The following is a 72,089-nucleotide window of genomic DNA, read 5'->3' on the forward strand; positions in this document are numbered from 1 at the left end:
AATTTAGGAATAAATATTTATTTGCTTTACCCATTTATTATCAAGAGCTCTTTCACAGGATGAGTTAGAACTCATCTCCACTCTGAGACTCTGAAACCCAAAACACTGTTGGTTGAATCTGAATACAAAGGTGAAGGAATGAGTGAATGCACAAGTAAATGCAAATGAAGTGAAAAGGCTGTGCTGAGAAGGTTTCAGCAAGCTTTCCCTCCCCCCCCCCCCCCCCCCCGTTTATCCATGGAGCGTTTCTTCTCTGTACTCTCTGAATTCAGGTCACCTGTTGCTTGTGGTCATTTCAATATGGATTCATGACTTTCCTCCCCACAAAAGAAATTCAAAATAGAAGGATAAAGGCAGATAGAGGAAACCCTCTTTCAAATGTAATTCACAGAGAATGTGCCTCAGAATCACTGTGGATGGAGCAGGTCATGCTGTGAAGAGGCTTTTTAAAAATTCAGATTCGGAGTCCTGGCTCTGATATTCCAAGTCAGAATTTGGGGACGGGGGGAATATCACAACAAAGTGAATCTGCAGTCTTAACAAGCTTCCTTAGAAATTCTCACACTAAAATCTGAAACCTGGTACATTCTCTGACTAAAAGGTCAGAATTGACCTTCCCTTTAATGAGGACACTTAGTCTAGGGCACTGTACATGGTGCCAGAGATGGTTCTATGGCTCCAGTGCAGAAAAATCCAGAAATTGATCACAGGGAATCCATTTCCACTGGGAGGTTTCTGCTTCTGAACTAAATTGCACACGCAGTCTATTATTAATATGTAGGGAATTCGAGGTCAGAATTCTGGATTTCTAGGTGAAACAAGCTTTAAAGAATAAAAATATGACTACTCTGAATTTAGAGTGGTTTATAGCATACAAGGATTTTAGGACTAGAAAATAGAGCTAAAACATTTGCACTGTCAATGAAGAGAGGGTCCTAGCTGTGTTCTGATAGGATTTACATAGGAGATTATAATCCTGTGACTATACCCACCATTCTCTATCCATGGGAAGAACAGAGAAAACTGAGAACTACAGCAACATGAATTTGAGTTCAGTATAATGTGTACTTTCCAGATCCTAACACTGAAAAAAAAAAAAAAAATGCTGAATTGAGTTTTCCAGAGAGGGAAGTTTTAGAATCTCTTTCATTTGATATCTTTTTAATTTGTTTGTTTTTGGGACAGGGTCTCCCTCTGTCACCCAAGCTTGAGTTCAGTGGCACAATCATGGCTCACTGCAGCCTCAACCTCCCAGGCTCAAGTAATCCTCCAGCCTCAGCCTCCAGAGTACCTGGGACTACAGGCACATGCCACTACACTTGCCTAATTTTTAAATATTTCCTTAGAGATGAGGTCTCACTATTTTGCCAGGCTGGTCTTGAACACCTGGGCTGAAGCGATCCTCCTGCCTCGGCGTCTCAAAGGCTTGGGATTACAGGCATGAGCAACTGTGCCCAGTCCAGTCACTGTCTTTAAAACGGGATAGATATGCACCTGTCTGGGTGTTTGAGGAGAGGCATTGTAAGGTAGAGGCATGGACTCGGTTAGATTTCAGATCCTCTCTGGTCTCGAAGTTTATAATTTGAAATATTTTCATAGTAATATTTTACAGATAATATGATGACAAACAAGGTATATAAGGGTAGAAATTCAATGAATACAGAAAAATTCCAGTGGGAGCCATTTGGGAATTTGCATTCTGTAAGTTGCAGGGACAAAAATTAATTTTGGCTTCCATGTCTCTGCTAAGTTAACTTGATTACGGGCAAAATGAGATTTCTGATTTTCACCTACAAAATGGCATAGGAGGTAGTGGTTAATTGTATGTACTATTATCAAATTAACAAGCAGCTGTATTCAGTAAGCAAATGGATGACTTTTTTTCTAAGTTTGCTTCTGACAGTCTGGAAGAAGATTCGTTTTATGGATTTCTTTTTGTTTTCTGGGATTTTTTATATGACATAGAGTTTAAAATAGTGCCATACTAAAACCTAAAGTGTAGTAGATAGAGAACTTGATCTGCCAAAGTAGAAGCAACAGTAGCAGACAGGTTGATTTAAAAATTTTTGTCTTAGAAAAATATTATAAATTTTAAATGTAAATAGTGAATTTCTCCAAGTCATTATGAAATGTGCATTTTTACTTTAATATCATTTAATGTGTTCAGTTTTAAATTGGGGAGCCATTTAAACATATACACGTTACTTAATTTCAAAACCATTTATTTGCATATTTTGGTGGTGATATATAACAGTCAATCACATATTATCTATTTTGTAACCGTTCCTTATGCCTCATTTGGAAAACTATTCAGATATATGTCTAGGTGAGATGTGTAGTCATTGGATTTTATAAATCATGTTTCTAACTCCAAGCTGTGGCAGAAGCACATGCACATCTTCAAGGCCTGTGGCTGATCGTTGTGGAATGAGACCCTGACTGAGGAGACACGTCTTTAAGAGAATTCCGGGGACCTCCAACCAAACTCTGAAGGCATGTGGTTTTTATGCAGCCACCAGCCTCTTTAGAACTTGGCTTCCAGCTGGGTTCCTGTGTAAGATAAAAATCCTGGTGCAGCACTTCCCCTCTCAAGTTTCTGGCAGGTGTGTGCTAGATTCAGCCTACTAAATACTGCGTAATTAGAATGCCTTGGGCAATCACTGTCATCCTACATCTGTAAGGCAGTGAGGGCAGTGTTAGCATGACTGTGCTCATTTCTTTAACATCCCATGCTTATAGACCCAAACACAGCTGCCTGAAGGGCCTGTGTTTGATGCATGAACTATAGGAGGACCTCAGAAATGAGTCTAATTATATCAGTATCTGAATGCTTTGTGGAGGCAAGATGCATTATTCATAAGACTGCACCTCTGTATAAGGAAAAAATAGCCCATCATATGTACTGCCACTTTTAAAATAGCACTTGTCAATTTTTATGTTTATTATGTTTATTATCTGCCTTCCTAAGACTGGACTGTCAGTTGCTAGAAGGCAAAGAATTTTTTTTCTGTTCCAGTTAGTGATAGAGCCATAACTACTGGAACAAAGCCTGGCACGAAGTTGGGGATCAAGGAATAAATAAATGAATATTAGCTTTTAATATTAACCATGAAATTAGGTTGGTTGTAGGCAAACCATGTGTGTTTAAACTATTCTATCCAATGTAATCGAGCGAGGGAGGCATATTCCTCCTAAACTTCATATTGAATATATAAGCAAACGCCACCAAGAAAGTGAAGAGAAAAAGGCAATATACTGTTTGTGGAAACTGTTGATCTGAAGAGCTCCAAATTCCTGAAAAAGAGTTGACTTTGAAGATGCCCAGCTTGGAGTATGGGCACATTTTTAGTGATTACTGCATTAAAAGAATAATGATAAAATAAAATTATATCAATATGATGTCACTTCATAATGACTTAATTGCTAACCTATGCCTGTAGTTATTTTCATAGTTAACATTGCCATGTCATATCTACAATGTTATCTATCTTTTTTAACATATACATTAAATAGAATTTTGGTTTTTAACTTTGTTTCATGCCCCTTTAGAGAGAAAAAAGCCTTATTACTGCAACTAAGAATAAGAACCTAAAATGTCCATATATTTCTAAAAGAATGGTGTATGCATTACTATTTTAACATAATTTTGGATTAAACCTATCAGCATTTCAGACTATTTGGTGTGTATGCAAATGGTCATTTTTCTGAATAAAATAGCTATAAAAGTAAACATCTCTCCTTTCTTACAAATATATTCATAGTCCCATAACCATGAATAATATACATTTGTTCATTGTTTCACTTCAGATTTCTCTCTTGCTGTCAGACAATGAACAAATATACATTGCTTATCATATACTCCCTCAGTTTCATCCTTCATTTCCTCTGGTCCTCACCTCATTCACTTACATACTTCCTTACAAGTATGATTAAAAAACACACACCATCTTTAAAGGCTCAGAAGACACAGGAATTATCTGAAATACCGAAGAGACTTTAAAGTCCAGCCAGGCTAGCTATTTTAATTTAAAGAAGCTAAAGGCCAGAGAAATGGGGGGCCAAAGGTTGTGCAGTTACTTCATGATAAGATGCGCCTGAGGTGTCCCAGTTTTTTGCCAAAGGCTAATTTCCTTTGCTTTTCCTTGGTGACCCCTTGGCATTTAGTTGAGAAGATGAGGGGAGCTGAATTAATACTGGTTGGTTTACATTGAGCTGAATTAGAATACATTACTTTGCATTTTATATGGAATTAAAAATACTCAACCTGTTTCTTATTAGCAGTCTGAGAAACATCTTTAAAGACCGTGCATGCATGTGGTATTAAGCATAGATACAGAATGATTAAGGAATGTGAATATTTATTGCTAGACAAACTGCTGAAGTATAGATACCAGTGCATTTTCCCAGTTAATTATTGATGGTCAGGAGCAATCACAGGAGACAGAGAATGAACATCAGAGGGGGATAAAAGGATTGGAAAAATTACAAATGGTCACCATAGAACTATCCAGCAAGCAAGCAGAACTTTATATAAAAAGAGATTAACAATTTGAATGAAGTTGGTGGGAATGGTTTTAGCATTTACTCTTCACCATTTATATAAGTGAGTTGACATGTTTGCTTATTAACTATATTCCTTTAGACTTCCTTCCAGTCTGTTCCAGCAATGCTGTAGTTTTGCAATTTTATTTTTTGGGACTCGCAAGCCAGAAGTCTACATTTTAAACTTTTTAAATTGAGTAATTATTTTCATTATATATTAATTATATATTAAGCTTTATAAAGCAATGAGGGATTTGGAAGTTGGTCTGGTGCTGTTTATACTTCTTTATAAAAATATATAGGTGACAAAAAGCTTTACTTTTTAAGCTTTACACACAGGCAAATGCAGGTCAGGAATGCTTTGTATAAAGAGGTTTTTCCTGACTTCAGTTGCATCTGTGTGGTGAGGACTGATTGACTGAGGGAAAGAGAATAGCTCCCCCAGCTCATCGGAATCCCCAGAGACATCTCGGCTTGCATCTAGGAGGTTAAAACTCCTTGATGGTCCGATTGTGACTTGACACAGGAGGCTGATGAAGAAAGAGCAAGGTGATCCCTCGAGGGTCTGGGATACAGCTCAGGACATTCTTCTAACTTATAAAAAAAAAAAAAAACAAGAAAATGTCACTTGATTTGCTTTGAATCTGACTCTGAAATCAAGGTGAAATTTGACAAACTTTGCATGCATAAACATCTCAGAACTATTTTCTAGTAGCTTTATTTTCTAATTTGAACAAAAGTTCTCACGGGGCATTTGACAGCAGTTGCTTGGAAATAGAATTTGTTTGGGAAGTAGAAATTTTGGTAGAATTTATTCATTTAACAAATATTTTCTGGATTTGTTTACTATAAGAAGTAATAAAGAGATAGAGAAATGAATGAGATAACACCCGTATAAAGAGATTTCACTGTAGTGCTGTGTGTAGTGTTTTAGAACACAGTTGGTATTGTAAGATAAGAAAAATAGAACTGCTTATTGTTGGTGCTAGAATGTCTTCAGTGACAATGAGATAAATTTTCATGTAACATTTTAAACTAAACCATGAAAGAGAACACAATACTTGGAATATTGTGTACACTTATTCCTCCCTTTCATTTCTTCTTACCTTGCCTTTCTTCCCTGCTTGCTTGTAGCTCTAGCTTTTAAGCCATCTTTAATTCCTTCTACTTTGTGCTCTTGGGAGGGCATGCACTTTGAAAATACTTGACATTCAGGAAAATACACTTTATATGTTAAAAATCAATGGTGACACAATATTTACAGCCCAAAGGCCAAACATTTGGAGTTTCTTTATAGAGAGTAAGTGCTCAGAGACCAGCTTTGTGCTACTAAGCTGTAGACATCAAAGAATAATAATACAGCAGTTTTCAACTTGATGGCCCGAATGGGCTTTAGCCCAGTGAAGTGAAGTATTGAGCTATTTCACAGATCTGTAATAGAGAGCCGATGTGGGAATCCTTATTTTATCTTAATTACTAAGGAGCCCTTTATGTCTCAGAAGTCCCCATGTTTTGTTTCAAAACTTCTATCTGGAGAATGAGTTTATAGACTTGTGTCTACAAAAGAATGACAATACTTTGAATTAGGTTTTAAGAAGATTCAAAGTGCAGCCAGAAGGGGAATTCTTTTTCTAGTCCCTGCTACACTGCAGTGTTTCAAAGAAAGCTTATGGTAGGTCTATGATTTAGTAGAAAGAAAAGAAAATGTATTCATTGGGAACTTGTTTAATTTTCTTGGGTTAAGCATGTACTCGCAAACAGAAACACACGCACACATGCATACATGTGCACACACGCCCCAAAGCATTTATTAGCTCCTTAGAAGCTGTATTATGTGTCTGGGTGAGGAGTATTATGTGGTGTGCACATTTGACCCTTCATTGTTATTAGCTGCTCTTTAGCAGAAAGCCTCTTTCAGCAGAAAGAGTGAGGATGGCAATAACTATTACTAAGCTAATAATAATTACAAGGACCAAACATGATTATTGATGGCTCCTCCATCTTTCATATGTGTGTGCTCTGGGTAATACTGACATGCTACTCCTGTTATTGGGCATGAACTTTCTGTGACCTATCATTTATCATCATATGAAGTTCAGCCCAGCCTAATAGTTACATTATGTAACAGAGCTTTCTGGTGGTGAAAGGAATCCACTTAAAACACTGATGTGCTAGGGTTTCATATGGAATGTGGAGTGTTCATTCTCTTTACTTGTAAAAGAGACTTAGAGGGGGCTATCTGGGCATTCACCTTGGAGAAATTTGTTGATGAAGTCAGATAGCGCTGATAAAGTATCATTTTGGGAATCACTCCAAGCCTGCAACACCTGGAGCATATAAGAAAGAGGAACCCCTCAAAGTATCAGTAATATAACGATCAGAGAAAGGATCTAGAGATTTTCTAGTACATTTTTCCCTCATTTTTTGGATGATGAGGTTGACAGTCTCAAGGTCACACATCTTAGTCATGCCTTTTTCACCAAACATTGTCTGTCAGGGAGGACAAGAAGGACATGACCTATGACCAATGTCTTTGGGACATCTAGGATACCAGTGCCTCTAAGATCACTGCCAAGCCAAGAAGTATGCTTTTTAGGTCGTTCCCTGAAATTATAGTGAAGAGTACATTAGTAAGGAAGCAGCTGGCTCTGGGGTGAGGTGGGATTGACTGCTTCCTTGGCATTCAGATCATATAGTAATAGCATATGGGGGTCTTGGATTGGCCTCACAAAGAGTCCATCAGCGGCTATGTCCCACTCTTCTATGGACACGGATGGTACAACAATTGTGCTAGTGTGTTTGGGTGAATGCACTGTCACCAGAAGACAGATGGAAACTATTGAAACTACACATATATGAAGATGGCTTTTTTGGGTGGCTGTAATCATCATAGAGAAGTCTTTGTGTTGTTTCCCTGGATGCCGGCGTTAGGTAATGTTCTGAAGCTTAGGAAGTTCTTTTATTCCAGCAGGCTTTGAATGTCTAGGTCCCTGAAGTCCAGAGGCCAGAAGCACTTGCCAATGGGTAATTATGTCCCCTTGCTGTGCACAAGCAAGAAAGTAGCAAGCAATTCAGAGGCTGCAGTGCAGAAGGCAAGGCATCTGCATCCCTGAAGTTCATCTTAAGGAGTCTCCTGAAGGCACTCCTGGGCAATCTGGAAGGTTGGGAGAGGGGTGCTGAGGATCTAGCCACTGGGAGTAAGACTTCCTACTTAGAAAGCTATTTATTTCCTAGTGCTGGCATAACAAACTGAGTGGCTTAAACAACAGAAATAATCTATTTCTTTATTTTTAAATGACAGGTAATAATTGTATATATTTATGGGGCACAATGTGATGTTTTGATATTGTTTACATTGTGTATCATTACACCTGACTAACATCCATCACCCCACATACTTATCATTTTTTTTGTGGTAGAAACATGTAAAATCTACTTTTTTAGCAATTTTGAAATTGATAATACATTAATTTTTTTTAACTTTTTAAAAATTATACTTTAAGTTCTGGGATATATATGCAGAACATGCAGGTTTGTTACATAGGTATACACGTGCCATGGTGGTTTGCTGAACCCATCAACCCATCATCTACATTAGGTATTTCTCCTAATAATATCCCTCCCCTTGCTCCCCACCCCTGACAGGCCCCGGTGTGTGATGTTCCCCTCCCTGTGTCCATATGTTCTCATTGTTCAACTCCCACATATGAGTGAGAACATGCGGTATTTGGTTTTCTGTTCCTGTGTTAGTTTGCTGAGAATGATGGCTTCCAGTTTCATCCATGTCCCTGTAAAGGACATGAACTCATCCTTTTTTAAAAAGAAAATCATTATACTTTAAGTTCTAAGGTACATGTGCACAACGTGCAATTTTGTTACATAGGTATATATGTGCCATGTTGGTTTGCTGCACCCATCAACCCATCATTTACATTAGGTATTTCTCCTAATGCTCTCCCTCCCCCAGGCCCCCAACCCCCAACCAGCCCGGGTGTGTGATGTTCCCCTCCCCGTGTCCATGTGTCCTCATTGTTCAACTCCCACCTATGAGTGAGAACATGCGGTGTTTGGTTTTCTGTCCTTGTGATAGTTTGCTTAGAATGGAACTCATCCTTTTTAATGGCTGCATAGTATTCCATGTTGTGTATGTGCCACATTTTCTTTATCCAATCTATCACTGATGGTCATTTGGGTTGGTTCCAAGTCTTTGCTATTGTGAACAGTGCTGCGATAAACATATGTGTGCATGTGTCTTTAAAGTAGAATGATTTCTAATCCTTTGTGTATATCCCCAGTAACTGGATTGCTGGGTCAAATGGTATTTCTGGTTCTAGATCCTTGAGGAATATTATGGTGCCATGATGTGTAATAGATTTTTAAAATTTATTCCTCCTAACTGAATCTTTGTATTCTTTGAACAACATCTCCTCATCCCCTTCCATCCCACAGCCTCTGGAAACCACAGTTCTATTTTCTACTTCTAAGAGTTTGACTTTTTTAGATTCTACATATAAGTGAGCTCATGCAATATTTGTATTTGTATGCCTGACTTATTTGTCTTAGCATAATATCCTTCAAGTTCATCCATAAAACAACAGAAACGTATTGTCTCACAGTTCTGCAGGCTAGAAGTCTGAGATTAAAGTATCGGAAGGTTGGTTCGTTCTGTGAAGGAAGGATCTGTCCCAGGCCTCTCTCTTTGACATGAAGACAGCCGTCTCCTCCCGTGACTCTTCATGTCACCTTCCCTCTATGTGTGCGCCCACATTTTCCCTTTTTTCTAAGGACTAGCCATTTAAGATTAGGGTCTCCCACTTCCAGTGGCCTCATTTTAACTTGGTTACTTCCCTGAAGACCCTATGTCCAAATAAGGTTACATTCTAAGTTACTGGGAGTTAGAATTTCAAAATATGTGGGCAGGAGGGATGCCATTCAATCCATAACAGGAACCTTGCCCTGGTATCTTTGAGGTTCATTTCTATGACTGATGGCCAGAGGCTGTGTTTGGATTCCAGAGACATTCTTGAATGTGTGTGTGCATGTGTGTGCGTGAGTGTATGTCTGTGCACATGTGTGTGCACGTGGATGTGCACGAGCTGACTTCTTCCCTAGGATGGGGTTCATGCGCAGTCTGTATTCTTCCACAACTTTCACCCATCTGAAAGCAAATGAGTTTCCTTTTCAAAAATGGAAAAATATCTCTCTTTCTCCATGTCATCTTAACGTCCCCCACCCCGCACTCTCCTTTTCCTTCTTACTACGTGTCTTAGGCCATTCAGGCTACCATAACAAAATACTATAAACTATGTAACTCATTCACAACAGAAATGTATTTCTTACAGTTCTGGAGTCTAGAAAGGCCAAGATCAGGAAGCCAGCAGATTCCAAGTCTGGTGAGGGCCTCCTTCCTAGTTTATAGGTGCTGCCTTCTTGCTGTGTCCACACATGGTGAAAGGGGCTATCTCCCTGGGGTCCCTTTTGGCACTAATCCCATTTGTGACCTAATCACCTCCTCAAAGCCCCCCTCACAATACCATCACTTTGGGGGATTATGACTTCAACATAGGAATTTGGGGGGACACAAATGTTCAGACCACAGCATCACCTGTTTTCTCTGACTTCCCTCACTTGCTTTTATTTATTTATTTATTTTTATTTTTTATTTTTTATTTTTTTAGACAGTCTCACTCCATCACCCAGGCTGGAGTACAGTGGCATGATCTCAGCTTACTGCTGCCTCCACCTCCCGGGTTCAAGCAATTCTTATGCTTCAGAGTCCCGAGTAGCTGGGACTACAGGCGTTTGCCACCACGCCCGGATACTTTTTGCAATTTTAGTAGAGATGGGGTTTCACCATGTTGGCCAGGATGGTCTCAAACTCCTGACCTCAGATGATCTGCCCATCGTGGCCTCCCAAAGTGCTGGGATTACAGGCATGAGCCACCATACCTGGCCCCCTTATATATCCACATTGTGCTGTTTGTGTATTGATTCTTTCACTGTCCTTCATATTCCTTCTTTCATCATCATAATTAATTTTTAAATGTTTTGTTTCTTCATTTACCAACATCACATTCCTATTGGCCCAGATAGTTTTCTTCTGATTTCACTCTCCCTTAAGTATTTTTGTTTTTCCTCCATGGGTCTCAGAAAGGCTGAAGCAAAGACCTGAAAAATGTTTATTTATTTATATTACTGGATTGTGAAATTTTTATTCTTTCTACTGGAAAGTTGTCTGTCCTAGGTTTTAATTATCCAGAGAGTAGCCTCCCACCATGTGTAGATTACTCATTAACAAATGCATTTTGTTAATGGTTTGAAGCCTTGAGGATTTTGAAAAGCTTAAAACAAGTTTAGAAAGAGGATGTTTCATCCCGAGACTTCTTTGAGTTCACCCATGATTAGAGTTGAAAACATACCACAGACTTGCTTGACTTCCAGAGAAAGGCTACCTTCATGTCATGATATTATTAGAAAAAAGCAGAACTAATTGTTGGATTTTTCTCATCCATTATTTTCCCTCCTGTCTCTCCTTTTTAGCTCCCAAAGCTAGTGTTCTATGAGACATTGCTGGTAAATATTTAATTGCCATTCTCAGAAATGTGTTTTGCATTTTCACTTTACCCTCCTCCTCATGGTGATGAAAGACAAGATGGGTAATATATGTGTGCCTGTGTCAGTGAGTGTGTACTCTAGGTATTGTCTTTATCATAAAAGATAATATATACATTAGATTTCCTGTAATGGAGAACTTCCTCGCCTGCTTCTTAATGAGAGGTGCTGATGTGAAATGACCCTAGCTTTTGTAAACACACAGCAATCTAATTTGAACCTGTATGCCAATTACAGGCCTCGGTGGAGCACTTTATGGTGAAACAATCACGTCACAATAGGATTAGAACACTATGCCCCAGGACCGCAAGGGAAACCAGCCCGGGCATAACTGCAGGTTTATTCCTCTAAATTGTCTGTAAACAGCATTGATAGCCACCTTGGTGCCACCTTGGTATTGTTTCTATAAATCCTCCATAGAAACAATCTAAAATGAATAGACAACGAGTCAGTAATGGCCTGTTAGTTCCCAACACAGGGTTGCACCACTGAACTGCCTCATGAATACCACTCATAGGGACTGATCTTTGGTAAACATTCACAAACGGCAGAGCAGACAGGCTCTATGACAACAATCAGGTTAGAGAGTCTGAGAAATCATTGTGAATGGTGCCTTCCCTCCGATCTTTCCATGCAAAAATTAGCTTCAGAACTGAATTGTTTTAGTTCTCTTAGTTTAGACAGTCATATACTTTCCACAATCTCTTCAATTTCAATAAGAAATTTTTTGTAGTTACCTGACAATGCTAACTGTTTTTGACTAATGTAAAGAAAGCTAAAATTGTTATGTCTTGATCATGAGGGCAGGCTTGAAGAAGAAGATGAGACATGCAGAAGTCAAGCCACTAGACTGGAAATTAACCACCAGGTTGTGCTGGTAGAGTAGAAGTAACTACAGGATGTACAACAGATGTTCATTGTAATGTGGCAATACTAAAGGGCCAATTATATACTCTTGTAAATTAAATCCAAGTAGAGTAAAATTGTGCCATTAAACTCTAAAGAAGTATTAGTTATTTTTCCCAATAAAGTATAAAATCCCTGATATCAAACCTCACTTTTTCTTTCATATATAGAAATAAAAGTAAAATATTTCATTTGCCCTGCTTAATATTTTTCTTCATTTTGACTATTTACAGACATTCAATGTTTTGTTTTTTTGTCTGAACAGGCTAAAATAACTTAGTAAAATAGAGCTACTATTCCATATTTGTTAACGAGCTGCCTAAAACTATTTCTGTGTTCTTTATTTAGTGATGTTGGTTGAATACAAGAAGTATTTTTAACTAGAAGAGAATTTATGAAACAATATATCTTGGGGAAAATGACATTCCCTATTTCCTAGGTTGTTGTCATTTGGGTCTCTGATGATGGTTAGAGGTTTTTAAGAGCACTCCTGCTTAGGTTTAGGTGTAGCGGCTTTTCTACCACCCAGGCAGAAAAATTAATAATGCTCATTCACTCAGAAAAAGAAAAAGAAAAAGAAAAACAAAAACGAGTGCCTTCTGTGTGTTAGTTACCATGGTAGACAGAAGGCCAGTTCTACCTCAAGAATGGTACAGACTTTTGGCCATTCAAGAGTTGAGAGCATTTAGTTAATTCAGATCAAAAACAAAAGCAAAAACACAAATGAAAAGCGTATTTTCTGCTTGAGAGTGAAAGTACAGCTTGGGTTGGAGTGATAACTCAGCTCCGTACTGTCCTGTGTGGAAGCATGCAGGTTTTAACTCAGGTTGCCTTAACAAAATACTACAGAAAAGGCAGCTTAAATAACAGAAATTTACTTTCTCACAGCTCTGGAGTCTGGAAATCTGAGTTCAGGGTGCCAACATGGTGAGATTCTGGTGGAGGATCTTTTCCTGGTTTTTTGACTGCTACCTTTTCACTGTGTCCTCCCATGTCCTTTCCTTGGTGTGTGTGCAAGGGGAGAGAAAGTGATCTCACTCTCTTCCTCTTCTAATAAGGCCACCAATGTTGTAGGATTAGGAGTCCACCTTTTGGACCTCATTTAAACTTATTTATCTCTTAAAAACCCCATTTCCAAATACAGTCATATTAGGGGTTAGGGCTTCAACATATGAATTTTGGAGAGACACAACTCAATCCATAGCAGTGTATCACTTATTTCAAACTGTAGGTGAAATTTATTTCAGTAGAAGATTTCCAACAGAAGCCAATCATTCATGTGTTTTAAAAAAAGAGGGCTATTGTGTCCCCAAAATAGCACTTAGTTGGAAGTCGAAGATCTGAATTTGAGGATTGGTTGGGACATTTGCTGGCTGGGTAAAGTTGGGCATTCTAGACCCAACATAGTCAAAATAGATACCTTAGTCTTATCTTACACATGTACATTTCTTTCACTTAATAATGAACACAATATTCTCCAGCAGCTAAGGTGGAAAACCTGTTTTTGTTCATTGTTTTCCTTCTGAGAGCCCTAAATATACTCAGTGGCCATGTCCTGTTGGTTCTATATGTGACAGATCTTCTCCATCTACCACCCTTGTGTCCCCGCCACCCCGTGTCACACATTGCCTCTACATTATTGAAGGCTAGTGTGATCTCCGACTGGACAATAATGGCTTCCTCACATCCTACCACCAGTCTTTTTTCCACAGCTCTGGTGATGTCCTTGCCTATTGAAAAATGTTCAACCAGTTCCCCATTTATATAAAGAACAAAGTCCAAACCTGACATCCCAGGTCTTCTAATAGTTGTCTCCAGCTCAGATTCCTCACTTGGGTTCTCACAACTCTTCTTCCAACTGCTATCACCCCAGCAAACTCAGCTCATCACCACTTGATACACTGTCTTTGCCCCTCCTTGGAGCTGCCACGATTTACTATTGTTGTACTCGTTCCCACTGTAGTCATTCAACATTCAACAAACATATGTTAGTGCTGTTTCAGCTCCTGTCTTAGGTGCTGAGGTTATACAAAGGGATTGGACCTGGTCCTTTCAGACTTCAGTGTCTAGTGAAACAGAGAGAGACATGCAAACCAATAGTTACAATTTAATATGGTAGATAAGAGCTCAAAGCTGTAATGCTTGTCATATCCATCCCCATAGGTCTGTATCTTACTCATCCAGTCCTAGTTCACATGCTACTTAATCTCTTATTCCCTTCTCTTATTTCCATGGCACTTATCTGTGCTTTCTTGTAATCTTAATCACTCTTGTCTGTTTTAAATGCTTGTGTTCTCAAGTCTTGTTTTGCTCAATTAGACTTTAAGCTTCTTGCAAGCAATATCCATATTCCGTATTAACCTTTGTGTTTCCGTAGTGCCTAATACAGAATTTTATGTAGTCCTCATGAATGTGCTGACAAAAATAATTCCTGAGTTTGTCAAACCACACATTAAGACAGTGGACCCTTTAAATAAAACCACTTCCTCTGAATAATATGAAAACTTTGTTGTTTTATCAGGTTTTAGCTTACTAATTTCACTAAATAAAAGCCTGATTAGAGGTGTAGAAACATGCATTTCAAAATTAATTCCAAAGGTTGAACATTGCATACAAAACAGTACATGAAACACTAATTATTACTAATATGTTCTAAGCATTAAAAATAGATTTGATTACGATACTCTTTGAAGTGCTTCTGGAGAGTATACAAGAAAAATAAAAGACTCTGGAGGCAAAGTCATATTCATTAAATATATAAAAAAAGGAAATATAACTTTTAACAAATATTTCCTACATTAAAGGAGTGTCAGCCCTTAGGAGTTTTTGTGGTTTTACATGCAAATGTTATTCACTTTGTATTTTAAATTAGAATTTTCCCTTATAAAATCCTTTTCAAAAAAAGGAAAAGGTTAATCTATACTCTCAGAAATATAAAATTATTGTTTATTACTTGTTTGACTGATACTGTAATAATTGTGAATAAGAACACAGTGAACTAGCACTATTTTTTTGGTAGAGAGACTTAGTATATTTTCAAAACATTCCCATTGCATTCAGATAACTGACAGACTTTCATAGCAACTCAGCTAAACAGTAACATATAATTACATGTTTTTTGTTTATAAATTTGACTTTAATATGTTAATTAACTAATTAGCTTATTTTTGAGACAGGGTCTCATTCTGTCATCTGGGCTGGAGTGCAGTGGTGCAATCTCAGCTCACTGCAGCCTTGACCTCCTGGGCTCAAGTGATCCTCCTGCTTCAGCCTCCTGAATAGCTGGAACTACACGTGTGTGCCACCAATGTGCAGCTAACTCTTTATTTTTGAGGAGACAGGGTCTCACTATATTTCCCAGGCTGGTCTTGAACTCCTGGACTCAACTGATTTTCCCACCTCAGCCTCCCAAAGGGCTGGGATTACAGTTCTGGGCCACTGCACCCAGCCTCTCTTTAGCAGATAAAAGAAAAGGGAATATATATATGTGTGTGTATATATATGTATATATATATATGTGTATGTATATATATGTGTATATGTGTGTGTGTGTATATATATATATAGTCAATTTTGCAACTCACAAAGTTATTGTAAAACTTAGAAAGGCTAAATTTAGAAATTTAGAAATTTTAGAAAAACATTTAAATGTATGGAGAATATCATTCATAATCCCACTATATAGAAAGATTTAAAATGTTGGCATAAGTCCTCCCAGTCTTGTTTTTTTCTGTACATTAAAAAAAATTGCATAATGAATTTTATCTTCCTTCCTCTTTTCTGTTTTCTTCAATATTTACTAGTGCAGCAAGGAATAGTAAGAGATGTTGATGTCTGGGACACAATATAAAGAAACTATATAGGGAACTTCACTGGTCTTTCTTTCCTGCCATCTCACACTTGATGTTCTCCAGGCTTCTGTGTTTGACAAACATCTGTGAAAAGTAATATATGTGCTCAACTCTATGCTGATCTCTAGGTCTAGAATGATAAAACAATGTCCCTGCATTCAAGAATCTTGAGGGACTGTCAAAAATCAAGTGCCATGTGGTGACTCTTACTTAAGGTCATATGGCAGAGCAGTGCACAGAGGAAGAAGTAGTCAGTTCTTGTGATTTCAGATCATCTTGTGGTCTCACATAAGCTAAATGATCTCATCTATTTTGTTAACCTCAAAGCTGTTTTGTTAATATTTACTTCCCACTTGAGCCAACACTAATGTCCCAAAGCGAGGGAAAAAAATTACAGACAACCTAGGTTAAAACATGCTTTGGACTGACTATTCTGAAGGGGACATGATCATAGGACATAACTGCCCTTATTCTTCTAGCTCATGCAGGCTCAAACACAGGGCTGTTTGATGAACTCAGGTCCCAAGCACAGATACTGGAGAGACATAAATACTTCTTATAATGAAATATACTCATTAGGAATTACAAATGATTTTTTTCAGTGACACTGTTTATCACATATTGTTCATCATTCCTTTTCCTTCTTCCACTTTTATAAGAAGCTGATCACACTCTGCAGGGAGGTACTATGTCTTGTTTATCATGTGCTCCTTACCCCATACTAAATGCCCAATATGTGTTTGTTGACTTGAATAAAACCAACCTAAATTATAACTGAGTTTTAAAAATGTGATCCATGCTGAAAACTTGGCAATATAAATCTAAGTGTGTAAGTGAAACCATTTCATTTTGAATATTGCAATGACTTTTTTCAATTCTTTGAGGACAGAGGCTATGTCCTCTTCATCTTTGCATTTTTAGTGACTAAAATATTACTGAGTGCATAGGGGTACTTAATGCTCACTGAACTAAGTTAAATAGAATTGAATTTTCTTTGCTACTCTATAGCAAATCATTAGTACCTGGGCAGGCTTCTACTTTATACAAACTATTCGCAAATCTTTACTGTCTATTCTCCTATTTTTAGAAGAAAGCAAATAAATTGACTATGTAGTAATTTCCTCAGTTTTCCCCCATCTAACCTATATTAGATAACTTCTAGATGTGCCTCATTCTCAGCATCAGCACAGATCTTATCTTGGTATCATTCTAGGAGTTTGAGTTTTAAATTATTTATTTTAAGGGAGTAAAATATTTACATTAATAAAAGTATTTGTTAGAAATGAAGGAGGCTTTCACTTACAGAACAAGGAGGTAACCCCCCAGACACAAACATAAAAGTCTCAGAGGCTGAACTTAGCTGAAAGCCCTGTTGATGAGCTTTAAGGGAATTTGAAACTTGGCATAATAAAATCACACCCCTGAGTTTTGCAGGAATGATTGCTGCACTATAATATGTATTGTACTTAGATACTTAGATTAAAGATATATTTTTATTTTTATTTTGTTATCAATTATGCATCCAGAAGAGGAATTTTATTACTAATGGAACCATTGAAATAGATACCTAGAGGAGTGGATGGATCACTTTATTTCTTGTCAGGTTCTATATTAGGCTTTCCAAAGTGCATTTGAGTATTTGTCTACTATTGTTATTGTTGTGGAGTAGCGTACCTTGGGGAAATCTGTAAAGGAGAATGAATAAGCCTGAATTCTATACCTGATTCTGCCTTTTCTTGCTGTATGTTTTTAGACAAGTAACCTTATACCAGTACCTGGTCCATTCCACAATAGGGGAATACTTACTTCATTTAGATTTTCATACCTAAAGCATTACCTTATTTTAAAATAACACTATCAGTTTTTTTTAACAGAGGCATAATTTTATCTTCATATAAGTTACTGGGCTGGACATATAGTTGAGAAAATAGAGGTACTTTTTGCTCAAGGCTTAAAAGCTGTGAAATGGTAGAACTGGCATTAATAATTGGCTTTGGAACATTTGTAGTCAAGGCACTTTTCTCTTGCTTTGTAATTGAGCAACTTGAGATTTATGAGTGAATGAAATGCCTAACTTCTGGAAGGACTCAATATCTGATTTCAAAAGAAATGATTTCAAAACATTTCAGCTCTTGAAAAAGCAAATGAAGAACTAGGGTAGTGGTTCTCAAAGTGAGGTCTCCAGACAAACAGCAGCAGCAATTTCATTGGTAAGAAATTACCTGACAACTGGTAAGAACTGATGTTCTCTGTTCCCACGCAAGACCCACTGCATCAGAAACTCTGGGGGTAAGGTCCAGCAAACTGATTTAACAAGCCCTCCTGTCCTCTAGGTGATTCTGATGCCTGCTCAAATTTCTGAAGCACTGCTAGGCATAGAGAAACACCTTAGACCCTGTAAAAGAGTGAAAGTGCTTTAGAATTTCTTATTTTCAGCCCTGTGATGACCAACGTAGAGGTCAACTATGGGAGAAAGTACCACTTCCAGGCCCAGATCAGATCAAAAGCAGGATGGGGCCTTGAACCAGTAGCTCCTGGGGACTCTAGGACCAGCAGAGAGCACCCAGCTTTTCTGAGAAATTTTGGGACATTGGAGCTCTTCAGGTTGTACACCTAGCCTTTGCAATTTGAATGTGGAGGTGTTGCTATAATCAGAGTCTGTTTTGGATTGGAAGCTGTTTGGGATTTAATGTTTCTCATCTGAGACCTAGAAACGGACTTCACTTGAAGTTCTCACTAAACAATAACTCATATTGTTCTGGAGTTCTCACATAACAGTAAGTACACTGAACTCATTCAAGTTCAAGTATAACAGAGTCACTTTGGGCAATTTTTTTGCATTTCTTTGAGCTGTGACTTTCCCTAACTGCGAAGTGGGTATAATGATATGTATTTGAAGAAAAGTTTTGAGATTGAAGTTAGAAAATGTTTATGAACTCACTTGCTGAGTTGTAAAGAACTTTAAAAATATAAGATATGAATAAGTAGAGATGTGGTATAAGTTACTGCATCTCAAATAGGATCAGACAGCAACATTTTTGTGGCTTCAAAAGCAGCACCATTTGTTTATTAACATTATTTTGCTTAATAAAGCAGTACTCTTAATTATAGCAAAATTTATAAATAATTCTATGGGATGTGATGAAGCTATTTTCACTTTGAATTTTAAAAAAATGGGCCCTACACTCTTTCCTTCCCTCCCCACCAATGACCTGTCTCACTGTGCATACATACGCCCTGCTGCAGCCCTGCAGAAATGCTTCAACTACCCACAATTTTTTTTTTCTTTTCTTTTTTTTTTTTTTTTTTTTGCCAAATAAGACTGGTGTCCAGGGTACTGAAGGCTCATCTTCCTCAGGCTGATGCCAAAGATGTAAAATTTGGTGCAGATGCCCAAACCTTAAAGCTTCAAGGTGTAAGCCTTTTAGCCAATTCTCTAGCCATTACAATAGGGCCAAAGGGAAGAACAGTGATTATTGAAGAAAGCTGAGGAAGTTCCAAAGTAAAAAAAAGATGGTGTGACTGTTGCAAAGTCAATTGACTTAAAGGATAAATATAAAAATATTGGAGCTAAACTTGTTAAAATGTTGCCAATAATACAAATAAAGAAGCTGGAGATGGTATCACCACTGCTACCATACTGGCATGCTCTATTGCAAAGAAGGCTTTGAGAAGGTTAGCAAAGGTGCAAATTCCAGTGGAAACTGGAAGTGTGTGAGGTTAGATGTTGATACTGTAATTGCTGAACTTAGGAAGCAGTCTAAACCTGTGACAACCCCTGAAGAAATTGCTCAGGTTGGTATAATTTCTGCAAAGAGAGACAAAAAAAATTGGCAGCATCATTTCAGGTGCAATGAAAAAGGTGGGAAGAAAGGTTGTGCTCACAGTGAAAGGTGGAAAAACATTGAATGATGAATTAGAAATTATTGAAGGCATGAAGTTTGATTGAGGCTACATTTTTCCATACTTATTAATATATCAAAAGGTCAGAAATGTGAATTCCAGGATGCCTATGTTCTACTGAATGAAAAGAACATTTCTGGTGTCCAGTCCATTGTACCTGCTCTTGAAATTGCCAGTGCTCACCTTAAGCCTTTGGTCACAATTGCTGAAGATGCTGATGAAGAAACTCTAAGTATGCTCATCTTGAATCGGCTAAAAGTTGGTCTTCAGGTTGTAGTAGTCAAAATTTCAGGTTTTGGTGACAATAGAACTAGCTTAAAGATGTGGCTATTGCTACTGGTATTGCAGTGTTTGGAGAAGAGGGGTTAACCCTAAATCTTGAAGATGTTCAGCCTCATGACTCAGGAAAATTCAGAGAGGTCATTGTGGTCAAAGATGATGTTATGTTATTAAAGGGAAAAGATGACAAGGCTTAAATTGAAAAATGTATTCAAGAAATCATTGAGTAGTTAGATATCACAACTAGTGAATATGAAAAGAAAAAACTGAATGAATGTCTGGCAAAACTATCAGATGGAATAGCCATGTTGATGGTTGGTGAGACAAGTGATGTTCAGGTGAAAGAAAAGAAAGAGTTAATGACGTCCTTAATGCTACAAGAGCTGCCATTAAAGATGGCATTGTTCTGCTTCAGTGCATTCCAGCCTTGGACTCATTAACTCCAGCTAATGAAGATGTTTTAAATGTTATAGAAATTATTAAAAGAACATTCAAAATTCCTTCAGTGACCAATGTTAAGAATGCAAGTGTTGAAGGATCTTTGATAGTTGAAAAAATTATGTGAGATCCTCTGAAGTTGGTTATGAGGCTGATTGGAGATTCTGTGAATACGGTAGAAAAAGGAGTCACTGACCCCACAAACGTCGTGAGAACTGCTTTACTGCATGCTGCTGGGGTGACTTCTCCATTACCTACAGCAGAAGTTGTAGTCATAGAAATTCCTAAAAAAGAGAATCCTGGAATGAGTGCAATAGGTAGAATGGGAGATGGTTTGTTCTAATTCCTAGAATAGTGCTTTACCTTTGTTTTTGAACTGTGACAAGAAGCTGAAAACAGCATTCTTCAACAATAACGTTAGAAGTCAGGTGAAGAAAATGACTGAAGAGAAGGCTGGCTGAAATTTAAGAAAATCACCATAATCATCAGTTACTGGTTTCAGTTGACAACATACAATAATTTACTGCTGTCATTGCCCATGCCTACAGATAATTTATTTTGTATTTTTGAATGAAAAAACATTTGTACATTCTTGATATTGGGTACAAGAGCCATGAACCAATATAGTGCTTTCAACCTAAATCACTGAGACGTTTTTACTGCCGTTCTATTAAAATCGGGATTTTAGTGCTTGCCATCACCAGATGAGAAGTTAAGAAGCATCCTTTCTGTGGAGAGTAAGAAGAATTGTGTACAAAGTAGAGAAATATCCAATTATGTGACAGCCTTTGTGTAATAAAAATTTGTTTAAAATTTTAAATAGTGCAGCCTGAAGGTATTTTTAAATTCTCCAAATTGGCTTTCATGCAAAAAGGCTTATTCAGTACTTTTAAGGACCATTTGAATTGTGGGTAAAGGATTATGTTAGATGCTGAGTATTTAAGACATAGTGGTTGACATTTGCTCACTGCCCACCATAGGAAGCTGACAACTAGGTAAGAGGAGCAACTCTTCTGGAGCACTTGAGTCTAGAAGAAAAGAGTGGCCAGGAAAAGAGGTCCAAGAAAAAAGGATATTAAGCAAACACCTGAAGAGAGAATCCTCTGTATTCCTGAGATGGTAATCTGTGAGTCTGCTTGTGAATATAAGCTGGGTACACTGCCAAAGAACAGGGTGAAAGGAGTAGTAGCCTTATTTCTGTTCTAGCTTACTAGAAATTAAGATGTCTCAGGTCAAAAAATAAAAATAAATGAAACTGTGAAGAAGCTGTAAAGTTCAAGAGTATGAAGAGCAATTTAAAGTTAATTACACTAGGTGGCAAATACGAGAGGAAAAGGTTGATTGTTAATTGGAGTTCTGAAAACTTCTATTACAAAATAGGTTCAGGGAGTGGGAACATCAGCAAAATGGAGAAATAGAACTCTCCAATGCTTGTCCCCTGAAGAAACATTAATGCAAACAACTATCCACACATGGAAATATCTTCCCAAGTGCTAAGGAAACCTGGTGAAGGACAATAGTGTCTGAATGTAGCACAGAAAGAAAAGACGCATTGAGGAGAGTAGGATGGACATTAGGCACATTGCCCATTCTTCAACCCTGGACAGCACAGCATGGAGAAAGATACTGCCTAGGAGAGGAAGAAGGAAGTGAGAAGACTTTGCCTCAGACTCCAAAACTAGGCCCTCTTCAGTAAAATCTAGCACTGATCTGACCCCATGGCCTCAGACTTTAGGTCCCTACCCAAGGACTAGGTTTCCAGGCCAGCACTAGAACCAGGCTACATCCCCCACCAGGCTCTAGGATTTTCCAATGAACTTGGTCTCCAGGCTGCCCCACTGCCAACCTGACTTCAACAACCCCAGAGTCCAAACCACCCCTAACAGTGAAGTGGATCCCATGGCCCCAGGCCTCAGGCCAACCTCAGCGCCAGACCAACCCTTGCAGTCCTAGTCATCAGACTGGCACCCTCAGACCCAGCTTCCAGGCCAGCTCCTGTAGCTCCTCACTCCAACAGACCCAGGGTTCAGGTTGCCCCAGTAGATTCCAGCATTTGACCAACCCCCATGGACCAAGGCTCCAGGACAGCCCCTGTATACCTAGGTAAGTGGCTATTCCCAAGGCCCTAAGACCTAGGACAGCCCTCATGGGCCTATCCTCTAGGCCAACACCTGCATGCCCAGACTCCAGGCAAACACTAGTGGACATAGGCTCCAGGCCAGTACCAGAGTCTAATGCACTAAACCAACACCTGCAATCATAGGCTCCAGACTGTCTCCTGTGGACCCAGGCTTCCTACCAACTACAGCACTGAGAAAACCCCAAGTGCCAGGCTGGTCTCTGTGGTCTCAAGCTTCAGATAACCCAGGGTCTAGGGCTGTACCAGCAGATCCAGGGCCCAAGCTCACCCCAGTAGACCCCAGTAGCAGGCTAGACACACAGACTGAGGCTCCAAGACTACCCATGAAGACTTAAGTTCTAGGCCAGCAACTGTGGGCCCATAACCCAAACCCATCCCCACAGACTCAAGCTCCAGGCCTACTCCAATACTGAACCAGCCTCCACGGACTCAGGCACCAGGGTCTATTCTAGTGCAAGATCAGCCCCCATGGATCTAGGCTTTATGCCCAACCAAGTAGACCCAGGCATCAGGTTGCCTACCTGCTGACCCAGGCACCACACTAGCCTATCTGAGGACTCCAGCAGCAAGCTTACCTTCAGATTATGCCCAGTGGTCTGCCTAGAATCTCTAGGCAGGCTGCCTGGAGCAGCTTTTCCACCCAAAGTCAGTCTGCAAAGACTGGAATAAGTCCTTACTTTTTGAATGTGCAGTCATCCATGTAAGGTAATGAAAACACAAAACACCAGGAAGACATAACATAACCAAAGAACACACCAAACAATAATCTCTTAGTAGCTGACCTACAGGAAATAAAGATGGATGAACTGCCTGACAAAAAATTCAAAATAATTTTTTAAGTAACATAGGACAACTTCAATAAATACTTAAAATGCCTCAATAAGATCAGGAAAACAATAAAGTACCAATATTAAAAATTAACAGAGACATTTAAGTTATTTTATAAAATAGTAATTCTGGAGTTGGAAAATACAATGAACAAAATAAAAAATGCAATAGTGAGCATTAATAGCAAAATTGATCAAGCAGGAGAAAGAATCTATGATTCTGAAGACAGGTTATTGGAAAATATAAAGTCAGAGAAGAAAAAAGAATGAAAAGGAATGAAGTAAGCTTATGAGATTTATGAGCAATTGTTTGGGTTATAGGAGTTTGTGAAGGAGAAGAGAAAGATAAAGAATTAAAATGTTTATTTAAAGAAATATTAGCAGTACTTTCCAAATTTGGAGAAAGATATAAATATCTAGGTACAGAAATGTCAAAATTCTCTAACCAGATTGAATCCAAACAAGATTACATCAAGACATAATAAAATAAAGCTGTCAAACTCAAGGAAAGAAAGAGGATCCTGAAAGCATCAAGATAAAAGAAGTGAATAACCTATAAGGAAGTTCTGGTACACACAGAAGTTAATTTCTTAGCAGAGGTATTACAGGCCAGAAGAGAACAGGATGATACATTCAAAGCGCTGAAAAAAAAATACTAAACAAAACTGCCAAGTAAGAATATTGTATCTGAAAAAGGTGTGGTTCAGAAATAAAGGAGAGAGAAAGAGTTTCCCAGAGAAACAAAAGCTGAGGTAGTTCACTCCCACCAGAACTGTTTACAAGAAATGCTAAAAGAAGTTCATCAGCCTGAAAAAAAAGGATGCTAAAAAGTAACACAAAAACATCTCAAAGTATAAAACTTACTGATAAAAGTACATACACAGTCAAATTCAGAATACTTTAATACTGTAATTGTGATGATGTTTAAATCACTTATATCTTTAGTATAAAGATGAAAACACAGAACTATTAAAAATAATAGTTATAATAATTTGTTGTGGCATATACAACATAAGAACATGTAAATTACAACATCAAAAATTTTAAATGCATGAGGGAGGTGGAGAATATTGTAGAGGTTTTTTTTTATGCAATCAAAGTTAAGTTGTTATCAACTTAGCCTGTAATAACAATAAGATTTAAAAAATAATCCTCATGGTAACCACAAAGAAAAAACCTATTGCAGATATGCAAAACATAAAAAGTAAGAAATCAAAGCATACCACTAGACAAAGTCACCTAATCACAAAGACAACAAAAGAGTAAAGAGAAAATAAAAGATCTGCAAAACAAACATAAAACAGTAGCAGTAGGTTTTTATATATCAATGCCTACCTTGAATTTAAATGAATTAAATTATCTAATCAAGACATAGAATGTCTACATGCATAAAAGACAAGACACTGTACAGTGCCTATAAGAGACTCACTTCACATTTAAGGATACACATAGATTAAAAGTGAAGAGATATAAAAGACATGGATGTGAATGGAAACTATGTGAATGGAAACTAATGGGGAGCAGAAATAGGTACACTTAAGTCAGATAAAATGAACATTAAGTCAAAACTGAGAAAAGAGACAAAGAAGGTCATTATATAATGAAAGAGGGGTAAATTAAGGAAGTGGATATAACCATTGTAAATATTTATACACACACATATATAAAGTAAATATTAATAGATCTGAAGAAAGAGGTAGATGGCAATACAGTAATAGTAGGGGGCTTTAGTACCTCATTTTCAGCAAAAGACAGATTACTTCAACAGAAAATTAATTAGGAAATATCAACATATATTGGAGACCAAATGGACCTAACATCCATATACAGAATATTCTATCCAACAGCTGCAGAATACACATTTTCCTCTGCTGCACATGGAACATTCTCTGAGATAGATGATGTATTAGGCCATAAAACAAGTCTTAAATTTAAGAAGACTGAAATCCTATCAAATGTCTTTATTGACCACAATAGTATAAAATTCTAATTTCTAGGAACTTTAGAATATTCACAAATACATGGAATTTAAATGACTTGCTCTTGAACAACCAAGGGTTAATGAAGAAATGGAAAGAGAAATTTTAAAATATATTGATACGAAGGAAGATGGAAACACAACATACCAAAACTTACGGGATTCAGCAAAAGCATTTCTAAGATGGAAGTTTATAGCCTCCATCAGAAAAGAAGAAAGATCCCCAATAAACAACCTAATGTTACACCTCAAGGAAAAAGAAAAACAATAAACTAAACCCAAAGTTAAAAGAGGTTAAGAAATAGTAAAGATCAAAACCCAAATACGTGAAATAGAGACTAGAAAACAACAGAAAGAATCAGCAAAATTAAGAATTTTTTTAGAAAGATAAAATGAACAAGCCTTGAGCTAGAATAAGAAAAAAAAGAGAAGGTTCAAATAAATAAAATTATAAATAAAAAGGAGACATTACAACTGACACAACAGAATTACAAAGGATCACTAAGAAACTATTGTGAACATATGCCAACCAATTAGATAACCTAGAATAATGGACAAATTCCTACACATGTTCAACCTACCAAGACTGAATCATGAAGTAGAAAATCTGAACAAACCAATACCAAGTAAGAGGATTGAATCAGTAATAAAACATCCCCCACCAAAGGAGGGCCCAGGGCTTGATGGCTTCATGGACAAATTCTACCAAGCATTTAAAGAATACCTAATACCATCTTTTTAAAATGCTTTCAAAAAATGAAGACAAAATACTTTCAAACACATTTTTCAAGGCCAGCTTTACCCTGATATCAAAGCCATACAAGGACACTACAAGAAAATAAGATTATAGGCCAATATTCCTGATGATCATAGATGTAAATATCCTCAAAAATATTAGCAAACCAAATTCAACAGCACATTGAATGAATCATACACCATAATGAAGTGGAGTTTATCCCAGAGATACAAGGATGGTTCAATGTACACAAATCTGTAAATGTAACATACCATATGAATATAATAAAAGACAAAATCATATAATCATCTCAATAGACAGAGAGAAAGTTGTTAACAAAATTCATATCATCTTGTGATTAAAGACTCTTAAGAAATTATATACAGAAAGAATGCACCTCAACACATTAAATATCATATATGACACACTCACAGTTAACATCATATTCAATGGTGAAAAGTTTAAATCATATTTTGTAAGATCAGAAACAAGTCAAGGATGCACATGCTTGCCAGTTTCTATTCAACATAATACTGGAAGTCCTACCCAGAGCAAAATAAATTTATCTTAACAGTAACAATTTGATTTACTCTTTTACAATTTGGATGTCTTGAGACATGTTTGCAGATGACATGATCTTATATAGAAAACCTTTAAAAACTTGCAAAAAGCTGTTAGAACTAACAAAATTCAGTACAGTTGCAGGATATAATATTAACATACAAAAATCAGTAGTGTTTCTATAGAGTAACAATGAGCTATTCAAAAAGGCAATCAAAACAATTCCATTTACAATATCTACAAAAAGTAATAAGATGGAAATACATTTAACCAAAAAGGCAAAAGACCTATACACTGAAAACTATATAACATTGATGAAAGAAATTGAGGAAAACACAAATAAATAGAAAGATATTCCATGGTCATGAAATAGAAGAATGAATACTGTTAAAATGTCCATATTAGCCAAAGCAATTTACAGATCCAATGCAATATCTATCAAAAATTTAATGCCATTTTTTACAGAAATAGAAAAAAAGCTAAAATTCCTATGGAACCAAAAAGATTTCAAATAGCAAAAGGAATATTGAGCAAAAAGAACAGAGCTGGAGGTCTCACACTACATGATTTCAAAACGTACTACAAAGTTATGGTAATCAAAACAGCCGGATTCTGGCATAAAAACAGACACATAGGCCAATAGAGTGAAACATGGTGCCTAGAAATAAGCCTATAATTTATGGTCAGTTGATTTTCTATCAAGGTGCCAAGAACACACAGTGAGGAAAGGATAATCTCTTCAATAAATGTTGTTGAGATAATGAAATAGCCACATGCAGAAAAATGAAATTATATCTTCATCTTGCTATGTACAAGATCAACTCCAAATGAAGTAAAGACTTAAACGTAAGTCCTAAACATTTCAAACTGTTAGAAGAAAACGGGAAAATCTCCATGACTTTGGTTTGGGTAATGATATTTTAGAAATGACCCCAAAAGCACAGGCCATGAAAGTGAAAATAGACAAATTACATTCAACTTAAAAGCTTTTTGCATATGCAAGGAAACAATCAACAGAATAATGAGACAACTAATGGAATGAGATAAAATATAAAATATTTAAAAATCAAACATCTGATAAGGTGTTAATATCTAAAATATATAACAAACTCAAACAATTCAATAGTAAGAAAACAACCCAGTTGTAAAATGAGCAAAGCTCTGAATAGATATTTCCCCAAAGACATGCAGCCAACATGTATACTAAAAACATTCAAAATCACTAATCATCAGAGAAATGCAAATTAAAATCACAATATAATATCACCTCACACCTGTTAAAATGTCTATTATCAAAAAGATGCAATATTACAAGTGTGAAAAAGAATGTGGAAAAAAGACGCTTATACATTGCTGGTGAGAGTATAAATTAGTACAGCAATTATGAAAAATGGTATGGTGGTTTCTCAAAAAATTAAAAATAGAAATACCATATAATCCAGCAACCCCACTTCTGTGTATATATGCAAAGGAAATGAAATCAGTATGTTGAAGAGGTATCTACATTCCCATATTTATTCCACCACTTCTTACAATAATTAAGATATGGAATCAACTTAAGTGTCATGAAGAGATGAATGGATAAAGAAAATGTGGTATATGTACACAATGGAATACTCTTCAGTCTTAAAAGGAAGAAAATTTTGCCATTTGCAACAACGTAGATGAAACTTGAGGACATTATGTTAAGTGAAATAACCCAGGCACAGAAAGACAAATACCACAAATCCTTACTTGTATGGAAATCTAAAAAAGTTGATCTTATAGAAGCTGAGAGTGGAATGGTGGTTACCAGAGAATGTGGTGGTTAGGGGGAGGGGAATTTGGGGAGATATGACACAAAGGATACGAAATTACAATTAGGAGAAATAAGTTCAAGGTATCTATTGTACAACATGGTGATTATAGTTAATAACAATGTATTGTTGAAAATTGCTAAGGAGTTTAAGGCTCCCCACTCCAAAAAAAAAAAAAAATTACATATGTGTGGTGGATGCGGTGGCTCACGCCTGTAATCCTAGCATTTTGGGAGGTCCAGGCAGGCGGATCACTTGAGGTCAGGAGTGCAAAATCAGCCTGGCCATCGTGGTGAAACCCCATCTCTACTAAAATACATAAAGTTAGCTGGGCATGGTGGTGGGCACCTGCAATCCCAGTTACTTGGGAGGCTGAGGCAGGAGAAATGCTTGAACCCAGGAGGCAGAGGTTCCAGTGAGCCCAGATTGTGCCATTGCACTCCAGAGTGAGAATCTGTCAACAAGAAAAAAAAAAATACATATGTGAGATAATGTGTATGTTAATGAGCTCAACTTAGTTATTCCACGATGTGTACCTATTTCAGAGCAACATGAACACAATAAATAAATATAATTTTATTTGTCAGTTTCAAAAAAAAAAATTAAAAATTTGGTAAATACCAGTTTAAACAAACTTTAACAGGATTGTTTCTTACAGGGTTTTTCATAGTCGTTAAGAGTCTAATACATTTAACTCTTTAAGACAGAGTTGTAGCATGTAGGTCTTCCTAAACTTCCTTAACTATGAACCTTCCCTTTTTAAATGGAGCACTTTAAGAGTCTAGTGTCCCACAGAACACACTGTATGAATGCTACACAATGCCACCGGACAACACATAAAATCAGACAATTCGTCTAGTGGAGGGTGATTCTAAAGCTTTCAGATTTGACTTTTAAGGTCTTTTTCAATTTTAAAATTCTACAGTTTCTAAATAGGCTCCCTCATTTCTCATAACTACAAAATTGGCAAGTGGTGAGGGAAATACTCTCAGATCCTCCCTTATCTCCCTTATGAAAACAGAGAAATCCAGAAATCCATGGCACATTTTTTTTTTTTTTTTTTACTATTTTCACAAAGTTTCAAACTATATAGCTAAAACGGGTGGCATTAAAACAATAACATTTATTTACAAAGGACCTTCATACTAAAAGGAAGATGTACATATAAGTGCAAGCCATTAATACGGATTGCCTGTAAGAAAAATATCGTAATCCTTAGAATGTCTAAGAAAACACAGAATTTTTTCCCAACCTTTTCCAGTATCATCTGCTCCCACGCCTGCTCCCATGTAGCAGACATGATCATTATGCTTCTGTGTTTCAAAACAGTGCCTCTGCTTAGCTCACACTTTGCACATCTGCTGGAGTCAAGCTGCCCTTGAAAACCCAGCTTTCAAGCCATTTTCTCTGTGCTTTGTCCCAGTGTTGGGGTGAGCCCATCTCTTCCCAATGCTGCTGTGGTACCACAGAAGTATTTTGTTCAGCTCTTGTGCAACCCTTTATTGTGAGTATTTATTAATGTGTCTCTCTTTCAACCCCATCCTAGAGCATTTTCTCATCTCTGTATCTTCAGTGTCTGGAAAATAGCAGATATAGATGAGTAAGTAAAGTAAGATTACTGTTTATGTAATCTTTTGGAAAGGATATTTAAACCTCTGAATGCTTATGACAATAAAACCTATAGATTTTGGATCAAATGTTAAGTCTGTCTGTGTGTGTACACACATATGCATAAGACTTATTTTCTTCACCTGTGAAATGGGATGATTGTGGGCATATGCCCTTTTTATAGAGATATTAAGATTAGTTCACTAAAATCTTTAAGATGGATTGATATCCTCAAATAAAAAACTTGAATAATTATAATCCATATTATTAATAATAGTTAATATTATAAATTATGGCATATCTGTAATAGGCAAAAATGATTTATGGGGCTATAATAATTTTTGCAAGGCATCATAAAGGGTTATAAAAACCACAAGAGAAAAGGTTGAGTGGTTGTGATCACATACACCTAAAACAGAATTATTGCCTCATAATTCAAAATCCCTATGCCTCTTATTCTTTCTGGTTATAAACTACCCAAGAGATGAAATTGGCTCTGCAGGTCCTAACCAATCCAATTTAATTGGTTAGACTCTAAGTCTATGTGACCAACAATATCCTTGCTTCAAGTAATTGCAGCATCTCGGAATATGAGAGTTGGGATTAGTCATTGAGATCTTCTAATCCAATGGTTCTGAAGTCTGGCTGTGCGTAAGAATCACAGAGGCATCTTTAAAAATTGCTAATGGTTACGGTGCCACTAGACAGCCTGAAAAAAAAAGTTTAAAGTTGAGTTCAGGGTCAGTATTTTTTAAAGGCTACACTGAATTTTAATGTGAGATTCTCTGATCTTGTCCAACCCCCTGTGTTACAGATGACTCACGCAGATATAGAGAGGTGACAAGAGAGGCCTAAATGGCTGGCTGTCAGAATCAAGTTAAAGTCTAATTCTTGTGACACCCGTGTTCTTCTCATTACATTAGAGATGAAAATGAGTGTCCAGTTGCTATGCTCACTCTGATTGATTGGTGGTGGCTTCCTGCAGTGCTCTGATGAGAAGATTTCTGTAGCTGCACGTGGCTTGGCAGGAGAGAAAGTGTTGATTGATAGCAATGTCCACTGTGGAGTTAGGGCCCAAAAGTGGTGTGAAGGGTTTGTCATCCTTATGCTCTCTGTTGCAAATTTTCAAAAGCTCCATTCTCTTATCTATTGTAATCCTTTTAATTCTTAGAGCTTTTCTGTTTAATGGAAGTAGAGAATGCAATGCCTGCCTTTAGCATATCATGCTTAAATATTGAGCAAAAGAAAAGGGCATCTGGAAAGGAGAGGCAGACATCCTAACTTTTTGGGGACTCATGTGATTATTCTAAGTGCCTCTGACAGATCCTTGGTCAGCCTGCATGTATTTCTTTCAGTTTATGGGCTTTGGCTCATTGCTACGATTGACCAAAATATTGGTAGCATTGATAAAAACAGACCTTGTCATAAAAGCATTAATATTTAACCTCAAGATATTCAGGCTTTTTATTAGCCTCCTAAAGTATTCTCAAGCTCTCTGTGATGACAGATCACTTTTAAAAAATTCCAATTCCTTGTGGATTGATACTTTTGTGAAATATAACAAAAATGATTACTGGGAAAATGAAGTAAAAATCCTAAAGATATACAGAAGTCAAGCTTCAATTTTTAAAATAATTATATTTAAGACATGATGAGTTTGTCAGTTGCTATACTCATTTCTTAATGCTTTCTCTAAGTTTTAATCATTGTCTTATCACAGATTGGCTGGAAACATTTCATAGATGAGCACCTGTCCATCGATCACACTTTGAGTAGAACTAGTCTAGAGCTTGTTTTTCTCCAACTACAGCTATAGGCATGATGACTGATTGTCCTAAGGACCTAAGTCTTTGAGTATTCCTGGCCTCTAGGAGATAAAATTGGTATGTATCAGTTACTCAGGTTCCGTGACATATGCAGTTTATCCAAATCCTAGACTTCTAAGAACATTAATTTGAAATGTACACTTGAAAATAAAATTCAGTATATGCATTGCCACATAAGATGCTTTGGTTCTCTCTCTCTCTTTAAGCATTCTTTATCTGGATAACTTTATATAATTAGAGATGGTTGATAATTATTATTTTACTCCTGTGCACAGAAATACACAAAACATTTGGCACAGACTGCAGAAGATGGTTCATTTAAGAGTTAACCATCTGGAGCATTGAACAACTGTATGCTACAGGCTGCAGTTCCTTCCAATGACTTTGGAAGGGTTGACTGTCCTCTGGGAAGTGCAATGGTTTCTCTCAGGGTCAGCAAACTTTCCTACAAAAGGCCAGATTGTAAATATTTTAGGTTTTGCTGTCCAAACATAGTCTCTGTTACATATTTTTGTTTTGTTTCATTTTGTTTTTTACAACCTTTTAAAACTGTGAAAATAATTCTTAGTTTGAAAGCTGTACTAAAGAGGATATGGGGTAGATTTGGCCCACAAGGAATGGTTTGCCAAACCCTGATTTATCTCCTGGTAATACGGGAAAGCTAGCTTTTTTGATTTAGTTGTACTGATATTAGTTATCTATTTATATATAAATAATTATCCCCAATTTTAGCAGCTGAAAATAACATTTGTCATTTTACAGTTCCATGAGCCAGAAATCTAGGTGCAGGTTACCTGGGTGCCTCTGCCTCTACGTTGCTCCAGAGGTCAGTTGAGTTGATAGCCTAAGCTGCTGTTCCATAAAAAGATTTGACTAGTGGGGAGGATCCACTTCCAAGATTACTCATGTATTTTTTTTGGTAGGTCTTGGTCTCTTGACATGTGAACCCTCCATGAGGCTGCCTCATGACATAGCAGCTGACTTCCCTCTGAGTAAATGATCTGAAAGACTGATAGTAATTAAGCAAGGCAGAAGCCACAGTCCTTTCATCTCCTAAGCTCAGAAGCAACGTCCCATCACTTCTGTTGTGGAAACTAACAAATCACTGCACCCATACTCATAGGGAAGGGATTTCACAAGGGCTTGAATACCAGAAGGCAGTGGTCATTGGGGGTTACCTTAGAGTCTGCCTATTTCACTGGCTAAATCGCTTTTTATCAGTTCCAACAGAATACACATCTCTCAGTTACGATTTTATAATACCATTATAATACCATCTGGTTTCTACCATAGACTTATTATGCTGTTATTGTAATTAGCACCATTACATGTAAAGATATATTTGAAAGGCACAATAGGAATTTTTATTTTTGGATACTTAACTATACAAATATGCTTTCTAAATTAAAAAAAGGTAAGAAATTATTTCTCTATGCAGTAGGCTTAAGAGAAATAGATGGAAGTGGCAGTAACTGAGAAGACTTTGGAATAGTTTTAAAATGAACATTTAACACTAGGTACCTTGAATTTTTAAAATATTTTCCTAATCTAATTCTTACAATCTAAGATAGTTCAATTAGATCCCTATTTCATAGATGGGGAAACTGAGGTAGGCAGAGGTTGGGTAAGTTAGCATAAATTACACAGCCAATAGGTGATGGAGACAGGATCCAAAACTGGGTTTTCTGATTCCACAGCCCTCACTGTCTTTAAGACACAAACACAGTCACAGAATCTAAATATAAATTGACAATTGGAAATAGTTATTGTAATAAGTCAATACACGTACCAGTTAAAATTACCACACTAACACCTTTTCTGAAAAATATTTTAAGGTGGTCACTGGCCTCAGTGACAGAGGAAATAAATCAAAGTAGTCACCACTTTGATATTATTGGTTTTCTGCTAAATATCATGGAGAAAAAAACATCAACAAGAACTTACTTCTCCATCTTGAAAGGTGCATTTCTGGGAAGATGCCCACTTTTTCAGATTCAAAATCTATAATTCTTATACAGAATAGATTCCTGCTGCTTGTGGTAGTCCCATGAGAACTCTATGTAAAGCAAGGATTCCAGAAGCTAATGTGTCTGGAAATGCACAATCTTATTTCCAATGTTGACAAACAGTTTATGGAGCTATGTCATCGTATGAGTTTTTCATCAGTATTACTAGGATAGTATAATTTCACTGATGATGAGACTGACATCAAGAAAGAATTATTCTAGAATAAGCACAGATTTTAAGCTGTTAAAAGTATACTCTGGAGGAAAGCTCCAAGATGGCCAAATAGGAACAACTCCAGTGTACAGCTCCCAGCATGAGTGACACAGAAGACAGGTGATTTCTGCATTTCCAACTGAGGTATCGGGTTCATCTCACTGGGGCTTGTTGAACAGTGGGTGCAGCCCATGGAGTGTGAGCCAAAGTAGGACGGGGCATTGCCTCACCTAGGAAGTGCAAGGGGTCAGGAAATTCCCTCTCATAGCCAAGGGAAGCCATGACAGACGGTACCTGGAAAATTGGGACACTCTCACTCTAATACTGCACTTTTCCAGTGGTCTTAGCAAACGGCACACCAGGAGATTATATCCTGCGCCTGGCTCGGAGGGTCCCACGCTCACAGAGCCTCACTGACTGCTAGCACAGCAGTCCGAGGTTGAACTATAATGTGGCAGCAAGGCTGGGGGAGGGGAGGAGAATGGAACCAAGCTGGAAAACACTCTTCAGGATATTATCCAGGAGAACTTCTCCAACCTAGTAAGGCAGACAAACATTAAAATTCAGGAAATACAGAGAACACCACAAAGATACTCCTCAAGAAGAGCAACTCTAAGGCACATAATTGTTAGATTCACCAAAGTTGAAATGAAGGAAAAAATGTTAAGGGCAGCCAGAGAGAAAGGTTGGGTTTCCCACAAAGGGAAACCCATCAGACAAACAGTGGATCTCTTGGCAGAAACTCTCCAAGCCAGAAGAGAGTGGGGGCCAATATTCAACATTCTTAAAGAAAAGAATTTTCAACCCAGAATTTCATATCCAGCCAAACTAAGCTTCATAAGTGAAGGAGAAATAAAATCCTTTACAGACAAGCGAATGCTGAGAGATTTATGTCACCACCAGGCCTTCCCAACAGGAGCTCCTGAAGGAAACACTAAACATGGAAAGGAACAACCGGTACCAGCCACTGCAAAAACATGCCAAATTGTAAAGACCATCGATGCTAGGAAGAAACTGCATCAACTAACAAGCAAAATAACCAGCTAATATCATAATGACAGGATCAAATTCACACATAACAATATTAACCTTAAATGTAAATGGGCTAAATACTCCAATTAAAAGACACAGACTGGCAAATTGGATAAAAAGTCAAGATCCATCAGTGTGCTGTATTCAGGAGACCCGTCTCATGTGCAGAGGCACACAGAGGCTCAAAATAAAGAGATGGAGGAAGATCTACCAAGCAAATGGAAAACAAAAAAAAGCAGGGGTTGCAATCCTAGTCTCTGACAAAACAGACTTTAAACCAACAAAGATCAAAAGAGACAAAGAAGGCCATTACATAATGGTAAAGGGATCAATTCAACAAGAAGAGCTAACTGTTCTAAATATATATGCACCCAATACAGGAGCACCCAGATTCATAAAGCAAGTCCTTAGAGACCTACAAAGAGACTTAAACTCCCACACAATAATAATGGGAGACTTTAACACCCCACTGTCAACATTAGACAGATCAAAGAGACAGAAAGTTAACAAGGATATCCAAGATGTGAACTCATCTCTGGACCAAGCAGACCAAATAGACATCTACAGAACTCTCCACTACAAATCAACAGAATATATATTCTTCTCAGCACCACATCACACTTCTTCCAAAATTGACCACATAGTTGGAAGCAAAGCACTCCTCAGCAAATGTAAAAGAACACAAATTATAACAAACTGTCTCTCAGACCACAGTGCAATCAAACTAGAACTTAGGATTAAGAAACTCACTCAAAACCGCTCAACTACATGGAAACTGAACAACCTGCTCCTGAATGACTACTGGGTACATAATGAAATGAAGGCAGAAATAAAGCTGTATCTTTGAAACCAATGAGACCAAAGACACAACATAGCAGAATCTAGGGGACACATTTAAAGCAGTGTGTAGAGGAAAATTTATAGCACTAAATGCCCACAAGAGGAAGCTGGAAAGATCTAAAATTGACACCCTAACATCACAATTAAAAGAACTAGAGAAGCAAGAGCAACCACATCCATAAGGTAACAGAAGGCAAGAAATAACTAAGATCAGAACTGAAGGAGATAGAGACACAAAAAACCCTTCAAAATTATCAAGGAATCCAGGAGCTGGTTTTTTGAAAAGATCAGCAAAATTGACAGAACGCTAGCAAGACTAATAAAGAAAAGAGGGAAGAATCAAATAGACGCAATAAAAAATGATAAAGGGGATATCACCACCGACCCCACAGAAATACAAACTACCATCAGAGAATACTTTAAACACCTCTGTGCAAATAAACTAGAAAATCTAGAAGAAATGGATAAATTCCTGGACACATACACCCTCCCAAGACTAAACCAGGAAGAAGATGAATCCCTGAATAGACCAATAACAGGCTTTGAAATTGAGGCAATAATTAATAGCCTACCAACCAAAAAAAAGTCCAGGACCAGAGAGATTCACAGGCGAATTCTACCAGAGGTACAAAGAGGAGCTGGTACCATTCCTTCTGAAACTATTCCAATCAATAGAAAAAGAGAGAATTCTTCCTAACTCATTTTATGAGGCCAGCATCATCCTGATACCAAAGCCTGGCAGAGACACAACAAAAAAGAGAATTTTAGACTAATATCCCTGATGAACATCGATGCAAAAATCATCAATAAAATACTGGCAAACCAAATCCAGCAGCACATCAAAAAGCTTATCCACCATGATCAAGTGGGCTTCATTCCTGGGATGCAAGGCTGGTTCAACATATGCAAATCAATAAACTTAATCCAGCATATAAACAGAACCAAAGACAAAAACCACATGAGTATCTCAATAGATGCAGAAAAGGCCTTCAACAAAATTCAACAGCCCTTCATGCTAAAAACTCTCAATAAACTAGGTATTGATGGGACATATCTCAAAATAATAGGATCTATTTATGACAAACTCACAGCCAATATCATCCTGAATGGGCAAAAACTGGAAGCATTCCCTTTCAAAACTGGCACAAGACAGGGATGCCCTCTCTTACCTCTCTTATTCAACATAGTGTTGGAAGTTCTGGCCAGGGCAATCAGGGAGGAGAAATAAATAAAGGGTATTCAATTAGGAAAAGAGGAAGTCAAATTGTCCCTGTTTGAAGATGACATGGTTGTGTATTTAGAAAACCCCAGCCCAAAATCTCCTTAAGCTGATAAGCAACTTCAGCAAAGCCTCAGGATACAAAATCAATGTGCAAAAATCACAAGCATTCTTATACACCAATAATAGACAAACAAAGAGCCAAATCATGAATGAACTCCCATTCACAATTGCTTCAAAGAGAATAAAATACCTAGAAATCCAACTTATAAGAGATGTGAAAGACCTCTTCAAGGAGAACTACAAATCACTGCTCAACGAACTTAAAGAGAACACAAACAAATGGAAGAACATTCCATGCTCATGGATAGGAAGAATCAATATCGTGAAAATGGCCATACTGCCCAAAATAATTTATAGATTCAATGCCATCCCCATCAAGCTACCAATGACTTTCTTCACAGAATTGGAATAAAACTACTTTAAAGTTCATATGGAACCAAAAAAGAGCCTGCATTGTCAAGACAATCCTAAGCCAAAAGAACAAAGCTGGAGGCATCATGATACCTGACTTCAAACTATACTACAAGCCTACGATAACTAAAACAGCATGGTACTAAAACAGAGATACAGACCGATGGAACAGAACAGAGCCCTCAGAAATAATACCACAGATCTACAACCATCTGATCTTTGACAAACCTGACAAAAACAAGCAATGGGGAAAGGATTCCCTGTTTAATAAATGGTGCTGAGAAAACTGGCTAGCCATACATGGAAAGCTGAAACTGGATCCCTCCCTTATATCTTATACAAAAATTAATTCAAGAATGGATTAAAGACTTAAATGTTAGACCTAAAACCATAAAAAACCCAAGAAGAAAACCTAGGCAATACCATTCAGGATATAGGCATGGTCAAGGACCTCATGACTAAAACACCAAAAGCAATGGCAACAAAAGCCAAAATTGACAAATGGGATCTAATTAAACTAAAGAGCTTCTGCACAGCAAAAGAAACTACCATCAGATGAACAGGCAACCTACAGAATGGGAGAAAATTTTTGCAATCTACCCGACAAAGGGCTGATATCCAGAATCTGCAAAGAACTCAAACAAATTTACAAGAAAAAAATCAAACAACCCTATCAAAAAGTAGGCAAAGGATATGAACAGACATTTCTCAAAAGAAGACATTTATGCAGCCAACAGACACAGAAAAAATGCTCATCACTGACCATCAGAGAAATGCAAATCAAAACCTCAATGAGCTATCATCTCACACCAGTTAGAATGGTGATCATTAAAAAGTCATGAAACAACAGGTGCTGGAGAGGATGTGGAGAAATAGGAACACTTGTACACTGTTGGTGGGACTGTAAACTAGTTAAACCATTGTGGAAGACAGTGTGGCGATTCCTCAAAGATCTAGAACTAGAAATACCATTTGACCCAGTCATCCCATTACTGGTTATATACACAAAGGATTATAAATCATGCTGCTATAAAGACATGCACACGTATGTTTGTTGCTGCACTCTTCACAATAGCAAAGACTTGGAACCATCCCAAATGTCCATCAATGATAGACTGGATTAAGAAAATGTGGCACATATATACCATGGAATACTGTGCAGCCATAAAAAGGATGAGTTTGTGTCCTTTGTAGGGACATGGATGCAGCTGGAAACCATAATTCTCAGCAAACTACCACAAGGACAAAAAACCAAACACTGCATATTCTCACTCATAGTGGAAACTGAACAATGAGAACACTTGGACACAGGGTGGGGAACATCACACACCGGGGCCTGTCGTGGGGTGGGGGACTGGGAAATGGATAGCATTAGGAGATATACCTAATGTAAATGACGAGTTAATGGGTGCAGCAAATCAACATGGCACATGTATACATATGTAACAAACGTGCATGTTGTGCACATGTACCCTAGAACTTAAAGTATAATAAAAATAAATAAGAGGGAAAAAAAAGCATTTCCAAAAAAAAACAAATCTCTGAAAATACGTTCTTCATTTAAGCTATAATTCCAAGGATCTTTGTGGCTATGCAATTCTTGCTCTTTGATCAAACTCATTTTCATTTAAGAAAATAACACGTGTAAACTCTGTTTGCCTGAGTAACAAGACTCAGTTACATTGTTACTGTGATATAGTTATCAATAGTTATTGTTTTTACTAAAATTTAGGTGAAGTCATTAGAAATCATGGTAAACAACATCCTAAGACAAAAAGCTTATGACAGTGAAACCAAAGCCCTTAGAGGGACACTCTTGGTGTGGGAATCAGCTCCAGTAGCAGCAGCATCTTCGTGGTAAAAGATACAGAGACACTAGAAATGGAATAATGTGATATACTAAAAAAATAACAAGACAGAAGTGTGGATGCAGAATGACTACAGGACTAGTATGTTTTAAATCATGACTCTAAGGATAACTCCTAGGCTATGTATGTCCCAATCTCTTTTATTGGGTTTTTATTTTTATTTTTTTAACTCCATGACACAAGAAAAGATGATTCAGGATTCAGGAGGCCTGGATCTGATCCCTGTACCTAGGAAAATTTGTTTATTTCATTCCTAACTTTATCATTTGTAACCTGAAGATAATATCTATTAATGCAAGTTAAAGGGAGAATGAAAGAAGAGTGTATGTCACACAATAATCACTCGATTAAGTTAGTCTCTTTCTCTGAATTTTATTTTAGCAATCTAAGAGCTTTAGACTTTTCTCTATCAACCATGGGGAGCCTCTGTTATCTCCTCTTAGCTTAGTGCCTTTCAAGGTACACCTAGGATTACTACGCGACTTTCTTCTGCTCTGACATATTGCCTAGGAATTCAGCCAAAAATAGCCTAAAATTCCTGAACTCCCAGAAATGAGAAAAATAACACGCTGAGGACCTCAAGAGTCACATCAATGAAGAGAAGAGGCCTCCATCCAGCAATGAGGTGGGTTAACCCCATGGGTTAATAGTCACATGTGGAGGAAATATAGATTCCACACAGGGGAAAAGGAAACAGAAGGCTCAAGTTGCCACACACAGCATTCAGCTTGACTGGAACCTTCCCTGCCTGATGAGATCAGATCAGCCAGTCCACTTCTGTCATTTTTTCCTTTCTACCCAGAATCAAAGCCACAGAAAGTCAGACATTAACTTACACTCCAGCTCCGTGAATCACAGCTAAAGCAGTTGAGACCAGGAAAATGCTCAGAATCATAAACAGTCAAGGTAAAAACGCAGACTTCCCATCTCCCCTAAATTGCTTCTTTTCAAATCTGAATGTCTGATTTTCTGTTCTAATTAAATCAGATGTATGATAAACTCAGGAATTTGTCTTCAGTGTCATATTAGTTTGGTGCAAAAGTAACAGCAAAAGCCACAATTATTTTTGCACCAACCTAATGTGACACTGAACCAGATGTGTCTGAAAATGCATAATCTTATTTCCAATGTTGATAAACAGTTTACAGAGCTATGTCATTGTCAATATTTTAATGTGAACACATTTCACAAGTATCTGTTTGCCAGGTGCCAAGATAGGTGTGCTGTAATTCACAGAGATACCTATAAAAAATGCAAATGAGAGAGTCCTAGCTGGGCAGGATGATTATGGGCTCTCCCTAACTGCTAACTGAAAACACTATCCACCAAAGCCTTCTCTATGCATCAAATTCTTGCCACAGATCTTTCATTTCTTTCCTAATGGCTTTTGCACAGTAAGAAGTATACTCATCAATAATGTACATTTTTCAGGCACAGTAAAAATGTTTGTGAAAGGCTATTAATGCAAAAGCAAAATGCCCACATCATTGAAAACATGAATCCCCCATTTTTTAAACACTGTTTTCTTTGAAAATACTTAAAGCTAAGTCTGTATCAAAAAATATATATATTCACTAGATAAAGGTCAGTGGAAGGCATAGCAAAAGCACACTCATTCGAAAGCTTTAGATGTTCAGGAGTTTGTCCAATAGATAATATTGGTTTCTTGGATTCTACAAATCACACAGTTAATTTCTTTTGCAATTGATATGAAAGATTATAAAAATACGCATGAGCTAAGATCCAGCATGAACAGTTTTCTAAAAAAAAGTACAGTTTTACTATGGAGTTGTAAAGCCCCAGAAAAGTGGGGTGTATAATGGGAAAAGTGACAGATCCTTAACACTGTAGTAGAGATGGTACCATTATAATGAGAGAAACTATTGCTTGGAACCAGAACAGCTATATTCTTCTCTCAGCTTCCACAGTCCCCACACCCCTGGAGTACCATTCGAGACAGTGATGAACTGTGGTCTCAATTCCCTTATTAGCTGTAAGACCTAAAAATTATATGTGCAATTAAAAGGCAAAATGCTGATATTACTCATAGGAAGCCCTTTGTACATTAGCAAGGTACAAAAGTCTGCTGACACTTTACAACAGAGATAGTCAGCAGGGCAGAAGATTAATAGAGCCTCATAAATTTGCAGGGTGAATACAGTAGATGGGGCAGAATAAGCATGTTGTGTTAGAGATAAATAAAGGGCATGGTCAGCTTGACAAAACATTTAACAAGGAACACAACCAGTCCTTTTGTGCAATTTGCTTGGCTGGCGTTCGTCCATTTTATATAACTACATATAATTACCCCACAGCAATTGCTGCTCATGTCACAAAGGCCTCCAACATGACCCAGAGAAGGCGCATTGGCAACGCCACCAACACCAGTGGCTTACACATTGTGTCACACTGCCCTGTTCAGTTACTTTTCTTAATCAAAGGTTTTGATGGTAAAGGTAGCATCCAGTCCAATGTTCTCCTGGGGTTAATGGGCTGCAATCTAATTTCTTTATGTTCTGATTACTTGAATGAAAGCAAGAGAGTGTGCTAAAATCCCAAAGCAAGACAGTACGGGAAATACTTTGAAATCTACTCATTATTTCTGAGATTTCTGTGATAGGAACTGCTTTCATCCTTTTAAAAACAGATGTATAATGAGTTCATTACATAAATGCTACCTACATATTTTGTGATTGCTAGTCTAGGAAGCACTATTTGTTTTCCTATGATACATCGATTAGCTATAAGAAAACCTCAAAATATTTCAAATTCGCTTTCTCTTTTAAATGATTCCCAAGGGAAGAAGCTTATTTTAATGTCTATATGTGAAAAGTGACGTGAAAATTCCTCTTAGGAATAATTTGTCTTGCAAGGAATTGCTGTTTTCTGGTTCTAGAAGAGCTTGTCTCCTCAATTGCAGATCATGCATTCATTGAACAAGTGTCTATATGCCATGTTCATAAAACATGCAAGATCCACTGCTATATAGAACATGAAGTAGCCAGAAATGAATGTTTGTGACTTCTAAGTAGCTAGATGAATCAGTAAACAATAGTCATGTTTAATTACAACTGTCAAAGGCAGCCCAAGATTTTCTACATGAGAAGATGGCAGACACCTAAGACCAGGATATTACCTGTGCAAAGTCCCGTTAGAATAGTCCATCAGAGATTGAATCTATTTAAGTTTTAAGAAACTTAATTTTCTACTCAACCACTCATTCATTTGTGTTCCAGTCCCTATTTGGAAAGAGGAGTTCAGTTGAAGATTGTCGACAAAGCCATTAGCAAAGCCATGGTGAAGTTTTCCACATTTTGGTAATGTAAGGACTGTTCAAGGAGATTGTTAACTAGGCAGGTACTTAAAGAGTTTGTGTTCTAACTCCTTTTATTTCCTCTGATAGAACTGGTAGATATGGATATATGGCAGTCTTCCCTGAGGTCAGCCTGCTTGCCTTTTGAATTTAATAAGCCCCAGCTCACCATAAAGTCCTCATCTGCTAAATAACAGGTTCTCGTTCCTTTTTCTGAAGGTTATTATGAACTTTCATCTTGGGAAGGGCACTGACCATTCAAATAAAAACCCTCCATACATGCCCTGGGGCAGTGATTTGTATGAACTAATCCTCTCTGTAAATTTAGAAGCTGTATTGAAGCTCCCACCATTAAAGAGTTTGGTAACTTAAGTATAAAGGTGAGGCGGCTGAAAGACCAAGGAAGAAATGGAATATGATTTGAAAATGTGCCTACATTTAAAAGCGTACATTTGCTAAAATGATAGTTTTTTAATTATATGATCCCTCAGCAAGAAGCTGTAAAGAAAGGGAGAGTCAGATATGAAAATCCAATGAAACATATTTTACAGTACAGCAGATGAGTCTTCCAGAACCTTCCTCCATAGTGACAGAGAATTATAGCCACACAAAACTCCCTGCTTACAGACTGCTCTTCATACATACTCATAAGTATCCCCACAACTTATCTAGGGGGTTGTTTTTCATGACATGATTTTCTCAGCTACAACAGTCTAATAAAGTAGCAATCACCTACCTGTTTTGCTTCTACTTAATGTTCTGAGTCTGCTTTTCTCTTGGGTGTGTTGGGGGTAACCTGTTACAATGATTGGTCTTTGGACTCCGCCTTCTGGGTGAGTATATCTAGATCTAGCAAAATAGATGTCAGTGAAAACTCTTTAAGAGAACCTTGGGTTGGAAATTCACTTCAGTGCCCTACTTAACAAGAACTATACTCTAATAGAACTCTCACTTCATACTTCCATGTTCTGTTATTAGTAAACAAGCCTGAATTCTTTGAAAGGCTTTTTTTTTTTTTTTGGTCTCTTTTAAATTTATGAACTAAATAATGCACCCTCGCTAAGGGAATAGGCTTGCCATAGACTTATTGTGAGTAACATTAAGGAACCGCAGACATTCACATGTTTAAATAGGTTTGCTAATCAGACTGTACATTGTTCACCATGTCCTGGATCCTCTTGGCAAAAAAAAAAAAAAAAAAAAAAATCTAAAAATAACATGGCATTTCATTTATAGAAGACTGGGCACTTGCTCCTTCAAGATGAATGGCATTTCAACATTTGAATCCCTTGTTAACCTTGTAATGTGCTGCAGATGTAACTCTTTTGACCAAGTATTTGGAAAGAACAAAAATAAATCCCTCTTGACATTCAACTCCGTAGAGCATACTTTCTCTCTCTCCCTCATGTGTACACATGCATACACACACATGCACATACATATACAACATGTAAACAGAACTAAAAGGAATTTTAATAGTGTTAAAAGTGAAAGAAAAAAGTCAAAACTTGAGAAATTTAATGAACAGATAGAAGAAACATGTCTTTTATGTACTGTCTGATATGAAGCCTGGAAGATACAGACTTTAAAAAGTAAAGTAGTTCTATCAAATCTCTTTTCTATTATTAGGATCTGAAAAGGTGTATTTTATTGGTAACTATTAGAAACAAAGAATAGTTAATTTCATGCTGGGAACTGACCTTATATAAAATGAGTTATCTTTCCACCCAGTATGGGGGCACCTTTTAAAAAATTCCCTGAAAGTTGGTTATTCAGTTTTGGGTTGGACATCTCCAGTGATGAGAAATTTGCTATCTTATAAAGCAGCCCTTCACATTGTTAACAGGCTCTGCCACAAAATCCTTTCCTTAGACTGCAAATCTTTCTCATCAGATTACTAGACTTGGGCAGATTATTGTGTGAACTTGGAAAAGCTTCTTTCTTAGATTGAAAGCAAAGATTCATGTGATTATCCACGTGAAGGAATGATTCTTCCAAAGGGAGGGACTTGTGAGCCATCATTTTTTCTAGGATTAGGATGTTGAATGGTGTCTTGAATTCCTCTTGTCCTAGTCTCCTTAACAAGAATATCGGACTCCATCCTCTTCAACTCTTCAGGCTCCCTCAAGACATATCTCATCTCATTCTAGCCTGTTGCACTTTGTTAGTATCACTTTAGTAGTAGATATCTAAGTTGGTACTACAATTATTTATTAAACATGTGTTTCCTCCAATATGATTCCTTAAAGGCAAGAACTGCAGTTTATTCACTATAGCATTTAATATATTTATACATTTATTTAACAACAAATTATTTAGCATGCCACTTGGCTCTGGGAGCATAAAGCAAAATAGATTCTGTCTATAGGGAATTTATTTTCTAATAGGCAAAATAACCAAGTAAATTGATTATTATAGCACAATGTGGTAAAGACTATGATAATGTAACATACAAAATTCAGTGGGAATTTGGATAAATGCTGACATAAATTATATCTAAATCAAATTCCAGGGAATATTTTTGTGAAGATGAACAAGACGAGATTGCAGTTGATCACAGAATCCTTTTAAATGGTTTATTAATATCTTGCAGTACGTATCCCTTAACATACAGCAGGAGATGAAGGGCTGGAAAAATTTGGCAGAGTCCTAGACATTAAATATTTTATGTTCTTCAAATTTATCCCTAATACATCAGACATTATGAAGTGATTTTTTGAAGGAAATAGGGAAATAACTTTTATACTTTGAAAAATAATATTCTGAAAGCTGAATTGAGAATTCATATAATTCAAGAAAGAAATGAAGAGGCCCCGAATTAAGGTGCAAAGGTGGGAATATAGCTATGAGGGGAAAAATTTGAGAAATATGTAGGAGGAAGCCATAGGCCTTGGTAACTGAGTGAATGTGTCAGGGTAAATGGTGAGAGGGAGGCACTGCCAGTGTTCTCATTGGAGGGGCAGGGAGGATCCCAAGATGGGGTGAGCTTTGGGAGAGGTATGTTTGTGGGAGGTGAACTGGTGAGTTCAGATTTGGACCTATTGAGTCTAAGGTACTTATGTGATACCTAGGTAGAGAGGCTAAGCAAGTAGTTGAATAAATATGCTTAATAGAGTGGCTTAGGCTGTGGGAATGTACTTAGAAGTCCATAGTTCACGTGGGTTCTTTTCTATTTCCCTAAGCATCAGCTGGTCTGAGAAATAAAGGGAAAGAGTATGAGAGAAATTATTAAAGCTGGGTATCTGGGGGAGACATCACATGTCAGCAGGTTCCATGATGCTCCCTGAGCCATAAAACCAGCAAATTTTTATTAGCGATTTTCAAAAGGGGAGGGAGTGTACAAATAGGGTGTGGGTCACAGAGATCACATGCTTCACAGGGTAATAAAATATCACAAAGCAAATGGAGACAGGGTGAGATCATAGGACCACAGGACAGGGTGAAATTAAAATTGTTCATGAAGTTTTGGACATGCATTGTCATTGATAACATCTTATCAGGAGACAGGGTTTGAGAGCAGACAACCTGTCTGACCAAAATTTATTAGGCAGTAGTTTCCTTGTCCTAATAAGCCTGGGAGCACTACAGGAGACCAGGGCTTATTTCATCCCTTCATCTTCGATCATAAAAGATGGCTGCCTCCAAAGGGGCCATTTCAGAGTCCTATCCTCAGGGGCCATTCTCTTTCTCAGAGATGTTCCTTGCTGAGAAAAGAATTTAGCATTATTTCTCCTATTTGCTTTTGAAAGAAGAGAAATATGGCTCTGTTCCGCCCAGCTCACTGGCAATCAGGTTATCTCCCTTGTTCCCTGAACATTGCTGTTATCCTGTTCTTTTTTCAAGGTGCCTAGATTCACATTGTTCAAGCACACATGCTCTACAAACAATTTATGCAGTAAACGCAATCATCACAGGGTCCTGAGGTGACACACATCCTCCTCAACTTACAAAGATGACGGAATTAAGAGATTAAAGTAAAGACAGGCATACAAAATCACGAGGGTATTGATTGGGGAAGTGATAAGTGTCCATGAAATCTTCACGATTTATGTTCAGAGATTGCAGTAAAGACAGGCGTAAGAAATTATAAAAGTATTAATTTGGGGAACTAATAAATGTCCATGAAATCTTCACAGTTTATGTTCTTCTGCCATGGCTTCAGCCCGTCCCTCCATTCAGGGTCTCTGACTTCCCGCAACATACTTTGAAAAATAATATTCTGAAAGCCAAATTGAGAATTCATATAATCCAAGAAAGAAGTGAAGAGGCCCTGAATTAAGGTGCAATGGTAGGAATATCTACAAGGGGAAAATTTTGAGAAATATGTAGGAGGAAGCCATAGGCCTTGGTAACTGAATGAATGTGTCAGAGTACATGGTGAGAGGGAGGCACTACCAGTGTTCCCGTTGGAGGGACTAGGAGGATCCCAAGATGGGGTGAGCGTGGGGAGAGGTATGTTTGTGGAGGTGAACTGGTGAGTTCAGGTTTTGATCCGTTGAGTCTAAGGTACTTATGTGACACCTAGGTAGAGAGGCTAAGCAAGTAGTTGAATAAATTTGCTTAATAGAGTGTCTTAGGCTGTGGGAATACACTTTGAAGTCTAAAGTGGCAGGTGAAGCTATAGATTTGGATGAAGTTGCCAAGAGCAAATTGTTTAGAAAGAAAGTGTAGGGCTGAGAACAAGTTCCTGAAGAACTAAGATGTAAACAGCAAGTGGAGAAAGAATGGCTTAACGCTGAGCACCAAAGAAGAGGGTGTAAAATTGGGGCGAGGGGGCAGAAATGTCATCTAAGTTTTAATGGAGAGGGCAAGCTTGGGAATTTGTGCCTATTCCCCATAACTCCTTTCAAAGTGATTATCTTTCACAGATCACTATGGAGGGAATCAGCCCTATGTCATTAATTATCCAGATACACAGATGACTATGATCTGGGTCACATGGTCTTTCATCAAAATTCAAACAATTTATAGTTCTGTAAGGAAGTCTTGGTGTGAGAACCTTGATCAAATAAATCAGCAATAACCAAGTGGATCAACAGGGTTCTTTTTACCATGAATCTGGGGTCATACAGACAGAGGTGGCAGGAGGTGTTGTTATGGTTTAAATTACATCCCCCCCCAAATTAATATATTAAAATGCTAACTCACCCTGTCTCAGAATATGCTCTTATTTGAATATAGGATTGTTGCTAATGCAATTAGTTAAGTTAGAAATAAGTCATACTGAAGTAAGGCACCTAATCCAATGTGACTTGTGGCCTTATAAGAAGAAGGATTTTGAACACCAATGCACGCACAAAGGAACATCATGTTAAGATGAAGGCAGACATAGCTGGGTGCTGTAGCTCATCCCAGCACTTTGGGAGGCCGAGCGGGTGGATCACAAGGTTAAGAGTTCAAGATCAGCCTGGCCAACATAGTGAAACCCCGACTCTACTAAAAATACAAAAATTAGCCAGGCATGATGGCATGCGCCTGTAGTCCTAGCTACTCAGGAGGCTGAGGCAGGAGAATCACTTGAACCTGGGAGGCAGAAGTTGCAGTGAGCTGAGATTGTGCCACTGCACTCCTGCCTGGGTAACAGAGCTAGACTCTGTCTCAAATAAAATAAAATAAATAAAAAAAGATGAAGGCAGACAGTGGGGATAATACTTCTACAAACCAAGGAATGACAACAAATACAACAACAACAAAGCAGACACTATGAGAAAGACATGGAACAGATTCTTCTTCACAGCTGTCAGGAGGAGGCAATCCTGTCCACACTTACATGTTAGCCTTCTAGCCTCCAGAACTGTGAGACAATACCTTTCTGTTCTTTAACCAGTTTGTGGCACTTTCTCATGGCAGCCCTAGCAAACGAAATATATGTATTGAGAAACACATGCAGAGAAAGTAAGCGGCAGGGTTCATGAGGTGACCAAAGCACATGCAAGTAGAAGCCATGAGAAAGAAGATGGGGTGAGGTGGCTGCTTGGCAAAGAAGCCAAGCTGGAAAAAGAGAACTGAGTTTCTACCATGGTGGAGCATGAAGGTGGAAGTCAACAGACTTCAGCTACTGGAGGGAGAATAAGATAACCTGGTAAATTAGGGATGAGTTAAATCCTGGACTACATTATGATCCCTAAACTGTGTTTCAGTCTTTGAAACAATAACACATTGCTTTTTCTGTTCTTGTTAAGAGACATCATGGTTTACTTTTTAACTGTAAGGTCTGGTTACACAATCAAGAGTCCCATCTTCCTCATGTCTAGGTATATCCTCTTTATGACCATCTGTGTTAGTTATCTATTGCTGTGTAACATATTACCTTAAAACTTAACGGCTTAAAACAGCCAACATTTATTGTCTCATAGTTTCTGTGGGTTAGGAAGCAGTGCAGTTTAGGTGAGTGCATCTGCCTCAAATTCTCACAAGGCTACAATCCAGGTATTTGTCAGGCTGCAATCTCATCTCAAGGCTCAACTGGGGAAAGACTAAAATCCAGGGTCCACTTACGTTGTTAGCAGGATTCACTTCTTCATGGCTGTCGCACTGAGACCCCAGGTTTTCTACAGCTGTTGGCCAGAGGGCTCCATCGGTTCTTTGCCAAATGGATGTTTCCATAGAGCCGTTCATATGACAGCTGGCTTCATCAGAGCAAGCAAGCAAGAGGATAAAATGGTATGGCAACTGGGGGTGACTGTCTTTTTGTAACTTAATTTCAGCAGTAATGTCACAGGATCCTTCAGGTGTTACTTTGTTAGCCAGAAACCTCTGTGACTGGTGGTGCCTCTGCTTGAGTTTTGCTGACTCTTGCTGGGCTTGTTCCACCCATTTAGTTCTACAGGCTGCATTCAGCTTGTGTTACCATCCCAGATCCCATGCCTGCCAAGGGTGAGCCAGGCATGGAGTGGTGAGGGGTGTGTGAGTGACCAAGCACAGGGTCCAGCCACTGTGTACAGCCAGGCATGCCAGCTGCTGTGGTGGGGCAGGCAACTCCAGGTGCCAGTACAGGTGCTGCCTCCGTGAGAGGCTGTGGCTGGACCAGACACACTGCAAGTGGCTTCTATTGTGACCACCAGCATCTGTACAAGGGGAATGTGGTGGTGCCTGAAAGCTCAGAGATGCCAGGAACTGCAAAGCCCCAAAGAGGGTGTTTTAGTGTGTCACCAATCTGGCTCACGGAACCCTGAAGTCTGGGCTCCTACAAGGGCCACAGGTTTTTTCTACTCATCGTCCACATCATGATGAGTTGCTGGGGGGCATGTTCCAGGGGGCGTGTTTCAGCCCATTTGTGTTACAGCTCTTTCAGTTCCACCACCCCACTCTGGCCTGAGGCTCCTGAAATGGCCCAGCCCTGCCACTGCTTCCTGTCACATGGGGTAGCCACCTGGTGCCAGCAGAGGGCAGGAGGGCTATAGTGTTACAGCAGCTGTGGCTTGGAGAATCCCAAGTCCTGGGCCCCCAGAAGAGTTGCCACTCTTCACTCCTGCAGTCCAAGAGTGTGTCACTGACCGCAGCTTGGTAAGCTGACCAGGAACATGTTACAGCTCCTTTCACTCCCACCATTCAGCAGGTCCCAAATTCTTTCCCCAGGTCCAGGAAGAATGAGGTTACATGGACAACTGGAGGGTGAGCAAGGCAGAGAGGAGTTTTATTGAGTGACACAACAGCTCTCAGCTGAGAGGAGACCCAAAGTGGGTAGCTCCCATCTGCAGACAGGTTGTCCAACTAGTCTGAGTCTGGGGTTTTTATGGGCTCAGAAGGGAGGGCGTGCATACTGATTGGTCCATGGGTGGCCATGGGTGGGCCTGGAAAAAGCACCATCTGATTGGCCAAAAGGCATCAAGGAAGTTCTCACTCCCTGTCATAGACACCACTGGTAACTGGCAGCCCGGCCCCCAGGCTTCAGGCTGTCTCTGGCTTGAAGGTAGAATTTCACTGGTGACCTGCCCCCTCCCACCCAGGAAACTGTCTGCCTCCCACTGCCAACAACATGCTGTCCACAGCACCCAGGCTTTCTGTGCCAAGGGACACCTGCAGGCCCGTGCCGAGCTGCCCTCAGCCACCACTGCCAGCCTCTCTTCTATACTTGTAGGTGCCCAAAGTCCAGAGGGGGACTGAGGCCGCAGGGAGCTGGTGTGTCCATGCTGCCCCAAGTACATGCACACCTGGCTGGGTTGCAACAGCATCCAGGCTCAGCCACTACTTTGCTCTACACTGGAATAGGCACCGGAAGTGCGGAGAGGCCAGAGAGTGAGAGCAGGTACTTCTAAGTCTGTGGGACCAGGGGGCTTCCTGGGCCCCTGAGAGTGCAAGGATGCCCAGGTTTGGAGCTGTGGCTGGGCAGCTGCAGCTGGACCCAGCAGCATAGGCTTCCACCCTGGAAATTTGGTAGAGCCTGGGGCTCCCACTAGGATCACCTGCTCCTGGCCCCTGCCTGCTCCACAGAGTGCACAGCTCCAGCCATGCCTATCCTGCTGTGGCTGAAATCCTTGTAGCAGCTGCTCCAGATGGGCTGCTGCTGCCGTCAGTAACATGCCGTCAGTAACATGGTATGTTTGTTCTGTTCATTAGAAACAAGTCACTAGGTTCAGTTTACACACAAAGGCCCATTACATAAGGGTGCAAATCCAAGGAGGGGAAATCACTGGGAGCCAGGTCAGAAGTTGCCTACCACACCACCCATTACTAGATGGAAACTGAGGGAAACCGAGGAGCCCATGCAAACCGAGGAGCCCAATGAATGGAGAACATAGACAGGAGACCTTTCCCACTACAGGTTGAGCAGTCAGGTAACAAGAGGCCAAAAAGCAATCACTGGATTTGGCAACATTGTCATTATTGGTGACCAGTGAATGCCAGTAAAGGTAACCAATTCAGAAAAGAGATAAGTGAGGAAACCAGATGGTGGTGGGATAATAGTGACCAGGAGTGGTGAGGTAGAGATACAGTAGTGTTCAAGATCATTGGTTTATTAGTTTTCTATTGCTCTATAATAAACTATCATAAACTTAGAGTTTTAAAACTATACAAATCTATCATCTTGCAGTCTGGGAGGTCAGAAATCTTAAAAGTAAGGTGTTTAAAGGGTTGCTTTCTTCTGGAAGCCCTGGAAGTCAGCCCTTTTCCTTACCTTTCCAGGTTCTGAAGGCTGCCTGCATTCCCTGGCTAATGGCCCCTTCCTCTGTCTTCAAGACCTGAAGCCTTGCACCTTCCATGGCTTTCTCTCTGACTTTTGCTTCCAATATCATATCTCTTTCTCTGATTCTAATCTTCCTGCTTTTTACAAGGAACGTTGTGATAGATTGGGATCACCTTGAGAATTCAGGATAATCTATTTCAAGTTCCTTTATCACATTACAAAGACCCTTTTGCCACATAGGGTAATAAATTTAGTTTATGAGGATAAGGACATAAACATCTTGGGAGGTCATTATTCTGCCTACTGGAGTTAGCTAGAGTTGGAAGAAAGAGGATAATATTTGGAAGTTCAGAGTTCAGGAAAAGTATTCCGTAAACTGTGTAAATGTGTCCATTTTATCATATAACAGGCTCTGTGGATGTAGAGTTGAACAATTCTGTCTCTTTTCTTGATTGATTTACAGCACCAGTAAGGGTCTACAGATGTTGAACAAAATGATGTCTAATCTGCTCACCTTTTTCAAAATTCTGAATATAATCTGAATATTAAAAGTTAAAATGAATACTCATGTTTGATGTTTGGTGAGATTAGACTTCTCAAATAAATATTTGTGCTCCTTTCTGTCCAGCTGAATAACTGATTTCTAATATTTTGCTTAATAATCAGTCCATGTTTTTAAATCAATGCATGGATAGTCAGTTGTAAACTTCAGTTCACATGACTGCAGATGGTACAGCATTGATATAAAATGGATATTTTATTTATATAACATTAAATCTGGAGGTTTCTAGGCAGTAAAACTGTCTTTGGATATTATTACCTATTTATAAAATATGCCATTTTCATTTTAGGCTTACTGGGCCTATTCTTCTACTGTAGTAAAATGAATACTTTCTACTCTAAAAATGAAACTCATGTTCATGGGATAAATTGAAATATTTAATAGAAACATCTAAACACAGTGGACTGCCATTACCACATTACCATATAGTGAATAATATCATGGATAAAAAATAGTCTAAGAAGTGCATTCCACAGGAACTAAAACATTATTTTAATTATAATCCGGTGTGTTGATTACTAAGGAATTTTTTTTTAATGTAACTATCTGATGATAAGGGATAAACCCTTTTCTTTTGCAGCAATTGATTGAATAATTTGAAAAAAAAAAAACCCATAAGACACCAAAGAAATAATAGTGATATGTCTTGACCATTCACAGGGTGCGTATAGGTAGATATCACCTCTGTTCTTATTTAAGGAAATTATAACTTAGTTATGGAGGTTAGAGAGACCCATGAATAAGTAGAGATATATTTGATAATGATAAACGAATTCACCATAGGGCTAAAGAATAGCTAAGAGGAGGAAGGAACACATTTAAAATGCATTAGGAAGTAGATTAGAGGAAAAACTTCCTGATATTCTTCTAAGGAAGGATGTTAAATAGTTCCCTCCTGTGCTTTTTTTCCACTCAAATTTTATTAGAAGAGGGCATAGAAGGGGCATATTTTGCCTCCCCACCTCTGAATCACAGCCACTGTTACTGATGGTTGTGGGCTGGGGCAGCAAAACTGTGAAAATAGCTGCTGGCCTATGTGATGCTTTAGTCTACCTGTTAATCCCCTGATTCCATGCCAATATTCAATTACCTTTTACTCCCGGTCTCCCTAACTCATATCCTGTTTGGTAATCTGAACAGCTACTTCACTGAACCAAGAAAAGGCCAACTTCATTTGTGCCTTCACTCTCTTTTTGCTTTTACCTGACAAAACTATTTCATCCTCCTCCTGTATTAATTCAAACTACTTCTTTAACACTCTCCTCAAGAACTTTCTCTCTTGAAGCCTTTCCTGGCTATATATTCTCTTGTTTCTGGAAATTTCCGTGTATGTGTGCGTGGGTGTGTGTCTGTTAAGTCCACAGTTTGTACAATAAAATGGAGTTCTTAATTTTGTAAAGTATTACCTAGTTCAGCATTTTTAAAAAAACTATATTAAAACACTTACCTCCCCTTACCCCAGCACACCATAAGTCTTTAGTCAAAATTTGTCTGATAGGTGGATTACATTTACACAAGTCCAGGAACTCATGAATAACAAAGTTGCCATTGGAAGGTAGATCAACTCTGTATTCCTTAACTGTATGCCACAGTCTCTGACCACAGATTAAATTTTCTATACCTGGAGGCAGTTTTAGGGAAAGAGGACTACAAATCAAATTATTGCTATCCTACTCATTTATAAGAGTTTATTCTGATTGGTTGTGTAACCATGTCAGTAATTTGCCAGTTTGTTCTCAGATTCATTTCCTATCTTTGCTGTTTTGTTCTGCACTTTACAAGACCGTTCCCCAAAACTACACTTCCCAGCATTCCTTGCTCCTGGCTTCCTGCCAGGTTTGGCCAGTGGGAGACATTGATAGGGGATTGGAGGGTAGGAAAAAAAGATGCCTGCCTGATCCTGTCTAACTCCTGTTTGAGTAGCATCTCTGGCAGATGTTGTGCCTCCTCCATGGCTTCATTTCCTGTCAAAAAACATTTCATTCTATGGCTTCTGCTTCAGCTGTGCAGCTTCCATCGTATTTCACACTCCCACCATAATGGCTGGTCTCTGAGATCTGGTCACAATTTATCATCCCCATATCTTTTCAGCCTTTGGAGTTGTGGCAGCTTTTTGCTGTTGATAATCTCTGGTTGCCTCCCAGTCCCCTGTTTGGCTTTCTAGCTCTTCCAACACCTCTGTAACTAATTCCACATATCGAATTTCCTCTGTTGAATTACATAGCACAGGGTCTGTTTTCCTGGTTGAACTGTGACTGAAACAATATCAGGGTCTCATATCTTTTCTTTGCCAAGCAGACACTAGCACTCTGGTGTGTCTGTGAGAGAGATACAAAGGCACTTGAGGGAAAAGGAGCTTAAGATTTTTGTACTGAATGGAAGAAAAAACTTATACATACTTAGCGAATGTCCAGGTGCTTAATTTAGAATGTATTCAATATTTCCACCTGAATTTTTTTAGAGGGGTAATCACGACGTTAATCTAAGGTTCTCCCAACTCTGAAACAAATATACAAATATGGTTTTCTCAATTTGTTTTGAATATATTTCTGCATCTTGTACAATGGTGTGTGATGTTTATCTTAACAGGGCTGACACAAAAACCAAGCCCCGCTCACCACCAAAAAATAATTGTATCTTTCTGGTCTTCCTTGGCTTCAAAGAGCAGCTAAGCATACCCAAGTTCACTTAGGGAAACAGAACTGTAAGTTAAAGGATCTATGGACAGGAAGAGAAAGAGAGCAATAAAAAGTCCGAGTCCAGAGACTGGGCTAGTACAAGACATGATAATCAGACAAACTCTCCCTGTATATCACTTCCTTGGCTTCGTTTGGAAACTCTATATATTCTCAGTCACAGCTCCTACATGTGGGCTTTCAGCTGTTGGCAGCTCTCCAGTTCAGCACTTCATTTCACACAACAGCTCCAATTTTCAAATATTGACTTGAGAACTTAGTCTCCCTGGTGCCAGCTCAATTCCTAAACATTATTGCATTTAAAGCTTTGATTATGATGATGTACTATTGGGGGTTCCAGTTATCAGACTAAATTCATCTTTATGGCATTCCTCTTATTGTAGTTCACCAAAAACTCCACACCTACATGTAGCTTTACATGAAGGATGCCAAATCTGTTTTTAAATATGCATTTATGAAAAGATGTATATTTAAAGTGTACTTGAACTACTCATATTATATATTGAGGGTGATGAATGTTATGTAACGGAACATGTAAACACAATTGTGCACTGCCCATTTTAAATGCAAGATAGTCTGTTTTTAGTATTTTAGAAGCAGAGCATTTTCATTAGCCTGATATCAGAAGTCACACTCTGCATTTGATCAGGGCTCTTGCTGAGGTATAGTACATGGCAAAAGAGAAAAATAAGATTAATATTTATAAGTTGGTAATTGTTTTTCATAAGAAGAAATACAATACTACCACAGTTTTTCTTTCTTTTTCTCTTCTTTTTTTTTGAGATGGAGTCTCACTCTATCTCCCAGACTGGAGTGCAGTGGCGTCATCTTGGTTTACTGCAACTTGCGCTTCCTGGGTTCAACTGATTCTCCAACCTCAGCGTCCTGAGTAGCTAGGATTACAGGTGCACACCACCACACCCAGCTACTTTTTGTATTTTTGGTAGAGATGGGGTTTCACCAGGCTGGTCTGGAATTCCTGACCTCAGGTTATCCACCCGCCTCAGCCTCCCAAAGTGCTGGGATTACAGGCATGAGCCATGGCGCCCAGCCCCACATCTCTTAAATGTGAGAAAAACTGATAATTACCATGGAGAACACTGCATTTCAATAAAATGCTCAAAATATAGTGATGGAAGTAATGGACTTGACATTCTAGAATCAAGAAAATCAAGGGTAACTGATTGTGAAATAGGTTATGTAGAACACAATTCAATGTAATGACTGTTGTTTCTTATTTCTTTTCCACTTTATTCTCAGGTAGTTCTACCTGAGCCTAAATTGTTGAGGAGATAAAACATACTGATTATTTAAAGATCTTATTAATAAATATTTTGTATTTGATGATTAAAAACCAAAGTTGGGCAAAGTGGATATGTATTGGGGAAGAATATTCAAAGCAATTGACACATTATGCACAAGGTCTTAAAAATGTGGGATAGCATGTCCCCTTTAGAGATTACAATAGATCCATTATTCCAGGAGGGACATTTCCAGGAGAAGGACAGCAGGGATAAGGCAGGTGTGAGAGGCAGAGTCCATGAGCCAAGGATCTCCAGTGCTGTGATTATAAGATTAGCCTTTATTCATGGGCAGACAGGAGCTAGCAGCCTGTTTTAACTGGGGGAGGGGGCTCACTGGGCCACCTCTGTCACATTGGTATTACCAGGAACAGGGAATGAATGGCAGAGGGTGTGGGGAAAACAACACCAATTCAGAAACTGTTGCAGTTATCCAAGTGAGAGTTGATGAGGTCTGAATTAAGAGTGACAGTAGAGGAGAAGGGGTGAATGAGGGTATGGGAACAATTCTGAAATATTTAACAAATATTTAAGAATGGAAGCTGATTAATATTATTTATGTTTCTCTTAATACCCTTCCATATAAAACTGGTTTTAATGCATATCAGTAGAAGTAGAACATGGATAAATGTGTCTAGGCAAGAACTGAAAACATTTCAATCATTTATTTGAATATCATTAGAAAATAGGTGTACTCCCTATCCATGAGCATGGTATGTTCTTCCATTTGTTTGTGTCCTCTTTGATTTCACTGAGCAGTGGTTTGTAGTTCTCCTTGAAGAGGTCCTTTACATCCCTTGTAAGCTGGATTCCTAGGTATTTTATTCTCTTTGAAGCAATTGTGAATGGAAGTTCATTCCTGATTTGGCTCTCTGCTTGTCTGTTACTGGTGTATAAGAATGCTTGTGATTTGTGCACATTAATTTTGTATCCTGAGACTTTGCTGAAGTTGCTTATCAGCTTAAGGAGATTTTGGGCTGAGACGATGGGGTTTTCTAAATATACAATCATGTCATCTGCAAACAGGGACAATTTGACTTCTTCTTTTCCTAACTGGATACCCTTGATTTCTTTCTCTTGCCTGATTGCCCTAGCCAGAACTTCCAACACCATGTTGAATAGGAGTGGTGAGAGAGGGCATCCCTGTCTTGTGCCAGTTTTCAGAGGGAATTTTTCCAGTTTTTGCCCATTCAGTATGATATTAGCTGTGGGTTTGTGGCACATATACACCATGGAATACTATGCAGCCATAAAAAAGGATGAGTTTGCGTCCTTTGTAGGGACATGGATGCAGCTGGAAACCATCATTCTTAGCAAACTATCACAAGAACAGAAAACCAAACACCGCATGTTCTCACTCATAGGTGGGAACTGAACAATGAGATCACTTGGACTCGGGAAGGGGAACATCACGCACTGGGGCCTATCATGGGGAGGGGGGAGGGGGGAGGAGGGAGGGATTGCATTGGGGAGTTATACATGATATAAATGATGAATTGATGGGTGCTGACGAGTTGATGGGTGCAGCACACCAACATGGCATAAGTATACATATGTAACAAACCTGCACGTTATGCACATGTACCCTATAACTTAAAGTATAATAAAAATAAATAAATAAATAAATAAATAAATAAATAAATAAAAAAGAAAATAGGTGTACTCAACACAGTTAAAGGATCATATTGTCAGAATAGACATTAGCAATAGTTCAGTCTTATCTCTCCTATTTATACATGAATCTCATGTATGAATCTAACAGATCATTCTTTTATTCAGGTGACTCTTACCTTTCTCTACAGGCGGCCCTTCCATTAATGTACAGTCCAAGTTATTCGTCATTTTCTCTTCTGTTAATTAGAAAGTTGTGTTGGTAAAATTTCCACCCATTGGTCTTTGTTCTTCACTCCATGATACCAAGAAAGAATCTAAATTCTGTTTTGTTTTGCTATTCTTCAGACATTTAAAGATGGTTATGATTTCAGCATTTAAATTATCTTTGGTTAGTCATCCACAGCTCCTTCATTTACCTCTTCAAACTCTTTTCATTCAGGTTATCCTTCTCTGATGACAATGTTCTTCTCAGAATGTGATGTTCCAAATTCCACAGTATTTTAGATATGGTCATATCAGTTACATGGATGGAGATCCCCAGCCAACAAGTCAGAATTCATAAGTATAACTCAAATAAGCATATTTGACAACGTATTTGAGAATAAGTATATTTGAGATATACTTATGAATTCTGTATAGATTTCTGATCCAGAAACCTCTGATCTTACTTATTTGTTCTTCAAGTTACTTACCAACATCGTATCTTTTCTTTACCATTTTCTCCATGTTTCTATTACCTGGTCCCCACCTTCTTCAGGGTGTCGTAGGATTATTATTATGGATGGAAGAACTTTTATTATTAGAAACATTTTATTTTTAGCAGATTTTGAATGATCTCAAGTCTTTGGAGAATAGAAAAGAAACATTCTCACAAAGTCTTGGGTAATGCTTTGACTCCTACCAACTGTGATAGATGACTCCTTATGGAGCAATTAAATTAGCATTGGGGCAAGGGAATTTAAGTGCAGAGAGGGGAAAAATTGCTCAGTTAATCTCAAAATATATGACTCCAGAGGTAGTAGCTGTCTGACTCAACAGCCTATCAACAGCTAAGCAATTTGCTCTGATACATACACCTTTCATTTATCAGGGGTCATTCTTTCATTCTTGTTTAGCCGGCACATAACTGATTCCCTCTTTCCTCTAACCACTCATTTTTATGGTTTTATTCTGAACTCCCTCCAAGTTGTCTATTTATTTTATCTAAATGCCCCAACTTGTTATAAAAGTAATCAGAGAACATCTGCTAATTTTTTGATGAAAATACTGTTAATATTAAACACTCCCAAGCTTCATCATGTTTGACTCTGCATATCACCTTCAAAAACTTCAGTTCCTATTCTCAGGCAGTTTCCATTCCGGGAGGCTAAATATAAAAAAGGTACAGACTGACTTTCGATCACATCCCATTCTGAATAACTTTTCTGAATAATTTTTCAAGGCAACAATATTGATTCATTCTGTCTTTGAATAGTTCCATTAGGAGGAGTGTAATAGGGAAAGTATCAGACTAACCATGGGGTATAAGGCTGGCCCACATGAAACTGGCACAGGATTCAGTAGTATTACTTAGGGTTGTTGCTGTCTGAAGGGTGTTTGGTGATCCTATTTAGCAAGAAGGATGGCATTGCCCAACTGCAAGAGGGGTTTTATCTTCAGACACTAGTCTGGGGAAAATATTTCCTTCAAAGGACATTGCAGCTACCCACGACCCTTTATATTACCAAATGGCACAGACTGTGCAAGTAAAAACCAGCCATCAGAAACACCCCAGGCAAGTACACTCAGGTTAGAGAGAGCACTGCAGCATTTTGCTGAATAGACTAGAAGAAAGCCAAGTCTGTCATAGGAATCAGTGATAAAAAGGCTGTATCTTTTAAAGTTTGAGCAACAGCTTGAACAAACCCAAGATTTAGTATTAAGCATCCAGAAGCTAGTAGACTTCATAGCACACACTGCAGGAGTCCTAAGAAAGCGTAGGGCATGCTGACTGAATTTGAATTCTCTGTTTTCTAGTCAGTGACTGAAAATGTGCTAGTGAAACTGCTGCAGTAACAAGTCTCCATCCATCCTAGGGCACTAAACTTAGGTGTGTAGAACAAGATCTCTCGACCTTGGCAAAACTGACAATTTGGACAAATAATTCTTGATTGTGAGGATTGCCTTATGCACTGTAGAATGTTTAGCAGCATCGTTGGCCTCCACCCACTGTGCCAATAGCACTTCCCATACAACCTGGGGTATGTTCCTTGATTTCTTTAAGACTCAGTTTTCTCATCTGTTAAATGGGACTAATAATAGTACCTACTTTATAGGGCTATTGTGAGAAATAAAGATGTTACAAAAAATCCATTAGCAGACTGACTACCACGCAGCAAGTCCAGAATATACCTGACCTATATGTCATTTGGTTTCAGTGTCATTTACATTACAAAGAAGGGGTTCAGAACTTCTTAACATCTTCCTTCATCAGCCTCCCAAGTTAGAGGCCCCTTTCAGATATTGTTAAAATTGAAATGAATTGTATGGAGTTATGTAAGTATTCTGATCAATATTTTTAACCTAAAAGAAGATACATTAGGAAAGATGACTCGGGTATGACAGATTGTTGTTATAAATAGGATGTATTCCCTTTCAGTGTGCAATATTTTACTCAAGATTGATAGAAAAAGAAGGAATAGAAGTCTGGTTGAAGAAAGAAAGAGAACAATAGTTGTTCCAAATGATTCTTTATTTATAGAGTATCCATCCTAGATTATAAATTCTAAAGAACAAAGGTAAGCATCTGTATGAAATTCTGCCTCTGCTTTGCATTAGCTCTTGATGATAATGAAGAATATTTTGTTTTCTTTAAAATTCATTACAGAAACTTTTGCTGAACCAGCTTGTTAAGACAGTTACCAGGAAAGGCCGGGCATGGTGGTTCAGGCCTGTAATACCAGCACTTTGGTGGTGCCTGAGGCAGGCAGATCACTTGAGGTCAGGAGTTCGAGACCAGTCTGGCCAATATGGTGAAATCCCATCTCTACTGAAACTACAAAAATTAGCCAGGAGTGGTGGTGGGTGCATGTAATCCCAGCTACTCAGAAAGCTGAGGCAGGAGAATCACTTGAACTCAGGCAGCAGAGGTTGCAGTGAGCCCAGATCTCACCACTGCACTCCAGCCTGGGTGACAAGAGCGAGACTCCATCTCAAAAAAAAAAAGAAAAAAGAAAAAAAAATTGTTACCAGGACAAGTCATTTCAGTTAAAGAGTAAGTAAGCTCTTGCAAGTTTGTGTTTTTGAGTTTTTAATCTACCATTAGATCATATTTCTTCTTTCTCATCATCGCTTCCAGTTTCCACATACAAACACATACAGTCTCCAAGGCTGCCAGTAATTCCTCTCTTAAGGTTTATCAATGTGCAAAGGGAAAACAATTATAGTAAATAATTTAATAGGGTGTATTGGCCAGAAAATTAATTCATAATAGCTGGGAAATGAATGATGACAGTGGTTTGGAATGTGATTGGAGCCCTGCTCAGGATGAAACAAAAAAAGGTAGAGAGGAATCTGTGATCATGATAAATAGCAGTTTATCCTTTTAGAAGGAGTCATTCAGAGACACCAGAACAATCAGTATTAAGTCACTTTTTAGGGTCTGAATGTTTGTATTCCCCTAAATTCATATGTTGAAATCCTAACCCTCACATGGGGAGGGGATTAGATCCCAGTTTGTGCCCTTATAAGAATAGTACCCTTATAAAAGAGGCTCCAGAGAATTCCATCATTCTTTTCATCATGTGAGATTACAGCAAAAAGATGGCCAGAGCAGGCCCTCATCAGACATCGAATCCTCGTGAACCTCGATCTTAGGCTTCCCAGCCTTCAGAACTGTGAGAAATAAATTTCTGTTATTTATAAGCCAGCAGTTCATGACACTTTATTGACAGCCTGAATGGACTAAGACAGGGTCTTAATTAAAGATGTTGGAAGTATCATAACAGTGTACCAATTAAATTGTAAGATGTAATAATTGGATGGATGCTATGAACACAACAGAAGATAAAGAAATGGGGGCAAAGGTGCTGGTGAAAAATACTAATATCAAGAAATAATGTCAAAATGAGAAGATGAAGTCTAATATATTTGGAAACAAGTTCATTTTAAAACCCCTATATTTAATTCCAATCCATTAATAATGCAGCACATCTGGGAAGAAGCATTTGGAAAATAGTAGTACTTAAAGAGATTTACATATGATTGTGATTAAGACCAAAAAGTAGATATGGTTTTGCAATGTGAATCTGAAAATATTGCCAGTGTGATCTGGGATGCAGACCCTGCCATTCATTGTCATACAGAAAGAGCATGAACTGTTTTTTGACTGTTGTAGAGTGACAGTTGCCCTCATAGAGGCCTTGTTCAAAAATTAAAATGAATTAGAACAGTGTCCAAGAAAACTACACAATGGATCCTTTAAGGAACAAAGTTGATAAATATAAAACAAAAAATATGATTGCTAATATTAATAAATAAGTTGACCTTTTAAAATTTATCAATTCAGTTTAAGGTATTGTGGTAGGCATTGCAGTTATAAAGATCAATAATAGTGAAGGCAGAGTAAGTAAATAAGTTACTTCTTGTCCATACAGAGATCATAATTTAGTAAGTAAAATAGGTATCTACACAAACCAATACAAGTGTGTGTTAGGGGACAGTTAACTTTCTTTGGAGGTGCAGAGTAGAAAGATATTCAATAATTTTAGGGAAATACCAAGAAAAGCAACAGACAGAGGCATTTGAATAGGACATTGACAGATAAAGAGGATTTGGAAAGGTAGGTAAGAAAGCCATAGGCAGACTAAGGAAACAGAATGAGTGAAGCGTGGAGGGCTGAACATACAAAGGGTGTAGGATGAAGGAAAGGTGGAGGGCCAGCCAGAGCAAAAGAAGAGGATGTCATCTTTGAGGAAAAATGGCAGAATGTGTTCTCATGAGAAATATCTGAACAGTTCTTTCAACAAGAACATCACCATTCTAATAGACAAAAAAGTGATTTCAACTTGAAGATGAATATGTTTAGAATGACCAGTTAGGTAGGAATAATAGTATTTTCTAAATTCTATACTTTTAAAATGTATAACTCAGGTGACAGCAGTTGATGAAACATCTTAACATAAAGGCACCGTAGACTCAGTAAAGAAAGGGCACATACTTGGAGTAAGAAGTAGGCAAATCCTGGCTATGAACCTTTCTACCTACTGACCATGGGGAAGTTAATTAGACTTGTTGAGCTTAAGATTTGTTTTCTATAAAAATAGAGAAAATAGTTTCTACTTCTCAGGTCCTGTTGAAGCTATGTTTCAGTAAAATAATATTTGTAAGTAAAATAATGTTTGCTACTAACAAGGCAAGCGCTTAATCAATAACAGCCATGGCCTTATTATTATCATCACAATTTTCTAACTACATTATAGTGGGCCTTAACAAGTGTTTGCCCTGAAAAGTTAAAAATCTTTATGCTAAAGTATGAATTTCCTTATTCTTTTTAATTTACTCTCTTGTCCTAAATCAAAACCCTAAGAAAAAAGCTATTATGACTGCAATAACCTCAGGAACATAACTACACCAGCCCCTGGGAAATCTGGCAACATTTATCTCTTCCACTGTGTTTACACTTAAGGCCAGCAGATGACTGAGACTCTAGGAAGAATACACATGTTATATCATGAGTTTAACATCATGTAGATTATTGTGAATTAGTTTCATCCTCCAAATGCTAGGGTTCTGTTTCTTTATAAAGGAAGCAGTTAATAATTGACATTCATTGACCATGTTGGTGCAAACACTATTGAATTAGATGCCAAGATACATTAAAAATGTACCTATTGCAAATAATTGAACCTATCAGAAATATCTTGAAAAATTAGTGGTTTCTTTTTTCCTGCAGTAAAGAATTTAGTAGGACAAAGTAACTTATTTGGTTCATTTTATTTTCCATGTTTAATTTCTCTTTCCTACAAGCCATGGTGTAGGTGGAAGTGGAGGAAGTTCCTTTCTGCTCCTTCCATCCCTTAACACTCCCATTTACTATGCTCTGTAAGTCTATTCTCATCCTCTGCCACCCTCATGGTCTCATGCCTCATCACTGCACACTTGAGCTCTTCAAAAGCATCCTAACGCTCCCACTTTATCTCATCCCTCTTTCCCTTGATCCATCTTGTGACATCCCTGTGGGGTAAAGCCCATGCCACCTCTTCATCTCAAAGATATCTGTTGAATTCCCATTGCCTTTAGGAAAGAGTTGACCTCCTCATCCTACATTCAAGAACACATATAATCCAACCCACCCAACTTTATTGCCCTCCCTCAACTCCAATCAGGGTGGTCTCTTTATTGACCAACAAAGATTCCATGTCTCTAGTCCAAGTCTTGTTTTTACCATAATTTTCTTCCTAACCAATAAGTTCTCCTCTGTCAAATAAATCCCACCTAACCTTTAGGCCTGGTTATATCCGATAAACAACAGGAGTTTAGTGACTCATAGCAGAGACCCTAGAGTACTCCAGACCTGAGTTTCAGATCTGACCCCATTATATGCTTCCATATTAACCTGAAAGAATTACTTAACTTCTGAAAACCTCAGTTCTGGCCGGGCGCGGTGGCTCAAGCCTGTAATCCCAGCACTTTGGGAAGCCGAGACGGGTGGATCACGAGGTCAGGAGATCGAGACCATCCTGGCTAATACGGTGAAATCCCGTCTCTACTAAAAAGTACAAAAAACTAGCCGGGCGACGAGGCAGGTGCCTGTAGTTCCAGCTACTCGTAGGGAGGCTGAGACAGGAGAATGGCGTGAACCCGGGAGGCGGAGCTTGTAGTGAGCTGAGATCTGGCCACTGCACTCCAGCCTGGGCGGCAGAGCAAGACTCCGTCTCAAAAAAAAAAAAAAAAAAAAAAAAAAAAACCTCAGTTCTCCATGCTATAAGATGGCTAGAATAATAATATTACCTTTCTCAATAGCATTGCTTTGAGGGTTAAACAAAATCATGCAACTATACCAATTCCTGGCATAAAATGGTAAGTAAAAGTTTGCCGTTGTGTATTTTTTCCTTGATTATCTCAATCCCTTTGCTAAATTTATATTTAATAAAAGTTAGCTATCCAGTATTACCAACACTAGGTTAAAAACATACTATTTAGGAAAAAATTACCAAAGTATGCCCTAAAATATTAACAGCTGATGTACTTTCGGTGAAGTTGTCAATAACTTTGCCTTTTATCTATTTCTACCTACTTTCAAAATTTATGCTGTTGAGATTTTTTTTTTTTTTTGTAAATCATTGTAACAATTTTTCTTGGAAATATGTTTAAATTAAAATGACAGACAATAATGTGTTGGCATGAATGTGGAGAAATTAGAAGCCTCACACAGTGCTAGTGGTGATGTAAAATAGTGCAGTCACTTGGAAAACAGTTTGGCATTTCTCAAAATGGTAAACTTAGAGAGTTGCCATATGATCTCTCAATTCCACTCCTACGTATGTATTCAAGGGAGTAAGTATATGTCCGGACGGGAATTGTATACAAGAGTTTGTAGTAGCCATATTCAGTAGAGCCAAAAATTGAAACCACCCAGGCCGGCATGGTGGCTCACTCCTGTAATCCTAACATTTTGGGAGATCCAGGAAACAGATTGCTTGAGCCCAGCAGTTTGAGACCAGCCTGGGTAGCAGGGAGAAACCCTGCCTCTACAAAAATATGGAAAAAACATTAGCCAGGCATCGTGGTGCATGCCTGCAGTTCCAGCTACTAGGGACGCTAAAGTGGGAAGATCATTTGAGCCCAAGAAGTTGAGGCTGCAGTGAACTGTGATTGTGCCACTGCACTCCAGCGTGGGCAACAGAGTGAGACCTTGTCTCAAAAAAATAAAAAAATTTTAAAAAAGAAACTTTTCAAATATTCATCAGCTGATGAATAAACAAACCAAACGTAATATATCCATACAATGAAACTAGTCAGCAATGAAAATAAAGTGTTGATGCATGCTGCAACATACATGAACTACAACAACATGCTAATAGAAGGGAGCCAGACACAAATGAACACGTAGTGTCTGATTCCATTTATATGAAAGTTTAGAATGAGTAAAGCTGTAGAGACAGAAAGCAGATTAGGGCTGCCTAGGGTTGCCTAGGGCTGGGGGGTGGGTGGGGAGAAGGAGGAACAGGAGAATTCAGTGTGACTGTGAATGGGCACAAAGTTTTTGGGGCAGTGTTGAAAATGTTTTAACATTAGATAGTGGTGATGGCTGCACATGTAAAATGTTTCAGCCACTTTCAGAAACAGCTTGGCAGTTTCTCAATGTTACCATCTGATCTAGAATTCCTAAGTTATCTGGTGAAAACATATATCTACATAAAGATTTGTACACAAACGTTCATATCAGGATTGTGAATAACAATCGAAAAGTAGAAACAACCCAAATGTCCATCAAACTGATGAATGAATTTTTAAAAATCGACTGTATTAAAAACCACTGAATTTCATACTTAAAATTAGTGAATTTTATGATATGCAAATTATTCTTCAATACAGTTGATTTTTAAAAAAAGATTTCAATTAATTTTATACACAATGGGAAACCACTTAAGTTCATAAATGAGAAAAACTGTTGAAAATAGTTTGCCATTAGTTATTAAGAATTAGTCAAATAAAACATTTAAACTACATTTAAATAAATTCACGTATCATTTTGAAGCTCTATAAATTATTTTTGAAGTGTAATAGCAATAGTTACAATTTGGGTAATTTACTCTGTGCTGTGTGTAATTTGCACCAGCTATGTTAGCCCTAATCATGCCAACAGTACAGTAAGTTAGGTACCATTAGCAACCTTTTGCAGGTGAGCAAAATAGAGCGAATAAATAACTTGAACAAGGTCATAGATCTAGTAAGTATGTAAGCCTGGTCCTTCTGATTTTTAAAACTCACTTTCTTTTCAATCCTATAAGCCACCTTGCAGTGTTACTTCATTTCCTCTCTGTTTCCTCCTGCCTCCTCAGTTTGCCTAACTCATAACCAGGCCTCAGCTTGGATTCCGCACCAGACACATTGTAAATTGGATTAGAAGCTGGTCCCTTAGGCTCCTAAATACTATCTCTGCTTATCACAGAGTATTTTATTTCTGTGCTTATTTGCCTTTGTCCTCTGGAGCTCAAAGTTCATCTTTTTTTGCCACTGGAACTTCTGCACCTAACACTGTATTCAGTGCATAGTAGGTACTTGGCAAATTTTTGTTAAATGAATTAGTAAATGAATGAATGAAGAGACGAATTCTATTGATCAATTTATTATGGCAGGGAATAGATGTGATCAATGACTGCATAACTAAGTCACTCTAGTTATAATCTACCAAATATATGTTATTTATTATGCCCAAATCTTTAGCCACATGCTAGGGCTACAAAGTTGAATGTGACCTAGTTTCTTTTCTTGAAACTCATAATATAGTCTTCTATGACAGGCCTATATTTGAGTAACATAATACAATATTTTAAGTTCCATGTTATTCACATTAGCAATAACAACTAGGTTCTGAGTGGCTACAGTGAACATAATGAATAATTATATATATGTTTATATTTGTATAAATATGTGTAATATTTTCTTTTTATGAAGAAAGTCCTGGACTGTTTCACATGTTTTTGTTGAACCTTATCAAAAGTTTTTATATGCTTGGGGTCCTTACAAACAATCAAGGACTTCCTTATGGCACCATTGTTGCTAAGGGTGCTACCAGAAGCATCTCTACTCAAATTTAAACTATTTGAAGAAAAATAGTTCCTTGTTTCTATAAATATTTGAAGTATCATCGAAATAACCTGAGGCAGGCAAGCTTTAACACTCAGATATAATCTTCATTTCTTTCATGTCACTCTAATTTTCCTCACTTGAGATAAATGTGGTCTGACATATTGATTATCCATTCTTGACCGTGGGGGGACTTTTACTCACATATTGATCTAACTATTTAGTTTAGGGGAGTTTCTTTACATAGATGTCCTGTGATGCTTCAGAAATGTGCTTCAAAAAGACATGTACCGCCATTAAACTAAGCGCTACTGTACTGTGACCACTGCATATTCACTGGGAATAGGCCTGGCCCTCAGACTGTATCCTGGAAGGGTACCACCCTCCTGATCTGTCTGCTGTGGACATTAAGAACTTGACAGCAACTACCACGTACCTCTGGTTGAAGTAGGTCTCCTCAACAATACTTGTTGAAATATTTAACTTTATGGAATTGTTTAATTACACATTCTGAAATTCACTTGTTTTAAGTTTACAATCTAATGATTTTCAGTAAGTTTACTGAGTTATGTAACCATCACCATAATCCAGTTTGGGAACTTTTTATCCCCCCAGTAGGATCCCCATTCTCATTTATGGCTAATCCCCATTTCCATCCCAAGCCCTGGGATGGAATCTATTTTCTGTCTCTAGAGATTTGATTTTTGTGGATTTTTATATAAGTGGAAACATACAACGGGTTTTTGTGTTTGACTTCTTTCAATGAGCACAATGATTTTGCATCTTATCCATGTTGTTCACATATCAGAAATCCATTCCATCTTATTGTTGAATAATCTTCATTGTATGAATGTACCATATTTTACTTCTCTATTCACCATTTCATAGCCATTCTGGTTGTTTGAACTTTTTGGCTTTTATTAATAATGCTGTTATGAACATTGTGGACAAGGTTTTTCTTTTGTGAACACATATTTTTACTTCTCCTGGGTGGATACCTGGGAATGAAATTGCTTGGTCATATGATAACACTAGGTTTAACATTTTAAGAAATGCCAAACTATTTTCAAAGTGGCTACACTATTGTATATTCACATCAGTAATGTATGAGAGTCTCATTTTTTTACATCCTTGTCAACATTTATTATTGTCTGTCTTTTTTATTATAGCCTTTCTAATGCATGTAAGATGATATATCATTGTGGTTATGGTTTGCATTTCCCTAATGATATTGAGCATCTTTTTTTTTTTTTTTTCTTTTTTTTTTTGACAGAGTCTCACTCTGTTGCCAGGCTGGAGTACAGTGGCATGATCTCAGTTCATTGCAACCTCCGGCTCCGAGGTTCAAGTGATTCTCCTGCCTCAGTCTCCCAGGTAGCTGGGACTACAGGCATGCACCACCATGCCTGGCTAATTTTTGTATTTTTAGTAGAGATGAGGTTTCGCCATGTTGGCCAGGATGGTTTTGACCTCCTGACCTCGTGATCCTCCCACCTTGGCCTCCCAAAGTGCTGGGATTACAGGTGTGAGCCACCGCGCCCAGCCGATGTTGAGCATCTTTTCATGTACTTGTTAGCCATTTGTACTTGTTAGCCATTTGTATATCTTCTTTGGTGAACAATCTACTCAAATAATTTGTTCATTTTAAAATGGGGTTGTTTTCTTATTATTGGATAGTAAAGTTATTTCTATGTTCCTTTTAAAAGTCCCTTATATAAATGACTTGCAGTTATTTTATCCCATTCTTTTCAGCTTTTCAAGTAGTGTCTTTTGAAGTGTATACATTTTTAACTTTCATGAAGTCTAATTTTTCTTTTATGGTGTTATATCATGTTTTGGTATCATATCCAAGAAATCTTTGCCTGATCCAAGGTCTTAAATGTTTTTTTATGTTTTATTCTAAAATCTGTATAATTTTAGCTCTTACATTTATGTCTCTCATCCACTTTGAGTTAGTTTTTCCATATGTTGTGAGATGGGTCTAAGTTCATCTTTTCACTTTTGGATATTGAATTGTCTCAACGCCATTTGTTGCAAAGATTATCACTTCCCCCATTGAATTGCCTTGGCACTTCCATGAGTATCAATTGACTATAAATAAGAGTTTATTTTTGGACTCTCAATTCTGTTCCATTGATTTATAGGTCTATCTTTATGCCAGTACTACACTGCTTTAATACATAAGTTTTGAAAGGTGATGGAAACTGTTAAACTAAGAGATTACTTGGGAATGACTGAATCTACCCCACGTTTTAAAAAGTCATCCTATCAATATCTATAGCAAAATAAAATATAAGTGGATGATAAAAATATAAGAAAAATGAAAGTAGGAAAAATAAAGCAAACCAGATGACATGGTTTGGCTCTGTGTCCCCTCCCAAATCTCATCTCGAATTGTAATCCCTATGTGTTGAGGGAGGGAGATGACTGGATGTGGGAAGTGGTTCCCCCATGCTGTTTTCATGATAGTGAGAGAGTTCTTATGTGATCTGTTGTTTTTCTAAGGGCTCTTTCTCCTTCATTCATCTATCTCTCTCCTGCCACCTTGTAAAGACATTGCAAAGAAGGTGCCCTTCCACCATGACTATAAATTTCCTGAGGCCTCCCTGGCCATTTGGAACTGTGAGTCAGTTAAACCTCTATATTGGTCGGTTCTCATGCTGATAATAAAAACATACCCAAGGCTGGGTAATTTATAATGGAAAGAAGTTTAATGGCCTCACAGTTTCACATGGCTGGGGAGGACTCACAATCATGGTGAAAGGTGAAGGAAGAGCAACAGCATACCTTACATGGAGGTAGGCAAGAGAGTGTGTGCAGGGGAACTCCCCTTTATAAAACCATGAGAGCTCATGAAACTTCCACACTATCACAAGAACAGCATGGGAAAGACCCACCCCTATGATTCAGTTACCTCCCAACAGGTCCCTCCCATGACACTTGGGAATTCTGGGAGCTACAAATCAAGATGTGATTTGGGTGGGGACACAGTCAAACCATATCAACCCCTTTTCTTTATAAATTGCCTAGTCTCAGGTATTTCTTTATAGAACTGTGAAAATGGACTAATACATCAAATTGTTACACAAAATCTATATCATATGTCTTCAACATTGCTAGTTGTGAATTACTATTGTGACTCTAAGCTTGCCAACAATCAAGAAGGAAATGAGAACATGTGCATAAAATGTTTAATAAAATGATACAATTCAATTTTTAGTAACAGCATAATTATTCTTGCTTTTTGAACTAGAGGGGATTTTACCCTTTGTGTGTTCATAAAAAGGAAATTGTATAATGTAGTAAACAGCATCCTCACCAGAATCCTTGCTTTGAGTAAAGCAAGACATTTCTGATTTTTCTTAACGTGTTGTGCAAAGTAAACCAACTGCAATTAGTAAATTCAGGTCTTTGTAGACGTCAAAGGGATTTGCTCCTGATTTTGTTTTTTTTGTTTTTGTTTTTTTTTTTTTTGAGACAGAGTCTCGCCCTGTAGCCCAGGCTGGAGTGCAGTGGCCAGATCTCAGCTCACTGCAAGCTCCGCCTCCCGGGTTTACTCCATTCTCCTGCCTCAGCCTCCCAAGTAGCTGGGACTACAGGCGCCTGCCACCTCGCCTGGCTAGTTTTTTGTATTTTTTAGTAGAGACGGGGTTTCACCATGTTAGCCAGGATGGTCTCAATCTCCTGACCTCGTGATCCGCCCGTCTTGGCCTCCCAAAGTGCTGGGATTACAGGCTCGAGCCACTGCGCCCGGCCTGCTCCTGATTTTGTTAATCCTGGGACAGATAGTTTATTATTTAAATTATTCCTCCACAAATATTTTTTTTTTCAACCAAACCTTTTGATGTATAAGATAGCAAACAATTCAGATACTTACTTCTGGGAAGAACTGAAAATGCAGTGACAATGTGTTGTACATTAAGATCAAACCTTCATATTTTAATAATAAACTTGAGCAAGGAATTGGATTGACATATTTTTATGAAAGGGGGACCCTGATGAGGGTATTTAACTCATTGAGATAGTTA

The 72,089-nt window shown here is 38.1% G+C and overlaps 1 pseudogene; it reads left to right on the forward strand.

Moving 5' to 3' along the window:
- The first annotated feature begins 19,167 nt into the window (after nucleotides 1–19,167).
- Nucleotides 19,168–43,223, forward strand: LOC104659338 (annotated as a pseudogene).
- The last annotated feature ends 28,866 nt before the right edge of the window (nucleotides 43,224–72,089 follow it).

This window comes from Rhinopithecus roxellana, chromosome 18 (assembly GCF_007565055.1).
Source record: "Rhinopithecus roxellana isolate Shanxi Qingling chromosome 18, ASM756505v1, whole genome shotgun sequence".
NCBI lineage: Eukaryota > Metazoa > Chordata > Mammalia > Primates > Cercopithecidae > Rhinopithecus > Rhinopithecus roxellana.